Source organism: Humulus lupulus, chromosome 3 (genome assembly GCF_963169125.1).
Source record: "Humulus lupulus chromosome 3, drHumLupu1.1, whole genome shotgun sequence".
NCBI classification, from domain to species: domain Eukaryota; kingdom Viridiplantae; phylum Streptophyta; class Magnoliopsida; order Rosales; family Cannabaceae; genus Humulus; species Humulus lupulus.
The window spans coordinates 128,691,176-128,763,264 of record NC_084795.1 but is presented as its reverse complement, the minus strand read 5'-3'; the positions used below and the strand labels follow the sequence as shown (position 1 = coordinate 128,763,264).

The window sequence follows — 72,089 nt, the reverse complement described above, 5'->3', positions numbered from 1 at the left end:
TAAAATTTCATCAGGGTGATAAAGTTAGAGTAGTACAAACTCTACTGTTTGTTGAAGGAATTAACACACTTCTTCAAACTCTCTTTGGAACCAGACTGCCTACTGTTATTGGAGGGTCTTATGCATTCATGGTCTCTATTATATCTATCATTCATGATTCATCATTGGCTAGTATTGAGGACCCTCATATCGTAAGTGCAACCCTTCTATTCTTGAATAAGGCATTTCCTTTTCCTTAATATCACTAAAGCATTCTTTTATGGTATGACTTATTTGCTATCTATGTGTTGTAAGGAAGCATACTTTTCTTGTACATTTTTCTAGAGATTTCTCAACACCATGAGAGCAGTCTAAGGTGCTTTGATAGTAGCATCAAGCATACAGATTATCCTAGGATACAGTCAAATTTGGGCCATCTGTTCCTGGTAAGATTTATCTATCTTGGAATTAGAGGTAGTTGATTCAAGTATAATGCTGAAACCTGAAAACAACAGTATAATAGCTTGTGATTCTTGCTATTCAAATGGTTCTTTAGAGGGAATAAAAATTGGATGGTTCCTATTCCAAGGGGGAAAACAATGATTCCTTTGTTTTTGTGTCAAGTGCAGTACCAATCTTTCAAAATCCTGATATTTCTATGCAATTTATGGTATTGAACTTGGTTTGGTCACATTTTTAGTCTTACTGAACCATTTTCTCTAGTTCAGACATGATATGGACTAGTCCTTTATGAATGCTGAATGGACGTTTGACCATATGGTCCCCATGCATTTGTCTGTTGAAATATGTTTGACTGTACATTGGCTTTAAGGTATGTTAACGATTTTTTGCACTTTGGAATTGGCACAAATGGGAATCTTCAATTTGTTGTGTTTTGATTATTTAAAAATTTGCCAAGAGTTTCTTTTCTTGATAGGCTTGTTTGATTTTTCTATAAATTTTTTGGTTTACCTTGTTCTTTCTATTGATATTTTTTTCTTTATGCTCTAGGCGGTGTGTTTTGCTATAATGGGCATTGGCAGCTCATTTCATGCTCAAGAAACTACTGTGAGTGGGTAATTGGAGAGTCGAGTGTGGTAAATACTGTTCTTTTCCTGTGTACTGTGTTATGTTTGGGGTCATTTGGGACATGTTACTTTCTGATTCTTTTGAGATCTGCATGTAAAAGCCTCAACTTATCTGTTTGCATACATTTGTTGAAAACATCAGGTTCTGGCCTTCGGGTACTGTGTGACTTGAGGCCATCAACTACAGAGGTTAACATAACAATAAAACTTTTACTTGTGTTGCTTTTCTCGACAATGGAGTTTTATTGTCTCAGTTCACGTTTTGGTGGCATGATAGACATGGAATCTGTCGAGGACGTGGCTAATATTTCTAATGTGTCTGGGATTACTACCCATTCTTTGCAACTGTACAGTCATTGTTGACCACTGGACCGTCTCCCTGCAACTGTACAGTCATTGCAACTATTGTTTATTTCTTTCTGTTGAAAGTAGTAACTTTTAACTATGTTGAATATTTAAGACTCCTTGAATACTTAAAGAACATTTTGTTGTTGATGACAGTGTTGAATGTTTTAAACTAATTTGTGGATTGTTAATACAATGTTGAATGTTCTTACTTTTTGTTATTTGAAAATCAAGTTCATTTGATGATGCTAGTATATATTAGAAAGCTAATTTTAATTATATAAAAAAATTAAAATATAATAGAATAAATTAGTGTTATATAAATAAAATATATAATGAGAATTTAAACTTATCTAAATATTAAAATAATACAAAGATTGTGTTATAATATCTATTACAATGCACTTTTTATGCGAAGAATTGTATTATGCAAACTTCATTATATAACACAAATAATGTGTTATTCTAAAGTGTAGTATAACAGAAAAAATGTGTTATACTAAAGTGTAGTATAACACAAAAAAAGTGTTATACTAAAGTGTAGTATAACACAAAAAAAGTGTTATACTAAAGTGTAGTATAACACAAATTTATAAGTATTGAAATGTGTTATATAACCGACTATAAATAACATAATTAAACACTTATCTATATATTAAAATACCACAGAAAATGTGTTATCGTTGACAGTATAATAACACATCTGTATAACAATGATAAAGTGTTATGTAAAGTATCCTGACCTACGATTACATAGTCGGTCTTAACACATCAGAAAGTGTTATGGTATGTTTTGATAACACATTTTCGGTGTTATTAAAAGCATTTTTTCTTGTAGTGCAGGTAACTTTCTGGTTGTGAGGTACTCCACTATGAGGGTCATACAGGTCAGTTTTATGCAATCATTCCGACCTCAGCCGACTCTGGTACAATGCTCAGTTTTTCCAAGAACTCCACCAGATCTACGTTAAGTGTATCCGCCTCTTTAGTGGTAGCTAGTCGAGCCAAAGCATCAGCATTGGAGTTATGTTCTTGGGGTACTGGTTCCATGGAGCTGAACTCGAATTAAGACAACTCGCCCTTAACCTTGGCTAAGTAAGTCGCCATCTTGATATCGCGAGCTTGATACTCCCCTAATATCTGATTGACCATGATTTGGGAATCACTATAACATTGGACGTCTTTGCCTTTAGCTCTTTTGCCACCCTTAGCCCTCCTAATAAGGCCTCATTCTTGGCCTCATTGTTGGATGCTTCAAATCCGAATCTGAGAGTTGTATTGAATCGATGCCCTTCAGGTGAGATTAAACTTATCCCAAATCCTGATCCGTTTTCATTAGAGGGTCCATCAACGAAGATTTTCCACAACTCATGCACCGATTCTCTCATCGGCTCGTCTTGAAAACCCGTGCACTCGGCCACGAAGTTAGCGAGGGCTTGATTCTTGATTACTGTGCATGGCATATATAATATCTCAAACTGGCTAGGTTTGATGGCCCACTTTAGTAAATTTCCTGACGTTTTAGGCTTTTGCAAAACCTGACGTAAAGGTTGGTCGGTTAAGACGTAGATGGTTTCGGTCTGAAAGTATGGTCTGAGCTTCCTTGAAACCAAAATAAGACTAAACACGAGCTTTTCTATTAATGGATATCGGGACTCAGCTTTGAGAAGTCTTTTTCTTACATAGTACACTGGTTTCTGCACCCGATTTTCCTCTCAAACAAACACAGCGCTGACTGCATTTTCCATCATGGCCAAATAAAGAAACAAACATTCTCCAGACGCCTGTGTTTGATAGGACAGGGGGTTCAGCTAGGTGAGCTTTCAGGTCGTGAAATGCCTATTCGCATTCTTCGGTTCACTTAAACTTCTTGTTTCCTCTGAGCAATTTGTAAAATGGGAGACACTAGTCAGTGGATTTTGAAACGAAGCGGTTTAGGGCCACAAATTTTCCAGTTAAACTTTGTACTTCCTTGCGCGACCTAGGCGAAGGCATTTCTAATAACGATCTGATTTTTTCTGGATTTGCCTCTATCTCCCTTGTGTTTACTATAAACCCTAGAAACTTTCCCAGCGAAACTCTGAAAGTGCACTTTTGAGGTTTTAACTTCATGTCGTACCTCCTTAGTACTCCAAAACTCATGTCCAGGTCGAACACATGGTTGCTGGTAGTGTAGCGTCCTAAATTTGCTAATAAGGCTTAGGACCTTGATTAGCATGACAGGAGGGAAGTAATTGATTTAATTATTCTAGTATGTGAATTAAATGATTGTGTGATTTGAAATGCATGTTTAGGTGAATTAAATATACATGTGGGCCCCATATGGTTATTAGGGGCATATTTGTAATTTTGGCCCGTTGAGAGCATAAATACAATATATTTGTATGTTGTGCTTGATACCACAAGAAAGTGGTGATATATTTGTGATGTACGATCCGAGACGGTCCTAGGGAACGGTTTAGCTAAATAATCGCAACGGGGTCGAATACCCGGCTCAGGAGGAGCCTAAGGGTATTTTGTGAACATTGTTGGTGTTCGGGGTTTACCGGGTAGCGGGTAGTAATTTAGGGATTATTTGGGCATGTCAAAATTAAAATGGGGATTTATAGGAACACTCGAGGATTTAGCAGGATGTGACAATTGACAGGATTGCCCTTGATGGCACTAAAGGATTAGGATAGACTTGAGAGGATTTTAGGTATTTTGGGATTAGACTTAGCCTACACAACTCTGGAAATCAAAGCAAAAACAAGACAAAACTCTCTCAAACTTAGTTCTCTTTCTCTCTTCCTCACGTCTCTCTCTTCTAGGCTAAGGGGGGGCAAAGTTTGTTGAATTCTTGTAGAGTTTGGCTAAGGAATTCGGAGAATTGGAAGCTTGAGGTGATTTGAGTAAGCTCAGGTCGAATTATTCATTTAGGTAACAATTTATGGAACTTATTGATCAAGCATCCTGTTGTGTTTTCTCAAACTTTGTTTAGTCTTAAACATTAGGTCTGATTTTGATTGATGTTAAGGTTAGAGGTTTGTTTTTGGGATGCTTCGACTAGTTAAGTTGTTTTAAATTGAACTTTGGCCTGAATTCTAGATATAGGGTTGATTTGGTTGAGAATTTTTAGGTTTGGGGATGGGGAAAACGCAGAAAAATGCATGGTATTTCTGGGTTTTGAGGCTCAAGCCACGGCCCTGTTCATCAGGCGCAGCGGCTCATTTGAACATTTAGGTCTGGGGGACTCAGAAATTTTCCCAGGCGCCGCAGCACAGGGTATAGGACATCGCGGCCCGTGTCTTTCAGTGGAGAGGGCTTTTCCCTCTTACTTAAGTGTGTCATGGCCTTTAAGGGCTGTGTCGCGGGAACCCAAACGTTAAGGCTCGGGAAGGATTCTACTACCCGGTTTAGTATAATTCAAGGTCCTAGTGGCTAGATTAATATTTTGAAGTTCTTATTTGGTTTAGGGCTTGATGGTTGATTATTATGAATGCGTTGTGACTAGGTTTATATCAAAGCTCAGGTTAGAGGACTGTGCTCGGGATCGTGGTAATCAATCAGCTCAGGACACAGGTAAGAGAAATGTTTGTACCCGTAGAGCTATGTGGTGTGTTTTGTTGTATGTATTGTTTATAGCAGTTATGTCATACATGTTGATGTGATTGAATGGCAAGAGCCGGGAGTGGAAAAAATTGGGATCGGCAAGAGCTGGGAGTGGCAAGAGCTTGAAGCAGCAAAATCCAGAAGCGGCAAAGGCCTGGGATCGACGTTAAGCATGCTGAATGCAGGGCGCTAGGGTGAGACCTGTTAATAATATAAGTTTTATTATTATGTAAGGGTAGTTTAGTCTTTTAGCCTCTCATTATTTTGGCTATATATTTTGTTGCTCTTGTACTCTTATTTTGATATCTTTTGACATAATGAAAACCTAGCCTCCATTTTGATTCTCTCTCAAATCTCTTTTGTCTATTTTGCAAAATTATCCTGGTATCAGAGCAATGTTCTTGAGTACCCTCGATTTGCAAAATTATCATGGTATCAGAGCAATGTTCTTTTTTTTTAGTAATTTGGCTCTGTCTTTGGCTTTTTTTTTTGAGGTTTTTGCACCACTCTTGGGGATTTCGCATTTTCTTCTATTTATTTGGATTTTGATTATTCGACATGGCTGGCGCAAAAGATGATTCGCTTCAGTCCATCAATGTGCAATTGAATGGGAAAAATTATTCGTATTGGCATTATGTTATGAAATTTTTTTTTGAAAGGGAAACGTATGTGGGGTTATGTTTCTGGAACTTCCACAAAACCGAAGAACGATAAGGATGAGAGCTTTGCAGAACAGTTGGATCTTTGGGATGCCAACAATTCAAAAATCATCACTTGGATCAACAACTCGGTTCAACAATCAATCGATATCCAATTGGCGAAATATGAGACGGTGAAGGAAGTTTGGGAGCACTTGGAAAGGCTATTTACACAGTCTAATTTCGCAAAGAAGTATCAGTTGGAGATTGACATTCGGGCCCTACAACAGAATAGCATGAACGTTCAGGAATTTTATTCTGCTATGTCTAATCTGTGGGATCAGCTTGCTTTGACTGAATCAGCGGAGTTACGGGCATTCGCCCCTTACATTGCTCAGCGAGACGCACAACGTCTAGTTCAGTTTTTGATGGCTCTTCGAGATGAGTTTGAAGGTCTTCATGGCACAATCCTGCATCGCAGTCCTCTTCTGTCGGTTGATTCGGTGGTTAATGAGTTGTTAGCAAAAGAGATTCGCTTGAAGTCTCGTGTTGATAAAGGGGGGGCGGAAAAGGGGATTCTTTCTTCTCCGAATCCCTCTGTCTTTGTAGCTCCTCATTGGCCAGCCTCCAACAATCAACACAAGACTCAAGCCAAGGTTGGCTACGACGAATGCAGTTTTTGCAAGCAAAAAGGACACTGGAAGGCTCAATGTCCCAAATTGTTGCACAGGGCGCAATCACCGAATCAGTCTCCTCACTGGAAATCTGGCAACCAACCTCATCGACCACTTCACTCTATGTCTTCGAACATGGTAGCTATTGTTCCACCTGCAGATTCTGGAAGCACTCCTAGTACCTCTATTGCTACACTCACAGAGCAGTTTCAGAAGTTCATTGCCTCGCAGCCACACGCCATGTCAGCCTCCTCGCACATAGGTTTGCCTTCTAGTAGTACACCAACACCCTCTGTATCTGTCATGATCGCTGATGGCACTCCCATGCCATTAGCAAGTATTGGCTCGATTTTCACTCCAAAAATGTCATTCTCTGATGTATATCATATTCCAAATCTTACTTTGAATCTTGTCTCTGTTGGTCAATTATGTGACTCTGGTTTCTCAGTTATTTTCTCTAATTCTTGTTGTTATGTGTAGGATCCTCATTCCAAGAAGCTGATTGGGACAGGCCGTAGGCAGGGGGGCTTTACATTTTAGATGAGCTGAGAGTTCTTAATGTTGCAGCTTCTAGGGTCGATTTTTCTTCATTTCGTTTAAGTTCGTCTTCGTCTAGTTTTTATTTATGGCATTCTCATCTTGGACATGTATCTAGTTCACGTTTAAAGTACTTAGCTTCCACAGGAGCATTAGGAAAGTTACAAACCCATGATATTTCAGATTGTTGTGGTTGCAAATTGGCAAAATTTTCTGCTTTACCTTTTTATAAGAGTGTTTCTATTTCTCTTGCACCTTTTGATTTAATTCACTCTAATGTGTGGGGGCCATCACCCGTTCTAACAAAAGGTGGATCACGTTACTATGTCTCTTTTATTGATGATTATACTCATTTTTGTTGGGTCTATCTTATGAAACATCGTTCTGATTTCCTCGCGATTTATCATATGTTTTGTGCTTTTGTTAAAACTCAACATAATGCTGTTATCAAATGTTTTCGATGTGATCTGGGTGGTGAATATACCTCCAATCATTTCTCTAAATTACTTGCTTTAGATGGTACCTTACATCAAACCTCTTGTACCGATACACCAGAGCAAAATGGGGTTGCCGAAAGAAAACACAGACACATTGTTGAAACTACTCGTTCTCTCTTATTGTCTGCTTATGTTCCTAGTGAGTTCTGGGGGGAAGCCATTCTGACTGCAGTTCATTCAATCAATAGAATTCTATCATTTGTCACTTCAGGTCTGTCTCCCTTTGGAAAACTTTATGGTCACGCTCCTGATTATTCTTCATTGAGAGTCTTTGGCTCCACATGTTTTGTTCTCCGTCCTCATGTTGAACGTAGTAAGCTTACTTCTCGTTCCACTCTTTGTATATTTCTTGGTTATGGTGAAGGTCAAAAAGGATATCGATGTTATGATCCTGTTAGTCAAAAACTTTATGTTTCTCGTCATGTTGTGTTTCTTGAGCATATACCTTTCTACTCTATTCCATCGGACACCCCCAATCTACACAAATCTGATCTCACTCGTATTGATCCATTTGATTCTTGTACTGTTGATACTCTTAACTCTGGAGATGTCGGTTCTCAGCCTGTCAAAGTCCCTTCTGTCCCTACTACTGCCCAAGATGCTTATGAGATTGTGGATCCTGCTCCTCCTCCTCGCTACCCTCAAAGAATTCGTAAGCCCACACAGTTACCTGATTTTGTCTACTCCACTTATTCTGATTCTTTCTCTTCTTTTTTGACTTCTATTCACCAACTCTCTGAGCCCTCTTCCTATAAAGAGGCTATTCTTGACCCTCTTTGGCAGCAGGCAATGGCTGAAGAACTCTTTGCGTTGTACAAGACAGGTACTTGGGATATTGTTCCTCTTCCTGTGGGGAAGCGTGTTATTGGTTCCCGTTGGGTTTACAAGAACAAGACTAAGTCTGATGGGTCAGTAGAGCGATACAAAGCTCGTTTGGTTGCTAAAGGCTTTGCTCAGGAGTATGGGATGGATTATGAGGAAACTTTCGCTCTAGTTTCCAAACATACCACTATTCGTACTCTCATTGCTGTTGCGTCTGCTCGACAGTTGTCCATTTCTCAAATGGACGTTAAAAACGCCTTCTTGAACAGGACTCTTCGAGAAGAAGTTTACATGGTTCCTCCACCAGGTGTTCCTCATAATTCAGGAGAAGTTTGCAGATTAAAAGAAGGCTCTTTATGGGCTTAAACAAGCTCCCCAAGCTTGGTTTGAAAAATTTTCCATCGTGATTACTTCTCTCAGCTTCCACCCCAGTGCACATGATTCAACTCTCTTTGTTAGGTGTACTTCTTCTGGCCGCACTTTACTCTCTTTATATGTTGATGATATGATTATCACCAGTGATGATGCGAATGGGATAACGGAGTTGAAAACGCACTTGACTTGTGAATTTGAGATGAAAGATTTGGGTTCCCTATGGTACTTTTTAGGGATAGAAGTAGCTTACTCTCCTCGTGGCTATCTTCTTTCTCAATCTAAGTACATTGCTGATATTCTCGATCAGGCTTGTCTCTCTGATGCTTGCACTGTTGATACCCCTCTTGAGCTTAATGCCAGATATTCTTCATCTGATGGTTTTGCCTTGTCAGATCCCTCTCTATATCGCACTCTGGTTGGTAGCTTAGTGTACCTTACTATCACCAGGCCAGACATCGCTTATGCAGTTCACATTGTCAGTCAGTTTGTTGCATCTCCCACTACCATTCATTGGGCAGCTGTGCTTCGTATTCTTCGATATCTTCGAGGAACTCAATTTCAGAGTCTGCTTTCTCCATCTACGTCTACTTTAGAGTTACGTGCCTACTCAGATGCAGATTGGGGTGGTGATTGTACTGATCGCAAATCTACCACTGGTTTTTGTATATTTTTGGGAGATTCTCTTATTTCTTGGAAGTAAAAAACAGACTGTTGTCTCTCGATCGTCTACAGAAGCAGAATATCGTGCCATGGCCTCCACTACCGCTGAAATTGTTTGGTTGCGTTGGTTACTTGTTGATATGGGTGTCATTCTCTCAGATCCCACTCCGATGCATTGTGACAATGTTAGTGCTATTCAGATTACTCGCAACTCCATTTTTCATGAGCGCACGAAACATATTGAGATAGATTGTCATCTTACTCGTCACCACTATCAGAATGGGACCATCACTTTACCATTTGTCACTTCCGCTATGCAAATTGCCGACTTGTTTACAAAGGCTCATACTATTTCTCGTTTTCGTTTCTTAGTTAGCAAACTCTCGAAGCTTCCCGCAAATGCATCATGAGTTTGAGGGGGGATGTTAATAATATAAGTTTTATTATTATGTAAGGGTAGTTTAGTCTTTTAGCCTCTCATTATTTTGGCTATATATTTTGTTGCTCTTGTACTCTTTTTTTGATCTCTTTTGACATAATGAAAACCTAGCCTCCATTTTGATTCTCTCTCAAATCTCTTTTGTCTATTTTGCAAAATTATCAAGACCATCTAAGGGTGTTGTACACACCTACTCGGTTAAGACCGCGGACCTGGTGCCTGAAGGCACACCCCAAGCGGAGGAGACCGCTGTTATGTTATTGTACTATTGTATTGATTATGCTTCTATGATGTTGTGTTGTTGTGCTTACGTGTTGTTATACTGCTATCGTGTTATGTTTTTGTGTTTATGTGTTGTTATACTATAATGATGTGATGTTGTTATGCTCTTGTGCCATCGTGTATCCCAATAAAAGTTTGTAGATTGTTTATTTCCTTTTATTAAGTATTTATTTGTTGAGATAAATTATCATATGTTGTGCTTTGAGGTTCTCTTGCTGGGCCTCAGCTCACGAGTGCTCTATGGTGTAGGTAAGGGCAAGGAAAGGGTCGATCAACCATGAGCAGAAGGGCATGGAGCGGTGCGTACATGTTCAGCCTACCTGGCTGCCACAACCAAGGTTGTTTTGAGGAATATGTTGTAAAAGTTAGTTTTGTCGCCTAGGTCGACAGTATTTTCCCTTTTGAGTTGTAAATATGTTTCTAAACAGTATTTTGGGATCCCAATGTAATACTTTTATAATTTAAATGATACCAAAATCTTATTTAATTGAGTCTTCATTTTAAATAACCACACTTGTTGGTCAAATACCTCGACTAGTGAGCTAATGGCACATTTTTAAATTAACATGGTAACGACTCTAGGGTACTAGGGTGTTACAACTTGGTAGCAGAGCGTGTTAAGGTTTATGGTTCCTGGAGATTGACCGAATGTGTACGCTCATTGCCAGAGGCAAGCTCGACTCAGGGTTGGTTGGTATTGAATGAAATATTTTCCTAGTTGTTTATCTGAATTACCATATCTGATGAACTAATTCATTGACTACATACAGACTTAGAAGTTATGTATCAGAGGCAGTCAAGTGAAGCAAGCCTTGTTAATGCTGGGATTGTGAATAGTAGTCGGGGCCAAAACCCTCCATCTGTTCCCTGGGATTGGCAGCAAGTGTTTGCTGGCATGCAGGCTAGACTGCAAAGTAAGAGGGAGAGATTAGGTGGTTGAGACAGTGGGTTCCATTAGGGAACAATGCCCTGCGTGCTTCTACAACATTGGCATCGGTTTTAGTTCGGCGTGAGGGTGGAAATAGGTGGGAATTGTTGTATGAAAGATTCCAGAGGCATTATCCTCCAGTTTTGAAGGGGGCTTAGATCTGTTTAGAGCTGAACAGCGGATGAGCATGGTTAGCTCAATCCTCGATTATATAGGAGTCGAAGACAATGATAGAGTGGCTTGTGCCACGTACATGCTACGAGAGGATGCCCGAACATGGTGGGAAGTGGTATCCCAGACCCAGAATGTTGTTATGATGGGTTGGGAGGAGTTTATACTATTGTTCAATGATATTTAATATTGTGATGCATTCCAAATTGTGAAGACCAATGAGTTCATGAATTTGGTTCAAGGTAGTAAGACGGTGATAGAGTATGCCAACGAATTTTATGGGCTAGCCAAGTTCGCATTTGACTTGGTACCGATAGATGTAGCTCAGAAGGAATGATTCATTTGAGGGTTGAACTCTGGGGTGGCCCATGGGCTTAGGGTCGCTCCAGTCCACGAGATTTCTACCAACGCTCAGGCAGTAGGGAATGCCCTTGCTATAGAGGATGCAGGAGGTGAGATATTGGGCGAGGGTTTCATGGGATAAGAGATTCGGGCAGTGGTACCCCCATTTGCAGGAGCAAGTAGGGACAAAGGCCTCAGTAGTCAGAAAATGATAGCTCTACCATTTTTGGCCTTGACAGGAGGGGTCATAATATTCAGGGCACCCGCCAGGGCGACAACGAGGTATGGAGAAGTTATCCAGTGTGCGTCAGGTGCAGTTGGCACCATCTAGGAAAATTCTAAGACAGGGAATGTTTTCTATGTGGAATAGTTGGGCACATCATGAAGCATTTTCCGGAATCAAAGACAGAAGAATAAAGAAGCAGATAACTCGACCTTGGCTCGAGAGTCCGCCTAGAGGCAGCCAGAGCCTGAAGCTAGTCCCTCAGAAATGATAGGTTGGCCTTCTAGTTCTTGTTCCTTATATTGTACTGGCTAAGTTTGGTGCTACATACCTCTTAGTAGAGACATAGACATGGGATACCTACTGTATGAATAGTATGCTTTGGGGCTTGAGATTTTGCATTTGTTAGGAAAGTTGGTAATTACCAGTGAATGGAACAGAGTATTACAAGTAGAAAATTTGTAGTAAGAATTGGTTGGAATTGTTAAACGATGACCTTGGTATAGTCCTAAGTATGGGTCAGTTTGCCAATAAGGGACAACCATGGACTGTGAGAGAGAGTGGTGACTTTCGAGTGTAAGAGCAAAGGACTCGACTGTGATTGCGGGATGTCTAGTCGTGGTGGTAGGTACCACTAGGGTTTTTTCAGTTAGACCATAGGGAAACTAGATTGGTTAGTGGGATTTCAGATGGGTGTATAAGGATTTGTCAAGAATGTTGTCGTGACTAGGAAATGGAGTGTACTACTGGAATAAGGCAAGAATAGAACTAGCACTAGAAACACCGTGAAGAATGATGCTAGTTGAGCATCCAGAATTAAAGGTTCATTCAAGGAGTTGCTTGACTTAAAATTGATCCAACAGAGCATTTTACCATGGGACATATCACAACGTGGGTTAAGGAGGAGGTCTAACCTGCGAGAGCATGTACGATATATGAAATCCAAATAAGGTAACTGTTAAGAACGGATATACACTACCAAGAATGAAGGATTTATTTGAGTAAGTTATATCTAGCTCGATCAAGAATGATTTGGAGTACTTCCAGTTAAGAATAGAATATAAGCAATGCCCGAAGTGATACTACTGAGGCTGAGGAAGCAGGGATTACAGGTAAGACTCGAGAAGGAATAAGTTCTGATTTGTCCAAATGATATTCCATGTCACCTAATGGGAAGTGATGGGATCGCATATGATTCAACTAAGATTGAGACCAGAAGGAAACTGTTAAGGGAATTCCTTGGAGAATTAGAAACATGCTGAGACTGGTGAGACACCTTGACTTCTACCTGAACCATCTTTACATTAATATACCCTTGATTAAAGTTATATAGAAATCTAAGGTTGTCTGAATGGATAGTTGTGTGCAAGATTCTCAGAGATTAGAATAAAGGGCTTATTCACACGCCCTGGTACTGGGATATGCATGGAAGGGACTCCTATAGGAGGACGGTGCAATGGATCATGTCCTTACTCAAAACATGGGTTATTAGTTTGTTACGTCAAGGATTAAGGTGCATCCGTATATATACTAGAAGAGTGATCGATTGTACCCCGCAATGGTTGAAGGGATAAGCACTTAGATGTTCTACATGGGATGTCGAGTTGACAGTAGTACCGATTAGCCACGGTTAGGATAGGGTAATGACCGGGATTGGCTCGGAACTTGCGATTGAAGAGTAACTCAGGCTTTGAGTGCTTTACTTCGAATACATGATTTTTGGGACCTTGAGGTAAATATAGTCCCTGGAATGGATTGTCCCAATTATGAAGGCTGATAGACAGCTGGAGTGGCTCTTAGTAAGATGTTATGAGATAGAAAACGAGATATACATATTCCACACAAAAAAATAATGAAACCAGGAACAAAAAGTATTCTAGTTCAGAGTGGGTTTGAAGGATCAGTAAAGTTATTAAGGATTGTTAGGGCAGGGTGTCTAGTTTATTGAAGGATATAAAAGTTTGCAAACTTGAGTATGAGAATGTAGGATTCTAGGATTGGAGATTTTGTGCCTCTCTGAATATTATGGACTAAGAAGGGTAAAGAAGTTTGGGAAAGAAAGAAGGAAAGAATTTTGACCCTAGATTTGAATAGATCTGAAATTTCCTAACAAGGACAAGGCCAAGGGCCTATAGTTTAGCCTTACCCCAGCATGGGTAGAGGCTCATCAGATATTACTGCGGCCAATATTAAGGGAAAAAGTGTGAGTACTGCCCCTGATCAGGTGAAGAGGTCCTAGAAGTTCAAAGGAACTTATTGTACAAGGGAAAGCTAGAGGAACTCTGGACACAAGAGATAAAGACATACAGATTCAAACCATCCTTTTTGTGAAAGTGTTGCCAGTAGTGGCAAAGTAAAGAACCTGATTCGAGGGTTATAGTCAAGGTTACGCAATTGGTATCCTTAGATGTTTGAGTAAATTTCGAGGACAAAATTTCTGTAAGGATTGGATAGCTGTAGCATCCCAAATTTGTTAATAAGGCTTAGGACCTTGATTAGTGTGTCAGAAGGGCAATAATTGATTTAATTATGCTAGTATGTGAATCAAATGATTATGTGATTAGAAATGCATGTTTAGGATAATTAAATATGCATGTGGGCCCCATTTGGTTATTAGGGGCATATTTGTAATTTTGGTTGTTGAGGGCATAAATGTAATATATTTGTATGTTGTGCCTAATACCACGAGAGAATGGTGATATATATGTGATGTGTGATCCGAGACGGACATAGGGAGCAGTTTAGCTAAATAGTCACAATGGTGTCGAATACCAGGATCAGGAGGAGCCTAAGGGTATTTTGTGAACATTGTTGGTGTTCGGGATTTACCGGGTAGCGGGTAGTAATTTAGTGATTATTTGGGCATGTCGAAATTAATATGGGAATTTATAGGAATACTCGAGGATTTAGCAGGATGTGGCAATTGAAAGGATTGTCCTTCATGGCACTAAAGGATTAGGATAGACTTGAAGGAATTTTAGGTATTTTGGGATTAGACATAGCCTACAAAACTCTAGAACCAAAGTAAAAACAAAACAGAACACTCTCAAACTCAGTTCTCTCTCTCTTCCTCACGTCTCTCTCTCTAGGCTAAGGGGGGGGGGGGGGGAGTTTCCTAAATTCTTGTGGAGTTTGGCTAAGGAATTTGGAGAATTGGAAGCTTGAGGTGATTGGAGTAAGCTCAGCTCAAATTGTTCATTGAGGTAAGAATTTATGGCACTTAATCACCAAGCTTCCTGTTGTGTATTTTCAAACTTTGTTTAGTCTTAAGCATTAGGTCTGATTTTGATTGTTCTTGGGGTTAAGGGTTAGTATTTGGGATGCTTAGACCAATTAAGCTATTTTAAATTTAACTGTGGGATGAATTCTGGATATAGGGTTGATTTGGCTGAGAATTTGTAAGTTTGGGGCTGAGCAAAACGCAGAAAAATGCATGGTATTTATGGGTTTTGAGGCTCGAGCCATGTCCCTATTCATCAGGCGTCGTGACCCGTGTGAACATTTAGCCCTGGGGGCCTTAGAAATTTTCCCAAGCGCCACAGCGCAGGGTATAGCACACCGTGGCCCATGTCTTTCAGCAGAGAGGGCTTTGCCCTCTGACTTGAGCGCGTCGCGGCCCTTAAGGGTTGGGTCGCAACTCAAATGTGAAATATTGGTTGTTTGAGGGTTTTAAGCTTGGGAACCCAAACGTAATGGCTCAGGAAGGATTCTACTACCCAGTTTAGTAGAATTCAAGGTCCCGGAGGCTAGTTAATACTTCAAAGTTCTTATTTGGTTTAGGTCTTGATTGATGGTTATTATGAATGTGTTGTGACTAGGTTTACGTCAAAGCTTGGGTTAGAGGACTGTGCTCGGGATCACGGTAATCAATCAGCTCAGGACATAAGTAAGAGAACGTTTGTACCCATAGATCTATGCGGTGTGTTGTGTTGTATGTAATGTTTATAGGTGTTATGTCATACATGTTGTAACGCCCTACTTCCTTAGAGCCGTTACTAAGTGAGTTTAAAAACGTGCTTTCATCCCGCTAATCGAGGTTTTAGATCAAACAGTGTGATTAAGCTATAAACAGAGGAAAAACCTTAAAAATGGTAATTCTCCATAGAAAATCATAAAAGATTTACACTTGGGATCCCAAAATACAGTTTAGAAATGTTTACAACATATTTACTTAAACCAAGTTGACTAGGCGACAAAATCAGAGTTTATTTACAAGCATCTTCCAAAATCCTCTGGTCGTGGCAGCCAGGCTGGCCAAACATGTACACGCCGCCCCACGCCTGCCATACTCATGGTTGGGTTGATCTTCTCTTTACCCTTACCTGCACCACAGAGCATCTGTGAGCCGAAGCCCAGAAGGAGAACCCAAACACAAATAACATATGCAACACATATATCACGCATATAAAAAGGCCACCAATTGGCTAAACACATACGGCCTAGCCGTCCTAGACGTTTACCAAGCCCTGGATCTGCGGACCACGCCGTGAGGATATCCTAGGTATCCTTCTAGGGACTCGCCCTGGCAACTCCCACTCCACGTGCTTAACGCTGCTCCTGGCCCCTTGCCGTTCTCGGCCTTGCACTCAACGTGCCCAATGCCGTTTCCGGCCCTTCGTCGTTCTCGGCTCAAGCCGACCATTCACATCATAATACACATAGCATACAAGCAAGTATGGAATTCCAGCATAATCAGATAAAGGGCAACGCCCCGCAGTTCTAACATATTGGGATCGGCACTGCATATCAGTCCATTCAAACACATTGGGCGCAGCCCTGCACACAAGCTCTATGGGAACAAGGGTTCTATTACCTGAGTTCCAAGCTTTCTAAGCACCGATGCCCTGAGCACAGTCCTCTAACGTGAGCCTCGCCGAAACCCTAGTCACAACACATTAACAATGTTCATCCATCAAATTCTAATCCAATAAATAACTTCGAGCCATAACCCTAACCTCTGGGTCCTTGAATACTATCAATCCGGGTGATATAATCCATCCCGAGCCTTACCCCTTGAGTTCCCAAGCCTAAAATACCCTTAAAACCCAAATTGGCACAAAGGGTCGCGGCCCCACCCACAAGAGCCGCAGCTAGCCTCGAAACAGAGGCTAGCACCTCACTGACCCCCACACAGGCCACGGCGCGCATGAGCTTCTCGGCCTCCCATGGCCGCGCGTGCACACGGGCCGCGGCGCACCCCTCCTAGGGCCGCGGCTCTCACCTCCGAACCCAGAATTCCTCATCAGTTTTCTACCTTTTCTTCAAGCCAACCCTCACCAAAACCAGACTAACAATCCTAGATAATTAACACCATCATTCCAGCTCAATAACATCACTAAAACCCCCATCAAAATCTACTCCAAAACCCAACTAAAATACTCAAGAACATACCAAACTTAACTAGCATGCATACTCTAGCAAACCAGCAAAAATTCTCAACATAATCCCAATAATTAAAGCTTACCTTGCTGAATTCAATCCCTGTAATTGATCCTCAATCCTCAAGCTTTAAGCTCCTAGGTTTCCTCAGCCCAATCCCTTGCTTAAGCTAGCTTGCACCAAAAATTCCCTTTGTTATGCCTTAGAGAATGAAGAAGAGAAAGAGATAAGAGCTATCTTCAGTTGGGAAGAATAAGCTAAGGTCGGTTTCTTAAGTTTCTAAAATATTCCTCTATTTTGTTTTATTTAGCTTAAGTCTACATGGTTACCTCAAGGCTCGGGGTACCAAAACGTCCCCGAGGGCAAAATGGTAAATTTTCCCAATATTCTCGCCTAGACATTCTATCCTCAAATATATCTCCAAATATTTATTTTCATGTCACGATATTCCCATAACACACCTAGTACCCAAATTACCCCTTGACTTGCCCCGAGTCAGAATCTCAACCTTGTTTTGACTCTCTGGCTAACCGCTCCCCAGGACTGTCTCGGATCGTGCTGCACAGATATATCACATATATATAACATAAAACACATTCATGCCCCTAATATCCAGACGGGGCCCACATGCACATTTAACTCACTAAACATGCATCACTATTATATATTCACATTATTTCACCCATTAACATATTAAAGCATATTAAATCATTTATTGCCCTCCAGGCACACTAATCAAGACCCTAAGCCCGATTAGCAAATTCGGGTCGTTACAACTATCCCCTCCTTACAGAAATTTCGTCCTCGAAATTACCTGAACAACTCGGGATACCGCTCCCTCATCTTTGTCTCAAGTTCCCCCGTCGCCTCCTCAACCTTGCTGTTTCTCCACAGCACTTTCACCATGGCGATGGTCTTGCTTCGCAATACTTTGTACTATCCCCTCCTTATTATAATTTCGTCCTTGAAATTTACTTGAGCACATCAGGCTGTATACCTCATACCTCTGATGATAATTCTCAAGGCCCAATGCCTTTACCCTTAAGCATTAGTAATACCCATGCGTGAGTACAATCTTGCTCCATGAGATCTTGTCTGATAACCATACTTTCTTTAACTTTTACTTATACATTAAATCTACAGAACTCCAGTGTCTGCTTGGTTCACAACAATCTCTTCGTTGATTATTCTCAACGTCAAAATACTTATGAATCATCATCCTTACCAGGATAAAATCAACTTATAGGCCCGCGGCCAAATCCTTAACACAACTTTAGAACTCGCGTCGAAACGAAAATCATAACTCCCTTTTTCTTTCCTCACTATCATACTCTTCCTCGCTGCTTAACTTGGAGGAACATACAACTCCCATTCTGGAACCCCGTACTCCAAAGTTAACAGTTTACAAGTTCCTATATACTTTCAAATAGGCAGACATCCCCTGCCTTAGGAATTCCAACATCCTCTTTGCTTTTCCTCTGAATTATTACTGAACCGTAGTGTCCACTAACTCTTAATTCCTTGCTTTGATCTTACCAAGTCTTATGCCATGTCACCTTCGTTGTACCCTAGCATCCGATACCGTGACTATCTCATCAAAGAATGTACTTCCCTTGATATTCTAAAAGTTGCACATTCAATGCTTAAACCCTTAACATAATTGTTAAGCCCACAGATTGCTATCCTTTCTGCAATCAAACAGTAATTCCAAATTACTACCCTGCTTTCTTTTATCTCAGGTCCCTTTTCATAACTTAGAAACTATAGGGTCTCAATTCATCATTACCAATGCCCTATTTCATTACCAATTTATACAAACCAAAGTATGCTATCTTATTTAGCTGAGTTACAACTCATCCCCTGATCCATCACCTTATTTACAGTCTAATGTGATCCATTCTTATGATCCATCATCGTATCATTTTACTTTTCAATATTCGAGTATCCCAGGTTCTACCATCAGCCAAAACCTCCTAGTACTACAAACCCTAGGAGGTGAAACAACACCCACTTATAATTCCCATCTCCACTCCAAATTCTCTTTGGACCATTCATCTGGTTCTTGTACCTTGTCTTGTATAATACTCGTAGGGTTCTTCCCTGTTTCCACAGAACCAAAGCTCTGGATTCCATTATCCAAAGAAAACATATGTGTCCATCACCACACACAAGCACTATACCAATTTCAATTGTTATCCTGTTCATTCCATTGTAACCTATGGCGCTCTTCTAACTGACACACACCTTCCAAGTAAGAGATCCACCTCATATTAAATCTCCTCCTCGCACAGTCGAAGACTTATAACATCAACCTTCCATCTACTGCGTTCCACTAAATTTCAGTCTCAAGATTATCTTTCTTACTAACAACCCAACACTCAAGTACCTTATGCTATGCATAACTGTCAACTTAACATTCCAAGTATATCAACCATGTTCCATTCTTTCACCTCCCGCGAGGTTCGACCCATCCTCGCGCCAATCTGAGCCTAGGCGTGCCCAACCTGTGGTGCACCCCCACGGTTTTATACACTCATCATAGATCAGGTCCTTTATGCTATCCCTCTATACTTAACCATAACACACACATATTTCTGCATCACCAGATACCAATCAACTCCTACCTTGTCTTCTGAATTCTGATTTGACACCATTCCGTCTAACCTTAAGTTTTACTGTTCTTCCCATCTCTGATGTAGTTGTCTGCGGGAATACTTATGCGATAGATGACGCGCTTGCCAGTCTTGTTATGCTTTCTGTTCTTCAGACATTCCTCATTAACTTCTTCGTGACTTCAGATCAAATCTTCTCATGCCTGTCCTTTCTTCTTATAGCTCTACTCTGAGTACTCCTAATGAAACCCAAACTGACACTTCGTAGAACCTTATCTATGACCTTGCTTCCTTGGTACTAACGTCTTTAGCATAATAGTCATTCGCTCACCATTTCCGTCTGGGAGTGGTCCACATATACTGCTCGTGAACTAGAGGGGCTTGCCCATACCGTTCTAATATTCTCTACTTAAGAACTTACCTGTGCTGCTGTAGCTTGAACCATCCTAGAATCTTTGTTACCAACTCCTCACACCTTACTCAGTACAAAAATAAAAAACTCCTGAAATGTCTCTTTCCTTGATCTCCAGCTGGTAATAACCAGGTCATAGATCAACTCCTGGAGACATTGCCCCATCCTGTACCCAATATCAAACTTTTCATTCTTAACCGTTGATGCCAAAAATTCTCGCCATGTGATGCTCTGACTAATCCAATGTCAAATTTCTTTGATTGCTTCAGATAATTCTTTCTGTCAGCTAGTGCCATCTTCCACAACATTCTTGATACCAAATATACCTGTAGCCCGACTTTATAATAACTCCAATCTTTCCTTATATACTTATACAAGTTTCCCACTGGTTAGCTCAACTTCCATCCAGTCTAATTAAAATACCCAGAATGATATCCCTTATAATCCATGGTTGTCTCTGAACAGATCCACTTCCACTCTGCCTCATGTTGAGGCTTCCTTAAGACGAACTCTATTGTTCTCACTATGAACTTCTTAATTACTTGTATCCCAATTCATCTGCCAGAAGTTCCTTATTCCTCCTCAATAAATGTTGTTATCCTCAGCTTCTCACATAGCACCCTTGAGGCAAACTCTCTATGTTTAACTCCCTCTCAGAACATTCTCAAGACTGAGTTCCTCCAGCTCGTTACATGATTAAAACATAAAACATCCAGTTAAGTACTCATCTTCGAGGAATCGGCCTCGAACTTCGAGTGTAACGAGGCATTCTAGTTTCTCGTTCCCTTACCATGGAAAATCCATCCTAACATACTGAATTATTTCAATTAGAAGTCGTGCCCTCACCCGATATCCTCTCAGGTGGCATCCTCTCCCTCAGGTGCATTCCAAATAACCTCCCTAGTTCCTATCACCATCTTGATAACTACCTTTTCAATCATGCTCCTTTCCAATCACAAATTAGGTGCCCTCGCACTGTCTGGGGTCCTTCTACCTCAAAAATTGAGAATTTGTCCTTACTGAATTCTACCAATAGAAGCACTGTCTTTCACATCCCTTGCCCCGTAGCACTCATGCTCTTTACCTCATTCCACAGATCTCAAATAACATAGCTCTCTCCGCTACTCAAATACCACCGAAGATCTAATACACTGGAGCAGCCCTGACACCCTGAACCATTCCAGAATTTAATCCCTACATAGGTCATTATTTCCAACCACCACCACTTGCATAAATTTCCAAAGTAAGGTACCCAACTCCTAACACTCACTTACACAGGTTGTCATTGTCTTATCATTTCAAATCAAGCTCACAGATTTATTAATCTCCTCGTCCTTATAACTTCTTTCATCGAATCCCCATTTGAGTTCTTTCCAACCCATCACACCAATATCTCAACCTGAACACCACTTTCTAGTGTCCTGTCACGAGTACTTAGCACAATCCTTTAGTTATGACCTTTCACCTCTATATAACCCAGAATGAAGTTAGCTTTGTCCATCCACTAAACAATTCCTAGGCCACCCAAACTTTCCTCTCCAACCAGAGGTTAACGCCTCTTAAGCCCTCCAGTTACTATTCTTTATCTGTTTGTATCCTTATACTGTACCGATACCATTTACTCATATGCTAGCGGACATCTCTGGACTTTCAGGGTAGATGGAAATTTCCAACCCCAACTATCATCTGCAACCCTCCTGTATTACGATGCCAGGTCTACTTAACCATCCTGGATTCAAACAATCTGAGTTCTTCTGCCACCTCTGACTAAACTCCTCCACCTTGAGGTTCACACTCCGAACCAAACCACATCCAGGTCCAAAAATCACAACATTCATACACACATAAAGCATATTAAGCCAAATCCACAATACCATACATTTAGCTACCCAATTATACCACAACTAAATATATTCATGTTTCACTATGCCTCCTACAGGCCAATAAACAGATATTACATATGGTTTCAATTTAGGCAGTTAATCACACACACTCAGTATGCAAACCATTACCCCAATATTCATCCACATGCAATAGCAATGCTATTCAACACACTTCAATCTCATCATGTAATAGTCAAGGGCAAGGCCCTATCAGTATCTCATGTATATGTTAACTCATTCATCATGCTCTATATATAAGATAAACAGGCATACAGGGAATTCAAATGCATATTCAGACATATTAACCAATCTTACCAACCAACCCTGAGTTAAGCCTGTCACTGACTGCGTGTGTACATGTTCGGTTAATCTCCAGAACCAATAACCTTGGCTCGCTCTGATACCAAGTAGTAACGCTCTACTTCCTTAGAGACGTTACTAAGTGAGTTTAAAAATGTGCTTTCATCCCGCTAATCGAGGTTTTAGATCAAACAGTGTGATTAAGCTATAAATAGAGGAAAAACCTTAAAAATGGTAATTCTCCATAGAAAATCATAAAGGATTTATACTTGGGATCCCAAAATACAGTTTAGAAATGTTTACAACATATTTACTAAACCAAGTCGACTAGGCGACAAAATCAGAGTTTATTTACAAGCATCTCCCAAAATCCTCTGGCCATGGAAGCCAGGCTGGCCAAACATGTACACGCCGCCCCACGCATGCTATACTCATGGTTGGGTTGATCTTCTCTTTACCCTTACCTGCACCACAGAGCATCTGTGAGCTGAAGCCCAGCAGGAGAACCCACACACAAATAACATATGCAACACATATATCATGCATATAAATAGGCCACCAATTGGCTAAACACATACGGCCTAGCCGTCCCAGGCGTTTACCAAGCCCTGGATCTGCGGACCACACCGTGAGGATATCCCAGTTATCCTTCTAGGGACTCGCCCTGGCAACTCGCACTCCACGTGCTTAACGCTGCTCCCAGCCCCTTGCCGTTCTCGGCCTTGCACTCAACGTGCCCAATGCCGTTTCCGACCCTTCACCGTTCTTGGTCTACACCATTCCCAGCTCAAGCTGACCATTCACATCATAATACACATAGCATACAACCAAGTATGGAATTCCAGCATAATCAGATAAAGGGCTACGCCCTGCAGTTCTAACATATTGGGCTCGGCCCTGCATATCAGTCCATTCAAACACATTGGGCTCAGCCCTGCACACAAGCTCTATGGGAACAAGGGTTCTCTTACCTGAGTTCCGAACTTTCTAAGCACCGATGCCCTGAGCACAGTCCTATAACGTGAGCCTCACTGAAACCCTAGTCACAACACATTAACAATGTTCATCCATCAAATTCTAATCCAATAAATAACTTCGAGCCATAACCCTAACCTCCGGGTCCTTGAATACTAACAATCCGGGTGATATAATCCATCCCGAGCCTTACCCCTTGAGTTCCCAAGCCTAAAATACCCTTAAAACCCAAATTGGCACAAAGGGTCGCGGCCCCACCCACAAGAGCCGCAGCTAGCCTCGAAACAGAGGCTAGCACCTCACTGACCCCCACACGGGCCGCGGCGTGCATGAGCTTCTCGGCCTCCCATGGCCGCGCACACACACGGGCCGCGGCGCACCCCTCCTAGGGCCGCGGCTCTCACCTCCGAACCCAGAATTCCTCATCAGCTTTCTACCTTTTCTTCAAGCCAACCCTCACCAAAACCAGACTAACAATCCTAGATAATTAACACCATCATTCCAGCTCAATAACATCACTAAAACCCCCCATCAAAATCTACTCCAAAACCCAACTAAAATACTCAAGAACATACCAAACTTAACTAGCATGCATACTCTAGCAAACCAGCAAAAATTCTCAACATAATCCCAATAATTAAAGCTTACCTTGCTGAATTCAATCCCTGTAATTGATCCTCAATCCTCAAGCTTTAAGCTCCTAGGTTTCCTCAGCCCAATCCCTTGCTTAAGCTAGCTTGCACCAAAAATTCCCTTTGTTATGCCTTAGAGAATGAAGAAGAGAAAGAGATAAGAGCTATCTTCAGTTAGGAAGAATAAGCTAAGGTCGGTTTCTTAAGTTTCTAAACTATTCCTCTATTTTGTTTTATTTAGCTTAAGTCTACATGGTTACCTCAAGGCTCGGGGTACCAAAACGTCCCCGAGGGCAAAATGGTAATTTTTCCCAATATTCCCGCCTAGACATTCTATCCTCAAATATATCTACAAATATTTATTTTCATGTCCCGATATTCCCATAACACACCTAGTACCCAAATTAACCCTCAACTTGCCCCGAGTCGAAATCTCAACCCTATTGTGACTCCCTGGCTAACCGCTCCCCAGGACTGTCTCGGATCGTGCTGCACAGACATATCACATATATATAACATAAAACACATTCATGCCCCTAATATCCAGACGGGGCCCACATACACATTTAACTCACTAAACATGCATCACTATTATATATTCACATTAATTCACCCATTAACATATTAAAGCATATTAAATCATTTATTGCCCTCCAGGCACACTAATCAAGACCCTAAGCCTGATTAGCAAATTCGGGTCATTACACATGTGGTTGTGACTGATTGGAAAGAGCCGGAATTGGCAAGAGTCGGGAGCAGCTAGAGCCAGAAGCGGCAAAGGGTCGGGATCGGCGTTAAGCATGCTTAATGCAGGCCGCTAGGGCGAGACCCATTAAGATTGTTGTACACACCCGCTCGGCTAAGACTGCAGTCCTGGTGCCTGAAGGCACACCCTGAGCAGAGGAAACCGCTACTATGCTACTATATTGTTGTGTTTATTATGCTACTATGATGTTGTGTTGTTGTGCTTACGTGTTGTTGGACAGCTATGATGTTATGTTGTTATACTGCTATGATGTGATGATGTGGTGTTGTTCTGCCATCGTGTATCCCAATAACAAATTGTAGATTGTTTATTTCCGTTGATTAAGTATTTATTTGTTGAGATAAATTATCGTATGTTGTGCTTTGAGATTCTCTTGGTGGGCCTCGGCTCACAGGTGCTCTAAGTTGTAGGTAAGGGCAAGGAACAAGTCGATCAACCATGAGTTGGAGGGCATCGAGTGGTGCGTACATGTTCAACCTACGTGGCTACCACAACTAGGGTTGTTTTGAGGAATATGTTGTAAATGTTAGTTTTGTCGCCTTGGTCGACAGTATTTTCCCTTTTGAGTTGTAAATATGTTTCTAAACAGTATTTTGGGATCCCAATGTAATACTTTTATAATTTAAATGAATGTCCAACCTCTTTTATACCAAAATCTTATTTTATTGAGTCTTTGTTCTAAATAACCTCACTTTTTGGTCAAATACCTCGACTAGCGAGCTAATGGCACATTTTTAAATTCACACGGTAACGACTCTAGGGTAGTAGGGCATTACAACTTGGTATCATAGCATGCCAATGTTTATGGTTCCTGGAGATTGATCGACGTGTACGCTCATTGCTAGAGACAAGCTCAACTCACGGTCGGTTGGTATTGAGTGTAATATTTGTCTAGTTGTTTATCTGAATTACCATATCTGATGAATTAAGTCATTGACTGTAGACAAACTTAAAGTTCTGTATTCGAGGCAGTCAAGAGTAGCAAGCATTTTCGGGGTCAGAACCCTCCATCTGTTCCCTAGGATTGGCACCAAGTGTTCACTGGCATGTAGGCTAGACTGCAAAAGCAAGAGGAAGAGATTAGGTGGTTGAGACCGTAGGTTCCATCAAGGAACGTCACTATGCGTGCTTCTACAACATTGGCATCAACCATTAGTCGGTGCATACATGTTCGCCCTACCTAGATGCCACAGACAGGGTTATTTTGAGGAATATGTTGTAAAGTTTGTTTTGTCGTCTAGGTCGACCCTATTTCCCCTTTTGAGTTATAAATATGTTTCTAAACAGTATTTGGGGATCCCAATGTAATACTTTTATAATTTAAATGAATGTCCAACCCCTTTTATACCAAAGTCTTATTTAATTGAGTCTTTGTTTTAATTAACCACACTTTTTTCTCAAATACCTCAACTAGCGAGCTAATTGCACATTTTTAAATCCACATGGTAACGGCTCTAGGGTAGTAAGGCGTTACAGACAGTCTTTGATTTAACGAGCATATCGCCGACATACACCTCCTTATTTTTCCCGATCTAGTTCACGAATATTTTGTTAACTAATCATTGGTATGTTGCACTGGCATTCTTTAGCCCGAATGGCATAACTTTGTAGCAGTATACGTTATGCTCAGTCATGAAGCTGGTATGTTCTTGGTCTGCAGGGTTCATCGAGATCTTCTTATATCCAAAATATGCGTCATGAAAGACATGAGCTTGTGATCGGCTGTGGCGTCTACCGACTGATCAATTCTAGGCAATGGGAAATAATCCTTAGGACATGCCTTGTTGAGATCGAAGAAGTCGATGAAAGTTCTACACTTCCCATTTGGCTTCGGAACCAGAACGGGGTTAGCAATCCAGATTGGGTATTTTGCTTCCCTGATAAATCTAAATTTAAGTAGGCGAGCTACTTCTTCTTCTAATGCTTCCGACCGTACTCTCCCCAAAAGCCTTCATTTTTTTGGACTTTCCAGGCACATTCTTGTCCAAGTTCAAAGTATGCATTATTATACTTGGACTGATTCCCACCATATCTTCATGCGACCAAGCGAAGAGGTCCAGGTTCTTCTTCAAGAATTTGAAAAGCTCTTTCTTCCTTCAGCTCCAAGATTTTTCCTAAAGTTTACAACTCTTGAAGGTTTTTTTGGGTCGATGTTGATTTCCTCGAGATCCTCCACATCTTTGAGCTCAAATCTATCATCAGCTATTCGCGGATCAATGGCATCTTGTTAGGCGACCTCGTTATCTCCTTCTCGAGGTTCTTCCGTCCCATGGGTAACTTCCATTACCCGGGACTCACCTCCTTCTTCCACTATGACCATTGCATGCTGCCCGGGTTGTTATTTTCCCTTCATGGAAATGTTGGAGCATTCTCAGGTAGTGATTTGGTCTCCTCTTACTGTGCATATACCCAAAGTTGAAGGGAACTTCATTGCCTAGTGTCGGATTGAGGTAATGGCTTCAATAACCATCAGTGTGGGTTGTCCTAGAATCACATTATACGCAGCCAGAAAATTGATTACGATGAACTCAAGTATTTTAGTAACAGTTTGTGTATCATCCCCTAGTGTGACCATCAGTCCAATTGTCCCTATGGTCGTTGTTCCTTCACTTGAAAATCCGTACAGTTTCAATGAGGTCGCCTTTAGATTGGTTACGGATAATCCCATCTTTTCTAGGGTGGACCTGAAAAGTACATTTACTGAGCTCCCATTATCCACCAATATCCTTTGTACCCTTCGATTAGCGAGCTGAATGGTTACCACCAGCGGGTCATTATGTGGGAACTCAACGTGGCTAGGGTCCACTTCCATGAAAATGGTTGGTTGTTTTTCCAACCACTGTTGTTTTAATAACCGTTGCTTCGAGATAAATTCCATACCATTATGAGTTTTCAGCTCCTGTATATACCTCTTTTGGGCTCCATTTCTCGTGCCCGCCAAATGAGGTCCTCCGGCAATAGTAGTTATATCTCCTCCTACTATTGGAGGATCAACTCGGTTCTCCTGATCCATCTGAACCCTAGGCTAGCCTATTGGAGTTTCCAGAGCTGAACGAGAATTCTCCCCGACAAATTGATTGGGAGCAACTCGATTTTGGGGGTGCTCGGCTAATGGTCCAGCCCGAATGAGAGTTTCGATCTTGTCCTTCAATTTTTGGCAATCATCAGTGTTATGGTCGATGTCATTGTGGTATCGACAAAACTTAGAGGGATATTTCTTCGCCCTTTGGTGCCTTAATGGCTCTGGTTGCTTCCATGGAAGGCGATTAGAGTTCGCTAGGAAAATATGTTCCCGTGTATCCGTCAGGTCAGTGTAGGTGTCATAAATGGGCTTGAATTTTTCCCCTAGTGTGTTCTTCTTTGTGTCGCTCTGGTCACTCTCACCATTCCCCTTCTTCTTATTGTTTCACGCTTGGTTATTCTGGGTAACAGGTTGAGTCGTAACTACAACATCTATCACCATTCCAGTAGGCTAAATATGGGCTTGGGTGGTTCCTGGGACAACAGATCACGCCTCCTCCAAGTTTATCCATTCCTAAGCCCAGGCCAAGAACTCATCTACACTTTTAACTCCTTTTCGCTGAAGCTCCTGCCATAAATCGCCTCCTACTAGGATTCTCATTCTCATTTCCATGTGCTTGGAGATATCATCAGCATCTCTAGCTCGTGTTACAACGTTGGTGAACCTGTTCAAATATGCTTTAAAGGACTCACCAGATTGTTGTTTTATATTGGCTTATGAGTCGGCCTCTATGCGTGTTTCCTTTGAAGCTCGGAACGCTCTCTTGAACTCAGAAGACAACTTCTTCCACGAACAGATTGAATGTTTTTTGTACTTTTTGAACCACTGTCTTGCAGGTCTGATCAGAGTTGTGGGGAACAAAATACATCTTAGGTCAAACCCAACATTGTGGGCCATCATCAGCGTATTGAGCATCCCGAGGTGGTCGGATGGATCTATGTTTCCATCAAACATGAGCATGGTTGGCATCCTGAAGCCAATAGGATACGGAGTTGTTGTAATGTTGGGGGTGAAAGATTCGAGCTCTTCATCGGAATCACAATCATCAATTCCTTCTCCAGATAAGAGCTTCTTCCTTTGTTCCTCCATCAAGGCCAGTTGCTCGAGGGTTGGATCTTTGGTCTCTCGGTTAACTGGGAGTTATTCACCAGCCCCCATCCTATTGTATGCGTTTCATGGGTTGTCTTCCCTCCAAGTTCGAGCTTTATTATGTGGGACATTCCCATTGTTGTGTACGATAGACTGACCTCCCTAATGTTGAGTATAACTCATATCATCATTGCAAGCTGGATACCTCCTTTGTGAATTCAGATGATCACGCAGATCAGGATGTGGATCAGAATGAGGACGTTGCACCGAGCTAAGGTGATTCCTTAGGTCACTTTCAGACCTACCTCCATGCTGGCTCCTCGTCCAGTAACTTCCATTTCCGAAACTTACGATCCGCGGCTGAGATCGAGGACTTGGATTATCAGCACGAACTCGTGGGACGTAAGTGTCCACTGTCGGGGGAGGATTTCTCCTACTATTTCCACGAACTGAAGTGTCTCTCTGTGGGCACGATTGTGTAGGATGTCTAACCGGTGATGGCTGATGTCTTATCAGTGAGGCTATCCTCGTCCCATCAGGTCAAACTAAATTAGCCCGTCTTGGTTCTAACTCGATCTCTAGAGCTCTTTGTGCTTGTGGTTCTGAACACGACGCTGGGGGATTCACCAAGGAATTTTGTCTCCGTGAATTTGTACCAGCTCGCCCTACTGGGTTGTTGTGAACATTCCTAGGTATCTTTGCGGAAGGCACGAAGGTGGGAGTAGCAGTTCTGACCGATCGACTAGCATGCGAGTGATGGTTCCTATGATGATTAGCAGGTTGAGCACTCCACTAATTTAACTCTGAAGGTATAGAGCTCGGAGTGGCGGTCTTGACAGAACGACTGGGATTTGGTCGGTTATTCCTGTGGGACTTATGGGACCCACTCTGCCTTTTTCCAATGTTAGCATCGGTTGCAAGAGGGGGTAATCAAGCCAGGACCTCCTCGACTTTTCTGTTTACTCGAGCAAGATGGCTCCGTAATTGGGCATTCTCCATCTCGATCGATATTAGATATCCTGGATTAGGAATTGTGGGTGTGACGTTGAAATCCTAGTGTCATCTTGGCCCATCTGTTGCTTCCCAAAGCGTTGCTGAACGTTTGACCCTTTTTCAGTGGGAACGGTTGTATGATGTGCCTCTTGACCACCATAATGTTCCATTTCGTTGTTGTGCATCGACCGTGTAACAACCATGATCAACGTTGAATAAAACTTGTAAATGATTAAGCACTAATGAGTTCTCAATGAAAGCACCTAATTGTTGATGCGGTTTTTAGCCAACGGTAGATTAAGAAATCAAACAAGAAAGATATTAGTGCTTGTTTCTAAATCGTAATGAATAATGTGAAAAACTTCTCACACACATGGTTTTACGTGTTTTAGTGGTTAAAATACACCTAGTCAATGAGACAATATTATTACTCACCCACAATTTCTGCAAAGTTTTCATATTACAACCAGCAGTCCCTTTTTCCTATCCATTATCCATGGTATTTATAGTGGAATTTCCTGGACAGGTTTGGGTAACCATGTGCATAAATATGGTATACGATCAATCAAGATAATTCTCATTTACATAGGGATACAATTTCCTATGTAAATTACTCATGTTATCTCAGGCAATAAATGTATAATACAACCTGGACATTAATGAGCATATAAAGAGCCTCCAAGTCTTTCGGGAACCTTCACTATGCGTCATGACCAGGTTTCCACGAGCTGAACATATTCATCGAGCTGGTGATTGAAGATTATCCAAACCTTAGTTCGGATTAAGTTCAGAACACCCTAGAGGGGATTTGGCCACTACATGTCTCAAACTAGACCATCATCTTGTCAGGCGATCTGACAATTAACTGCATGTTGTGCTGCCAAGTCCTAACTAGAGTTGTTTGCGTCATCATTAGCTAGATGTTCTATTCGCCTAATATTTCTACATGTTTATCTGCCAGCTGTACCCATAGATGAGTGGTTGAATCCGTGCTAACTTTTTGGGTACAACATAAAATATACATAATTTTCAAATTAAATAATAATAAAAATAAAAAAAAATCATAAACATATACTTGAACCAAATCTATACACAATGTGATATGTAAAATTAAAATTAAAATTATTTTCTACATTGTCAACAAAATTATTTTCTTAGAAACCCACTCAAAATCACCAAATAATTACAACAAATAAAGAAAAAGGTCACTAAATGTCATTTTGACAATGATTTATACTTACAATTTTGAAAACTTACCTCAAATGTGAGCTTGAAATAGAAATTTTGATTCAAAATCTCAAGTTCCCACCACCTCCTATATTCTACAAGAAAATCCTAAAAAATATAATGAAAAAACTCATAATCATGAAAAAATAACACAAAATCGCATATAAATATCATCTTAATACAAAACCTATAATTTTTTTCAAGAAAATTTACCTCAAAACTTGAAAATGCAGAGATTTTCATAGGTTTTTAACCCTAAAATTTGCCAGAAAAAGTGGTATGTAAAAATATGATATGCAAGTATACATAGTCGTGTCAAGTAATAAAGTCTATAAGAACACAGATCGTCCCATAGAGACTATTAACCTATTACCAATAATTGTTTTTTCACTTTCTATTTGGTGATTAAAATTAAGATGAATAATTCTAAATATAAACTTAATTTAAACAACTGGAAACAGAATAATAAATTAACGAATTAAAAATCAATAATAAAAAGCCTAGGAATTAATTTAATAAACTTATCATTCTATTAATTTTACTAATTAGTTCTAAATCTCTTCTTCCTATTCTAATAGCAGGTTAACATAATCTATTCCTATTCTTTTTCAAGATATAAGATCTCAACCTATATGCAGGTTTTCTACTTCTCTGTGATAAACTTAAACATATATAAGGCATTAAGCATGGAAACCTAATTACTACACAAGTCATACAGGTACTTTCATCCAATATGTAACCTATGTCTATATAATGTTAGCATATTCAATTCTCATCTTTTGAATTTTGAATCAAAACCATTAAATCAAGTAAATAGTGACCAAGTATTTACCAACATTAGATTAGAATAGAGAAGAAGTGTCAATAGAACATCGTAATAAAATTAAATTGAAATTCAAGTGACTACATTAATCCCTTGATAAAAGATTTAGTTCATAGCTAACATAATGAAAATAAACTTCAAATAATTATTCATAGAAAATAACCTAAAGAATTCAGATGAAGAGAAAAATCTAAAAAGTCAGGAAAAGAAATCTAATTACAGCAGCCTTTTCTAAATCTAGGGTTTATAAAACTAAAATTGCCTCCCAAATTTGCACAATAATGTCCCTTAAATAGTTTTCCAAGACTCCCAAGTGAAAAGACTGTTTTGTCCTTCAAAAAGTGGCTAAAAATCTTAAAACTGCGTCAATAGCACTGTAACGCTAGGTTTCGGGCGCTGTAGTGCTATTGACAGAGTCGAATTGCCTCAAAATTTAGTGCTCTAGCGCTGTAGCGCTACTCTTGAGTTCTTGATAACGCAGTTGCGCTCGTTTGGTAGCACTGTAGTGCTCGCTTGGTAGCGCTGTAGCGCTACTTACAGATTCAACACTTCCAATTTTCCCTTTTCTAGCGTTGTAGCGCTACTTTGTTAGCGCTGTAGCACAATTTACAGAATCATTACTCGAACATCTTGCTCCTGAAAGACGCGATTTTCTCCAAAATAACTCCATTTTCTTCCACTTTTACTTCATTCCACTCTTTTCACCATCTTAGCATGAAAAACCTGAAACATGGACAAACGAGCGTAATTCTACAATAAAATAGCCCTAAACTAATGAAAATCTTCATAAAAACTAAACCCTAAACGAGCATAAAACTCGTTTATCAAAATCCCCCAAAGTAGACCTTTACTCACCCTCGAGTAAAGAATCTAACTAGACTTAAACCTAAACAAACCAAGTTGACATAACTAACCAATTCCAACACTCAAGACTGCTATGCATATATAATTCTAGGAAAAACAATCATGCTATTTAAAATATTAATCTAGATTTTCAGTCAAAATACTTCACCCTTTCACTGCAATCTATCAACGCCAAAGCTCATTTATTCATAACTCGCAAATAAAATAATTGAACCACTTTATGCACATCAAATTCTCACCAACTAACCACATAACCAAGTTAATTCCATATGCTTGCACTACTCACTATTCTCCATTAATATAAACAAATGCACAAATAAGAATCAATGGGGCTTTTCAAAGGTTGTAATAGAAGGCTTAGGTACAGGTAGATAAAGAAACATTTTTAGGTTTAATCATACCACAAGCATTCCAACTAACAAACTTTCCCATCACTTTCAAACCACTCATCCCTTGTTACCCCTTTCTCTGTGCAATGATTGAGAAATTTTTTATTTTTTCAATACACTCCCCCAAACTTTGATTTTTCAATAGATAATTGTTTGGGAGCATAAGCATTTTTCACTTTCTTTTTCTTTTCTTTCTTTAATTTTTCTCAATCACAAGGAATTTTCTGAATAACACATAATACATACATCCCATTACACATTCACTCCCCTCATATAATAATTTTCATGCTCATGGTATGGGTCAAAAAGAGTAAATGGTAATCCAATTCATAGCTAGGCTCAAAAGAATGCGTTAACAAGAAAACAGTTATAAGGCTCAAAAGGGTTAACTAAGGATAAAATTTAATAGGGTTAGCTTGAAAGGCACAACCAGTCCAAAAAAAATTACCTATATCATTTTCCTAAATGTGCATTGTTTCAAATTTCATCTCAAATAGTAAGCAAATAGGTTCTGGAATTTATTTCAATCTTTTTCAGTCCACAATCCAAATTCGACATGCATAAAATAATTCAATTATAACATTTGCAATTTATGAACAATAGATCTCTAATGTCAATAGATCACAGTGAAAAAACAAAGTAATATAACCAAGCACACAGATTGTTTCAGAAGCACATCAACTTTTCCTTTGGATTATACTACATAACAGTCAATCATATTAAAATGGCAATTATTGTCAACTTAATTTATACTCTAAAACATGACTCAATACAACTAAATAAAAGAAAACGAAAAAACCCATCAAATAAGTCTATGCCTTAAACTTAAAACCTAACATTGTCCCCAATGTTAAAGTGCATAAAGAATGAGAAAAGAGACTTACCTTAACTGCCACGTCAGTATGGCGGTTTTTGCGGCTGGGACGAAGATCCATCAAAAGGTTGAGAAGGCAGAGGTTGTGGTTGTTGAAACCCAGCAAATGGTGGAGGTGGGGGCGGAGGTGGAGAGAAAAACGGAGAATACAGTGGACACGATGGTGGTAAAGCAAAATAATTCTGATCCACCTCATTTAAAGACCATTGACTCACTAACTTATTTAAGCGAGCCACATGGTTCACCTCGTATTCGTACTATTTTCCCATATATTGATTCATCATTTGATGTTGCTGAACCATATATTGATTTTGTTGGAGAAGATAATCCAACTTATCACTGACGTTCTGCATGATAGGGTCACTACTACCCCCCAGCAACACTGGATGACCATCTTCTTTCACCTCAATTTCAACATGGCGTTTACCCTTCTTCCTTGTCTGTGGCACATAAAGAGTAGGTGTGGGATAATCCTTCATTAAAGTAATCAACAAAGGTTTCTGTAATGACTGATATATATCTGTGACGAACTCAGGAACCCCAGCTTTGTAGCATAACATAGTGATTATATACCCATGGCCCAAACCTCCAGTGGTATGGCCTTTTTCAATGTACTCAATGTTTTCTTTTATCCACGAGCCCATGTTAATAGTCATTCCTATCATTAGCGCATGCATCAAAAGTACTCAATTCTTAGTCATGTCAAACACATGACTCACTGGCATAAGCCGAGCACAAACAAAGAAAGCCCAAAATCTGGCTTCAATATTCAACTGACAGGAAGCAATACTCTTGGGTAAAGAACCAGATAAATTCCATGGAGCACCTTCAAAACATAACTTCTCAGCCACAGTAGCATAATCTACATATCCCTTAAAACATCTAGTATATTCCTCATCTTGCTCTTTTATATGCGGCACATTAAATACCTTATTAATGGATTCAGTTGTGAAAGGCACCCGCTTGCCTCTAACAAATACTTGATCATTGTGTTTAGCCCTTAGATTTGCATATAACTCATAAACCAATGATACATTCGCCTGAGCCAGTTTCGTAACAAAGTTGTCCCAATTCCGAGCTGCTAGATTGGCTCGAACCAACTCAAAAATTTGATGATCAAAGGGTTCATATTGAAATTCTACTTCTCGTTCAGGAATCAACGTTTTTCTCACAAACTTCTCATACCGCTCCTGAGTTGAAAAATTAATAAACAGTGTTTCATCAAACTCCTGCTTTGATGTATCCTCCCTTTGTTGAGATGCAGAAGCTTTTCCTTTACCCTTATCGTTCGACTTCCCATCCTTACTTTTAGGAGCCATAATATCTATTTTCTCAATCAACACAAAACCCAGGAAAATTTCGGCAGCACCTCCCCTTAAATTAAATACTTTCCTTCCTCAAAATCACCCTATAAATCCAATGTCACAGAACACAATACCCAAATACCAAAAATCATAGCAACAAAAAGTAATTTCTATCTTAGGAGAAATAACATGCTAACCCAACCCCAAAATGTGGCAAGAATCTTGAAGAAAAAATGAGTGAAAACACTTACTAGCCTTTGAACTATCCTTCCACGTGCTTGAATCATCAAAGCCCCTTGAAAATTTTGCACCTTCTTCAAGAAATTTGAAACTTTGATTTTTAGGGTTCAAAAAATTTGAACTTTAAATATATTTTAGGGGAAAGAATTAGATCAATGGGAAAAAATGGTTGAGATAAGAGAGAAGATGAAGAAGAAAGTTGGAAAATATGGTGAGATTTATGGAAATAGGTTGTATTGGAGGATGAACGGTGGTTTGGGGTGTTGGAAGAGAGAAAAGATGGAATGGGAGAAGAAATGATGGTTTGGGAGAAGAAGAAATTCGAAATGAGGGTTTTTAAAAAAAACTGAGTCTAAGGGCATTGTAGCACTACATATATAGCGTCGTAGCACTACCTAGCAATTCTGGGCAAGTTCGGGTCTGGAAAGAGCATTGTAGCGCCACTAGATCAGCTCTATAGCGCTATTTGGCGATTCAAGCATCCTTTTTACCCTGGAAGTAGCATTGTAGCGCTACCTTAATGGCGTTGTAGCGCTATTTGGTGGTTCAAGCATCCTTTTTTCCCTGGAAGTAGCGTTGTAGAGCTACCTTAATGGCGCTGTAGTGCTACACGGTCTCGCAAAACATTCAATCCCTCTGGAAATAGCGTTGTAGCGCATCTTTAAGAGCGCTGTAGTGCTAAAACTTTCAACAATAAAATTTTTTTAAGTCTTTTCTTGTAGAACCCTTGCGTTTTTCACGGTTTATAAATTACATCAAAAAGTTTCCTAATTCAACTAAAAATAACTAAAACAAAAATCTCTAAAAACATTGTTCCAAAGAAAAAAATATAAATTTAAAATAAAAATAAAATAAAATAAAAATGAAAATAAACATAGGAATGCCTCCTAAGAGCACTGTCTTTAATGTCTTTTAGCCAGACTCTTGTTTTCATTCAACTCAGAGGGGTTCCATAATCACCACGAACTTGCATTTTTCCACCAGGCCCTCCAAATAATACTTCAATCTCTGACCATTCACCTTAAAGTGTCCCATCTTCTCACTTTGAATTTGCACTGCTCCATATGGAAATGAAGCAAATACTGTGTATGGTCCTGACCATCTTGACTTCAATTTACCAGGAAAGAGCTTAAGTTTAGAATTGAATAACAGTACTTTGTCTCCTGAAAGGCCTTCAACTTATCTTTATAAATCCTCGCATTCTCATAAGCTTCATTTCGGAATTCATCTAGCTCGTTCAACTCCATAAGCCTATTTTGTCCCGCCATAAAGAGGTCAATATTTAACTTTTTCACAGCCCAGTAAACTTTGTGCTCAAGTTCCACCGATAAATGACACGCCTTACCAAAAACCAATCGATATGGTGACATACCGATCAGAGTCTTGAATGTTGTGCGATAAGCCCAAAGTGAATCATCAAGATTTTTCAACCAATCCTTCCTTGATGTATTTACAGTCTTTTCCAAGATGCTTTTAATCTCTTGATTTGACACTTCTGCTTGACCATTTGTAAGTGGATGGTAGAATAACGCCTTTCGATGATGAACTCCGTAACGAGCACAGAGAGCAGTAAAGGACTTGTTGAAAAAATGATTCCCTTTATCACTAATAATTTCTCTTGGACTACCGAACTGGATAAAAATATTTTTGTGAAGGAATTTAAGTACCTCTTTACCATCACAATTAGGAGTTGCTACAACTTCTACCCATTTAGAAACATAGTCCACTGCAAGCAGAATGTACTTGTTATTATAAAATGACGAGAAAGGTCCCATAAAGTCTATTCCCCACACATCAAACAACTCAACTTCCAGAATACATGTCATTGGCATTTGATCTCTTCTTGATATATTACCAGTTCTTTGACAACAATCACAACTCTTGACAAAGACATTAGCATCTTTAAATAACGTAGGCCAATAAAACCCACATTGCAAAACTTTTGTTGCTGTTCTTGTTCCTCCGAAATGACTGTCACAATGCAAAGTATGACAATTAGTAAGAATGGATAGCATTTCTTCTTCTGGGATGCATCTTCTAATTACTTGGTCAGCACAATGACGAAAAAGAACGGGCTCATCCCAATAATAATGCTTAACTTCCGAATAGAACTTTTTAAGTTGCTGCCTTGACATGTCAGGAGGCACAACCTTTGCTAGCAAATAATTAACATAATCCACAAACCACGGTAGCTTTTCTTCTTCAGCAATCAAAAATAACTGTTGATGCGGAAAGTTGTCATCAATTTGTACATTTTTCTTATTAGGATCTTCTTCTAATTCCAGTCTAGATAAATGGTCTGCAACTAAATTTTCTGTCCCCTTTTTATCACGAATTTCCATGTCAAACTCTTGCAATGAAAGGACCCATCGAATCAAACAAGGTTTTTCATCCTTCTTGGTCATAAGGTACTTAATAGCATAATGGTTTGTGTAGACAATAACCTTACTACCAATTAAGTATGGCCTGAATTTATCAAACACAAAAACAATTGAAAGTAATTCCTTCTCAATAGTTGCATAGTTTAATTGAGCATCATTCAAGGTCCTACTAGCATAATAAATCATTCGAAAAACCTTGTCAACTCGTTGCCCTAGAACTACTCCAACTGCATAATCACTCGCATTACACATCAATTCAAAGGGAAGTTCCAAATTTGGTGGTACCACAATCGATGCAGTAATCAGTTTCTCTTTCAAAGTATTAAAAGCTCTTTGACAATCAGCATCAAAATTAAACTGTTCTCCATTCATTAATAGAGCAGACAGGGTTTAGAAATCTTTAATAAATCTCCTATAAAATCCAGTGTGGCCAAGAAAACTCTTAACACCCTTAACTAAAATCGAAGGAGGCAAGTTTTCAATAGTTGAAACCTTCACACGATCTACTTCTATTCCTTTGCTTGAAATCTTATGCCCCAAAACAATTCCTTCACTCACCTTAAAGTGACATTTTTCCAAATTCAGGACCAAATTAGATTCTTCGCATCTTGTTAACACCTTCTCCAAATTCTGTAAACATAAATCAAATGAAGAACCAAAGACCGAGAAATCATCCATAAACATTTCAATGCTCTTCTCCACCATATCCGAAAATAATGATAGCATGCATCTCTGAAATGTAGCAAGAGCATTGCATAATCCAAATGGCATTCTACAAAAAGCAAATGTACCATAAGGACAAGTAAAATTTGTTTTCTCTTGATCTTCGGGAGCAATAGGTATTTGGTGATAATCAGAATACCCATCTAAAAAACAATAAAATTGATGGCCTGACTGTCTATCAAGCATTTGATCCACAAAAGGCAGTTGGAAGTGGTCTTCCCTTTTTGCCTTGTTTATCTTTCTGTAGTCAATAAAAATTCTCCACTCCGTCACTGTACGAATTGGAATTAACTCATTATTCTCATTTTTTTACTATTGTCATTTCTCCTTTTTTCGAAACCACTTGTACTGGGCTTACCCACGTACTATCCTAGATTGGATAAATAACTCCAGCATCTAACCACTTCAAAATTTCTTTTCGAACCACCTCCTTCATTGCTAGATTTAGCCGCCTTTGAGCATCAATACTAGCCTTATTGTCCTCCTCTACGAGAATAGGGTGCATAACAGTAGATGGGCTAATTCCTTTTATATCAGCTAAAGTCCAACAAATGGCCAATTTATGAGCTCGAAGTACTCTTAATAAGTTTTCCTCTTCAACAATAGATAATGAAGCAGAAATAATAGCAGAGAGAGTATCATTCTTACCCAAGTACGCATATTTAAGATGATCTAGTAAATATTTCAATTCAAGGATAGGTGGTTTCTTTATAGATGGTAGTGGTCTCTTGGGTCGTTGTCCAAGTTCCTCATATTTCTTCTTATAAATAGGTCCAACGGAGTTTAGCCATTTTACATATTTAAGAACCTCAATACCATCACAGTCTTCCCCACCTTGTGCAATAAGGCTCATCTCAAGCGGATCTTCAACAAGTTGTCTAGTTGACAATCGTTCCTCAATTACATTTACACTAAAGCAACTATCACTTGCACTAGGATACTTTAAAGCCTTGAACACATTAAATACAACCTCATCACCTTGCACCCTCAGCCTTAACTCTCCTTTTAGAACATCTATCAAGGCTTAACCAGTGGCTAAAAACGGTCTTCCCAAAATAATTGGAACATCTTCACCTTCCTCCATATCAAGAACAATAAAATCAGCAGGAAAGATAAATTTGTCCACTTTAACAAGAACATCTTCAATAATAGCTCAGGGGTGTGTCAATGAATGGTCAGCCAGTTGTAGAGTAACCGTAGTGGGTCTAGCTTCCCCCAAACCGAGTCTTCAAAATACAGACAGTGGCAGTAGATTAATGCTTGCACCTAGATCACATAAAGCCCTCTCACAATGAAAATTCCCTATGGTGCAAGGTATAGTGAAACTGCCCAGATCTCTCAACTTTTGAGGAAGTTTCTTTTCAATTATGGCACTACACTCTTCTATCAAAGCTACGGTTTCATAATCCTCCATTTTTTTTATTAGATAGAATATCCTTCATAAAGTTCACATAACTAGGCATTTTTTCAAGAGCTTCCAGAAAGGGAATGTTAATGTGAAGTTTCTTAAATACTTCAAGAAATTTGGAGAATTATTTGTCAAGATTAGCCTTTCGAAACCGTTGAGGATAAGGAATCTTGGGAGTCGACTCAGTGTATTTGGGCTTTTCTGTCTTTTGAAGATCGTCAGTTGCCTCCTCTTGTGCTGGATTAGGTACAGGTTGATCTTCAATCTTAGTACCCTTGTTTTCTACTATAGGCCCCTCATACTTAGTCCCACTCCTCAAAGTAACCGCTTGACATTGCTCTTTTGGATTCACCACAGTTGAGCTAGGTAAAGCCCCTTGATTACGATCTACCATTAACTTTGCAAGTTGGCCAACTTGTGTTTCTAAGCTCCGAATGGAGGATCTGGTTTCTGTCATAAATTGGCTCAATGCATCAGCGGATACCTCTAGTTTAGTCATGTGAGGCGGTGGTTGTTGATGTTGCGACATTTGTGGCCTTTGAGTATCATAAAAGGGCCTTGGGTTTAGCCCATAAGATGGTCTATGTGGAGGATATTGAGGTGGATTTGGATGATACTGTGGTTAATTATTACTCCATGAAAAATTAGGATGGTTCTTGTATGCTAGAGTATAATTATTAGGGTATGGGTTATTATTAGGTGGCCTTGGGAAATTGCCAATGGCTTGAACCTGTTCAAGTGGGATATCATCAACTGAATAAGAACTCGTCGCTGGACATTGCTGAAAATAATGAGGGCCTCCAAATGTCTCACAACTGATAGGAGTAGGTTGTAGTTGCATCGCTTGAGCAGAACTATAGTTTTGTTGTTGTATTTGTTTTGTTAGCGAAGCAATTTGAGCAGTGAGCATAGCAATTGGATCAACTTCTAAAACTCCTGCCACCTTCTTATTTTCTCGCTCAGATGGCCAATTATAATTATTCATGGCCATTTCCTCTAAAAGCTCATGAGCTTCGTTAGCACTTTTGCTCATAAATGCTCCACCTGCTGCTGCATCTATGATAGTCCTTGTATTTCCCCTCAATCCATTATAGAAAGTATGCACCAACATCCATTTCACTATACCATGATGGGACATTTTTGTAGCAGCTCTTTAAACCTCTCCCAAGCGTCATATAATGATTCTCCCTCAAATTGACAGAAATTATTTATTTCACCTCTAATCCGTGCTAATTTAGCAGGAGGAAAATACTTGGCGAGAAATTTTTGAGCAAGATCTTCCCATGTCATAATGGAACTGGCTTGCAGCAAAATCAACCAAATATTAGCCCTGTCTCTCAATGAAAACGGAAAGAGCCTCAAATGGATTGCGTCATTACTAACTCCATTCATTTTGAAGTATCGCATAACTCCAAAAAGTTGGTAATATGGATTAGGTAGTCCCCCAAACTGAACACAATTCTGAACCATTTGAATTATAGAGGGCTTGATCTCAAAATTATTTGCCTCCACAGTAGGTGGACGAATACTATAATGTACCCCTATAATAGTAGGGAGTACATAGTCCCCCAGAGGTAAGCCTGCCTTAGCTGCAACATTCCCCACATTACCATGATTCAGATTGTTGTTAGCGACATTATTGACATTCTGGGCCATCTTTTCAAGTCTTTTATGTTTTCTTTCTCTTTTGCAGGTCTTCTCAATCTCAGGATCAACAGGTACTAGTATTTTTGACCCCTTGCGTCGCATAAAAAAAATAAGTCACCTGAAATTGAGAAATTTAAAAGCAACTCGATTTAGAAAACGTTTAATGAAAACCAAAGTAGATTGAAAAATAATTATATTTGAGATTGATTATTAGTCCCCGGAAACGGCGCCAAAAACTTGGTATGTAAAAATATGATACGCAAGTATACGTAGTCGTGTCAAGTAATAAAGTCTATAAGAACAGAGATCGTCCCACAGAGACTATTAACCAATTACCAATAATTGTTTTTTCACTTTCTACTTGGTGATTAAAATTAAGATGAATAATTCTAACTATAAACTTAATTTAAATAACTGGAAACAGAATAATAAATTAACAAATTAAAAATCAATAATAAAAAGCCTAGGAATTAATTTCATTAACTTTTCATTCTATTAATTTTACTAATCAGTTCTAAATCTCTTCTTCCTATTCTAATAGCAGGTTAACATAATCGATTCCTATTCTTTTTCAAGATATAATATCTCAGCCTATATGCAAGTTTTCTACATCTCTGTGATAAACTTAAACATATAGAAGGCATTAAGCATGGAAACCTAATTACTACACAAGTCATACAGGTACTTTTGTCCAATATGTAACCTATGTCTATATAATGTTAGCATATTCAATTCTCATCATTTGAATTTTGAATCAAAACCATTAAATCAAGTAAATAGTGACCAAGTATTTACCAGCATTAAACAAACATCATATAGATTAGAATAGAGAAGAAGTATCAATAGAACATCGTAATAAAATTAAATTGAAATTCAAGTGACTACATTAATCCCTTGATAAAAGATTTAGTTCATAGCTAACATAATGAAAATAAACTTCAAATAATTATTCATAGAAAATAACCTAAAGATTTCAGATGAAGAGAAAAATCTAAAAAGTCAAGAAAAGAAATCTAATTACAGCAGCCTTTTCTAAATCTAGGGTTTATAAAACTAAAACTGCCTCCCAAATTTGCAGAATAATGTCCCTTAAATAGTTTTCCAAGGCTCCCAAGTGAAAAGACTGTTTTGTCCTTCAAAAAGAGGCTAAAGATCTAAAAACCGCGTCGACAGCCCTGTAGCGCTAGGTTTTGGGCACTGTAGAACTATTGACAGAGTCGAATTGCCTCAAAACTTAGTGCACTAGTGCTGTAGCGCTAGTATTGTAGCGCTACTTATAGATTCAACACTTCCAATTTTCCCTTTTCTAGCATTGTAGCGCTATTTAGAGAATCATTTCTCGAACATCTTGCTTCCGAAAGATGCGATTTTCTCCAAAATCACTCCATTTTCTTCCACTTTCACTTCATTCCACTCTTTTCACCATCATAGCATGAAAAACCTGAAACATGAACAAACGAGCATAATTCTACAATAAAATAGCCCTAAACTAATGAAAACCTTCATAAAAACTAAACCCTAAACAAGCCTAATACTCGTTTATCAAAAATCCTTAATTCACCTATACCCGCTTCTGCTGTGTATCACGCCTCTTGAAGAGAAGAAAGCCGAGGGTATAGCCAGGGAGGACTTCCAACGTCTCCCAGTGGGAGACGTTGGAAGTCCTCCCTGAACACGTGTTAAATAGTCATTTTATAACGTCTTCCCACTATTTTAATGTCTTCCAATTTTATTCATTATTAAAAAAATTCAATGTCTCCGAACATAAGACATTAAAAACCCCTCCTAATTTTTAATGTCTTACACCAATAGTGTAAGACATTGTAGGGAGTCATTAATTTTTTGTAGTGCATGCACACGTGGAATATGCTTTGACGCGTTCATGTGTGTTTTACATGATATTAAGACAAGTGTTTTGACTATTATTCTAGGCTCGTTGTGAAGTATTCCTGCTCTTGTTTTGCTTGGACTTGAGCAAAAGAAGTTAGCTAGATTTCTATAGATTGTTTGTATGTGTGTTTGAAAGTAAACAGGTACCTCTATGGTAAGTTAAGTCAATTATTATGCCTATTTAGTTGTTTGTTGAATGAAAGAAAGACAATTTCGGTAAGTGTAAAGTTTGCAACACTACAAAGATTTTACTAAGGTATGGCGTAACCCACAGGGCAGACGTACTATAGACCCCCAAGTGGGGACAAGAGGATCAGTTTTCCAGGGTTGTTTCCTGGTTCCTCACAAAATTGTACATTATTTGCATATGTATTTATTTCTAAATAAAGTATACATAAATGTAATGACTGTGTGTTATATTTCATTAAAGATATGATGGTAGTCTAGAGATGTTTAATTTTATGTTGATTATATTATTTGTACTTCCTTACTAGGATTTTTGCTCACCCCCTTACTTCCCATTTCAGGATGGTGTTAGGTTACTTGTTTGACACGCATGGTGAGCTAGGAGTTTTGATTATCATAAGTATGTATGCTACGGGAATCCAGTGGACGGGGATGATCCAAAACGACATAGAACAATTATTATTTTATTTTGATTTATTTTTTAACTCAGTGGGTTGTATTTATTTTTCTCTAAACTTCATAAAGACATTTTTGTTTTGAACATTCAAATCCATATTGCATTATTTTTAATAAGGCCCCTGTAACGCCCTACTTCCTTAGAGCCGTTACTAAGTGAGTTTTTAAGACAAAACATTGTGTAATGAACTCGCTAACCGAGGTTTTTAAACAAAAGTGTGACTAATTAAAAGTTAAGGCTGTAATCTTAGAAAAATGCGTCGTTTCAATAAAACTTCTAGTATTAAACATTTGGGATCCCAAAATAAGGTTTGAAAACTATTTACATCTCACAATAAGTTTACAATTGATCAGTTATAAAAAAATCATAGATTATTACAGCCATTTTCGAATAAACCCCCAACCAAAGCAATCGGGCAGGCCAAACATGTACGCGTCGCTTCACGCTCTCCGTACTCATGGTTGGTTGACTCAGTCATTGCCCTTATCTGCAACACAGAGCACCCGTGAGCCGAAGCCCAGCAAGAAAACCCAAATAATACATAGCATATGCAATTCATATAGTTGGCATAATTCACTGATAAATAGGAAAAACCATCATAATAAACAAGCACGGCCATGCCGCCCCAGAGGCCTTACCAAAGCCTGGGGTTTCGGTTCTCACCACGAGGATAACTCATGTATCCCTTGGGTCCCACCCTGAATATAAGCATCCCATGTGCCTTGGGTCCCACCCTGAATATAAGCATCCCATGTGCTGAGTGTTACTTTCGGCCCCGCTGCCGCACCCAGCCTACGCCGCTCTCGGCCCTTGCCATTCATTTCAGTATAATCACACATATAGTACATTCGAAATAATCATTCACACACATCATGATTCATTTAAGGTTAAACATTTGCACATAATACAATCTGGGGCCATGCCCTGCAATCACACAGTGGGGCCATGCCCTATTCTCGGGTGTTACGGTTTTCTTACTTGTATTCCGAGCCTCCTGATGCACTCAAGCTGCGAGCACGGTCCTCTAGCACGAGCCTCTCCAATAGCCTAGTCACAACACACAAAAAACATCCTTTAATATTAATCAATTCATAACCACTTCCCGAGACCAATCCCGCACTCTCGGGACCTCTAATTCCCTAAAACAATACACCGGAACCATCCCCCGAGTCCCCGGGCAAAAGCCCTAAAAACCAGAATTTTGCCTGCCAAAATGGCCTAGGGCCGCGGCACTCCCCTCAAGGGCCGCGGCGCCCAGCGACCTACCCCTCTCCTGATGCAACCTCGCGCCGCGGCGCCCAAGAACAGGGCCGCGGCGCTCATACGCGAACCCAGATTTCTGGGTTTTCCCATGCGTTTTTCCCGAGCCTCAACCTCTCCAAATCACCCCAAACAAATACCTCAACCCCAAAATCAAATCAAAACCTCAAATGGACCATCTAAACACCCATAGATACTAGAATCAAGACCAAAACACCATCACACCCAAAGATCCACCCATTGATTCCTAATTTCAGCAACTCCACCCAAAACTTTAAAAACATAACTCAAACTTTATATTTCTCAAATCAAAACAGAAACCAAGTCTTAAGTGTATATAAAATCCTTACCTTGAATGAAGAATTCACCCAAAAGCCTCCTTGATCTCCTCCTAAACTCCCACTTCAGCCCATTTTTCTCTTCTTCTTCTTCTTCTCATTGCCCTAACTTTCCTTCTCTTTATTTTTAACAAAGCCATCAAATAAACCAAATGCCCAAACCGTGTACCCTATAATCCCAGCTGAAACTTGTCTAAACCCCTTGCCAAATGACCATGCTACCCCTCCAAATGATCCTTTCCCAACTAAGCCCTCAAGGGTACTCTAGTCCTTTCACTAATATTTCATTTCTACCATTTTCTATCTAGAACTTGTTACTCTCAGCAGTAACTAATGGTTACCCAGGTTACTAAATCTCCAATAACCATTACCCGCTAAATCTCAACTTAACCATAAAATTCCCAAGGTACCCCTAGGCTCCTCCCGAGCCAGGTATAAAATCCCGTTGTGACTTTTGAGTAAACTAGCTCTCTAGGACCGTCTCGGCACGTGCATCACAATAATAACACCACACTCACGTGGTACAATTCACAGAATACAATTATCACATATATGCCCTCAGCGGGCTAAAATTACAATTATGCCCTTCTAACACGATCCGGGCCTACATGCATACTAATATACATAGTCATGCATCTCAGATAAACAAATAGTCATATAACATGCTTTAAATCATAATCATGCATTTAACTCATCAAAGTCACACATAAATCCCATCATGCCCTCCTGGCACGCTAATCAAGGCCCTTAAGCCTTATTAGCGATTTTGGGTCGTTACAGCCCCACTGAACTTTTGGAAAAATATTGCAATTATTCTATATAAGTATCTAAAATGGTATTTTAATAATGTTTGACAAGATAGGGCGTTATAAATAATATTCAAAGACAGGTCATTCATTTTTCAAGGAATCCCTCAGCATACATACTAAAGGTTGGGAGAGACTCATCTCCCTATGTCGTAAGTATATATGTTCCCTACTTGTTTTCTTTTACTTTACTTCTTTTAATTTTTTAGTACTATGTTTGCAGACCTTTATAATGCCTCTAGTAATTAGAACCACTAAAAAGAAACTCCTTGGAGAGATATGTGAGATCTCAATGGTCAAGATAGATGAAATGAACAACGGAGCCGAAAGGATATCAGTTCTCCAGAAGACGTCTATCGTGAATGAACGCATTGAATGGATGATAAATAGAAGGGGAGCACTTATTTGGTCATTCGAGCAATTCGGGATGCTTCGAGCGACATTAGCGACCAAATTCTTTGCGATGGCATCGCGGAGAGTAGCAGGTATAGGTACCTCATATATCAGTTCCTAGACCTGATCGAGTTTAGCCATATGGAATTATTCCTCACTTCTGAAGAGGACGGGAATTTGATGGAGCAGGAGGAGTTGGTAACAAACCCTATGGGAGAGGTGGCACGGCATGAGGTGCTTTACTCTATACCAGATATTAGTAGAAGGGATAGGGAGATGGATACCTTACAAATTTGAATAAAAAGAAAACAATCTTTAACCATTCAATTTTTATGTCCATTAATTATAACATTTTCAGAATTAATAATTCAATTACCCACTAAAGTTCATCAAGCAATAGCAAGCAATAAGCATTAAAACCACTTGAGTACATAAAAATCAAATCACCATTAACATCCTTAAATAAAGCATCAAAAATCACATATTAGGGCTCATCAATTGTTCTAGCTACCGAGGAATTAGTTCATGATTAAAATATCAAAAACAACCATAATATATTCAGCCATATTTCATAATATAAATACAAGATAAGACTTAGAATACTAGGAGAAGGATGAAGAAAATCATGCCCAAATAGGTATCCCCAAGTGATCCTCTTCTCTTGTCCTCTTCCTTGAATCTCCTTCCTTTCCTTGTGTTCTCTTTCTTTTCTTCTTCTTCATCTCTTGGATCCTCCCTCTCCAATAAATGGTTGCTGCCCTCCTGCATCTCTTCCCCCACAAGGAAAAGAATGATGATGATATATGCTCTCTAGCTTTTCCAAATCCTTTCCCACGTGGGGCTTCCTTCTCCTCCCTCCCTATATTTTTGCTAATAAAATCCAACCACATTAAAGACGCAATTCCATCATTAACCAATCAGCCCAAGTCAATTTATTTCAAAAATAATAATTACTAATGTTGAGGTGTCGGCTTCTAGTGTGGCTTCTAAAATGCCCATGCTTCCTAGAAGTAGTGCTGCAGCAATTTGGGATTCCTATTGTAACTCCCCGAAATTTTAACCGTGTGAACCTACTAAAGTTCCCTCATTTTAGATAAATCTTAACAATTTAGAAAATAGAAAACTAAATATCTTACTTAAATACCATTAAAACATGCAATAATTGAGTGTACTCATTGTTTGAAATAAAAATGATTGTGGACGCCAAAATTCCACACCAAGTAAGGACCACCACTCGTGTCCATAGCTCCTAGATGGTCACGCGAGAGCGTTTTTCACACAAGTCTTCGCCTCCATGCAAGGCCATCCTCTCGCGTATTGTGAATATGGGAAATTGTCCCTTCAGGCAGCTCGCACCAAGTCGCTAAGTTAGACATTAATACAAGAGAGTCACTTGTGCAATATCCCAAGAGGGTCCTCCCTATGCAAGACATGTCTCAACTTTCCATGCCCGTCTAAACTGGCCTTGACCTTTTTATTCAAATCGCCTAAGTGCGCAAAGGTATGCCTAAGGGCCTCGCTATGTAAGACCCCTTTGTCCAACCTCTGAAGAGCTCATACGTGCTCCTCGAGGGCCATATCGACCCCTCTCCTACATATGCCTCGCTATGCGAGGGCCTTGCGCGCAGCTACCTTTGAAGCCTCGCTATGTGAGGGCCTTGCCGCGCCAACCTTTGAAGCCTTACTATCCGAGGGCTTTGCACGTGCCTGCCTTTGAAGCCGTGCTATGCGAGGGCCATACCCGCCCACGTGCACGAGGCCATGCTATGCGAGGGCCATAGTACATGGAGGCCCTAAGGCCCTAAGCTTCGCACGAGGACCCCTCTTGCAAACTGCCCGCATGAGAGGCTTGATTACAAGGGCCTTACTATGTGAGACCCCATGTCTTGTACTCACGGGCTCCGGGCAAGATCCCCTTTCTCCCCGGCCCAATGGTGCCACTGAAGGCAGTATGTCCCATCACAAGCAACTCGTGCCTCATTGAAGAGGCCCTACTCATCTCCTGGAGTATGTGCCACCAGCGAGGCACATTCCCACCATTGTTCCTCGCAACACATACTTGCGAGACCTCTCAAGTGTACGCACACAAAACACTAGTAAAGCCATCATCATCAATGAATATCAAGGTAAAATTGGTGAAGGAAACTAATTATATTACTCCTAGTAACTTGCATGCCTTCCCGCACATAGCAAAATACAAGGAAGCTTGGAGAAAAGATGTATCTTTAAAATGTGAGAAAGACCATCAAGTATGTGGCATGTGTACGGTCATGAGTTGTACAACCCTGAGGGAAGTGAAAGCGTGGCTCTCACATCCGTATTCGTATCCAATAAGTAATGGTGGTATGAGTCTGTATGAAGAGTGGAGGCACTACTTGACCACCCCTGACCTTGTACTAGGGCCGACACTACGACCCTCTAAACCACTTCATCCTGCTCCACTATCCAGAGAGTGTACCCACGTACCTTTTTGTCCCCAGGGACCACAATGTATTAGGAGCCATTAGAGCTCTCCTATAAATAGACCTCCATCCCTTAGGCTAAGGAGTAGGAAAATTGATTGTATACTGAGGTTAGTGAGTAAATATACGAGCATTTCCTCAATTTATTTTTGCACTTTTCTTATCCAAGTTCTTTCAAAGTTCTATCTTTGTAGTTCTACTATTAAGCTTTGAGTTTTTCCACCTTATATCGTTGACGAGTTCTCACCATCAATAGTTTGGCGCCGTTTGTGAGAAGAACAACTAACAAGCAGTAGTTCCTCCATTAATTTCAAAAAAGAAACATGCCAAGGTGTTCAAAACGCCTACAAGACCACCGAGAAGTGGAGGTTCACCTAGACGAAACCCAGCTATGGGCGTCTATGAGGGATCATCCCCCGCCGACAGATGAAGGTGCGTTGGATGTAACGCCCTCAACTCCAGGGACCGTTACGGTGTGCCTTGTAAACAGTGCTAAACTCGCTAATCGAGTCATTTGGCCAAAATCGTGCAACTAAGTATTATTTGCGATTTAGGGATTAAAAATTTTGGTTAAGATATAACGTTTCATTAGAACGTTTACTGTATACATTGGATCCCAGAAATATAATTTTAAAGGTCTATTACAGGAAAATATTTACAACCAGCCGATCTAAGCAGCAAAACAGGGTTTAACCCTAATTCCTCTCCTTCAAACCTCGGCCGTGGTGGTCGAGCAGCTGCATATGTACACATCATCACCTAAGCTCTCCAACTCAAGGATGGTCTAGCTTTCTTTTTCCTTTACCTGCACCACATAGCACTCGTGAGACGAGGCCCATCAAGAAAACCCAATATGCTCATGAACAGTCATATCATGATATCAAATCATATCTAGCATACCTAGCAAACACAGCTCTATTTAAGCATGCAAATAAACTCAGGTAATGCTGGGGAATCAAGGATAAGAAATCCTGCCCTCCTGATTGGATGACTATCAAGTCAATCCTAATCAGATGAGTGCTTCAACACTTGAGATTCTGGTAAACCATACTGAGTGACTATCAAGCAAGTCACTACGGGGCTCAGTACCCAAAGCCATGGAAATAATGATCAGAATGATCATACAGAGCTTATAGCCCTGAACAGATGAGTGAATATCAATTTGAGGTTCTATTAACCATACTGAGTGACTGACAAGCACGACACTATGGGGCTCGGTGCCCATAGACGTGTAATGAAACCGTTACCTGGGCTTTCCTGCAATGGCTCTAAACAGATGAGTGACTGATGGGTAAGTCACTAGCTTAAATAGAAGAGTGACTGCTGGGTAAGTCACTAGCTTAAACAGATGAGTGACTAATGGGTAGTCACTAGCTTAAATAGATGAAAGATTGATGGGTAAGTCTCACGGGCTCAACACCCACAGCCATGTGACTAAATAGTCACTGTGGCTCTAAGTGACTAGCCTTTGGCTAGACAAGCGCTTATAGTATTCATCGAACTTGAGGTCGGTCCAGCATTAATGGTCTTTGAGTCATCCAATGCAGATGTCGATTAGATCTAATCTTTGTTGGCTTGCGTTGAACACACTAAGGTCATTCCTGACTTATGAGTCAGCACTGTGTGACCAGTGCCCAGTACCACTGCCGAACTTGACTAATGAGTCACAGCTTCACAGTTGATACTGACACCTTTTCCAATTCTGACTAATTAGTCAGTGCCATGCACAAGTAAGCAATGCTACCAAGCATATGTCATATGTCGAATATTCAAACATAGGGCATTCAGCATGCTTACTTAACAGTTGCTAGCACAATTATGATCATGCACAAACACAGAGACTTAAGCTCTGATCAATCTCATAGTCATTATTCATGGCATGCCCTAAACACATGTTTCTCGTGCATCACATATATCACAGTTAAACATCCAACATGCATCAAGAATAACCATCCATGTCACATATGGGGTGCAGTTTTCTTACCTCTGGTTCGAGCGAGAATTAGAACAAGAACAACCCTTGAGAACGATCGATCCTTTAATCCTTTAGCGCTCACCTAGTCATAACCAAATATAACCTCCAATTAATGAAAATCAACAATAATAGGGTCTTGATCTAAACCCTACTCTCGGGGCCTCGAAATGTACCCACACGGTGAGTAGATTCGATCCCGGGCCTTAAGGATTGAAACCACGAGCCAAAAACCCTTAAAAACACTCAAAACGGGGATATGAAGAAACAGGTTAGCACTGTAGCGCTACCGTCCTAGCGCTCTTCTCAGAACCAAACTGCCCCAGCAAAAATCCTGTGTAGTGCCACAGCGCCCTCTGATGGGCGTTGTAGCGCTACCCCCAGCCAGATACTCCCCTGAAATCTCTTCCTTCGACTCCTTCAATTCCAACTCGATTCCAATGCTTCCAAACCCCATTTTTGATGCCAAATGAACCCAAAAACCATCCTCACATGCCCCAAGAATCACAACCACAAGAACCCTAGCCAAAACTACAATCAATTCCCAACTTTCCAACCCAAAAACCAGCTGGAACTCAACTAAGAAAACAAAGCAAAAGCAAGAGTTCTAATGGCTAAAAACTCACCTCAATCTCAGCAACACACCCTCTTCAATGGTGGAGCATAACCCTAGCTTATCCCAGCTTGGTTCCTTGGCTTGATTCCTCAAAAAGAGCTTCAAAATGCAAAGAGAAATGGAGGAGAAAAATCTTCGGGAGAGAAGGAGGAAGGAGACTATGTTTTGGTAAGCTTCTACAGCCTTAATGGCTGATATAAATCCTTTAGGGTGAAAAGACCTAAATGCCCTCAAGTCTAAAATAAACCTTAACAGCCGCCAAGGGCAAAACCATCCTTTCGCACCTATTTCGTTAATCATAATTAGCACCCTCCAATTCCCGCTATTCTCAATATTCTCACATACCAACAAATCATATCCCATTACCCTTTAATTCTCGGCAATGTTCTAATCATTAAAATCACCCTGAGACTCACCCCAAGCCCCGAACTTAAACCCGTTATGACCAGACCGAACACTTGCATTTCATGATCGTCTCATGCCGAAAAGCTCGAACAAATCCACATATAATGTGGTACCACTCATAACTCACCCACATGCACGAAAATACACAATTACGCCCTCAACGAGCCAAATTACCAAAATGCCCTTATAATTATAAATACACCCATATGCATGCATTTATCATCATATTTTAATATAATTCACATAAACATGCATATAACCATTTAATATCGTAATAAATCAATTATGGCCCTCCCGGCCTCCTAATCAAGGTCCTAAACCTTATTAGGGATTTTGGGGCATTACACTGGAGCTGCCTAGAGACAATGAAGAAGAGGAAGAAGTATCATCCCCTTCCATTTATCCTACACAAGAACCTGTAGCACATGCCACCACTCCAACAAAGGGTTGTACAACTCACTCACCGCCACGGCCACCAATGGCTCCAAGTTCGAACCATCAAGACCCGGGTCCCTCCAAAGAGAGACATGGTAAGCGCCACGAGTACACTCAGTGAGTTCAAGTTCCTAAAATCATTGCTATGAAGATGAAATACGTGACCTCCATTTGAAAAAATAAAGGTTGCAGGCCACCATGGAGAACATGCAAGAGATACTCAACAACCTACTACATGAAAACTTTGATGCTCCTCTCTCTAAGCATAAAGAGAGTGGACATGTACGAGGAGAAACCACCATACCTATGGACAGTGGAAAAACGCGACTCTCCACTAGTGATACCCCTCGCCCGAGACATAAGGAAGATTCTATTCCAACATTTTAATCTGTCACCAATCCCACCTACGAGAGGTGCCAACCCCAAATCGCCTCCAAAAGAGCTCCACCTGACTTAAGGGAAAAGCATCATGAGAGAGAGTCCAAGGTAAGAACCACACCCCCTGCAGCTCCACCGAAGGATACAAACAAAGTAAAGGTTCTCCCTGAGAACCTACGAGGCTCCTTAAACAAAAAGAGAAGGGAACTAGACACTGAAATCCAACAATTGTAAATAGAAAATTATAATTTCAGTTTCTAATAGCAACCCCATCCATAACTCTTCATACAAACCCTAGCCTACATTTATCATCATTCTAACCCAAATCTCATCAAGAGATCCAAGATCTTACCTTGTTCTTAGAGTGGTCAAATCCTAGAGTTTCCTTTATACTTGAAGATATCTCAAGACCATATCACAATTCATGTAAATTACTTAGAAATTTATAGGAATGATGAAGAAAAACTAGAAACCTCAAATAACTAACCTTAACCTTGACCTTGAGTGAGGCAAGCCTTGATTCTTTTCTTCTTATGCTTCAGACGCTCACATATTTTTTCTTTTGGCCAAAGCTCCTAATTAACTTTGAGATATCTTGGCTCTCTTCATATAGGTGTGGGCTATGGTTCAAGAAAAGGAAACCCTAGCTCACCCTATTAATTACATAATCCCATTAATTATCTAATCAACCATAATCATCACTTAAAATCTAATACTATCTCATTATGATAATTATCTCCCTAAAAGAAAAGTGTCAATTTGTCTTAAATCCTTTATTGTAAACTATATCCTTATGGAAATGGATATAAAAATAGAAAGTCTCTTAATGTTCAAAACCATGACTTAATACATCTCCCTATCTCATTCTCATGACCACATTCATCCTCCCACACACATGCACTATCATAATTATCAAATCTTATTGAAAATGAAGAACATGTCAACCAAGTCTCCCTCTATTCCCCTTACTCAAAATAAATTAATTATATTGTCTAAGCGATCATCTCACTAACTAGAATAAAACTGTATTCTAAAACGAAAAATTATACCAAGCATTAAACCTAATTTAGCAAACTTTCCAAAATTCCAATTTGGTATCCAACCACCTTCAAAGACAAAATCAATATTTTCAAGCTCAATTTCCATCACATTTACAAACTCAAATTAGCATAAAAGTAATTAAAATACTACAAAACACCCTAAAAATCTATTTTCTAGATTAAAATATAAGTTTAAAAGTATTGTAATATCTCTATTTCCTAGAGTTATCACACCTCTAAATTTATCTCATTGCTCGTCCATCCAAAGGATGACTAAAAATAAAGCAAAGCAATAACTAAACACCACAGAAAAAGTAAAAACAAAACACAAAAACAAGCTAGACATTGGTCCTAAAACTTAATTGTGTGTGTGTGCATGTGCATGTTCCCAATTCCCTAAAACAAGCTAGACCTTGGTCCTAAAACTTAATTAGTGATTCCATAGGTTGACTCATTGATTCCCTTTTCACTAGTGTACACAAAAAACTAAACGAAAGATAATTATGTTTTTTTAAGCTTATAATGTTAAGCTTGGGTAAGTGTAGAATAAAAAATACAAATTTTGGCTCAAATCACCGGAAGCACATTCATCTTCCTAGGACCATAAAAACAGTTCACAATCGTTTTTAAAACACATCCCACAAAGATAACCAGTTCTTTTGCCACAACTATTATTATTCTTTCTTTTTTTCATTTTCTTTTCCCACCTTGTTGTCGTTGTCGACTCCAGAAAACCAAAACCCCATTCTCAATCAATGTATTGAATATATATAATCTATACATTTCCTTGCATGCCGCAAGCATCTTTTCCCTTATTTCAATATTAGAGTATTACTAGAATAAGAAGTGGTGGCATGTGATGATACTCCTAGTTGTAGGACACGTCCAAAAATTAGATTTGGACAAGTTGTTGCTAAAATGAATCTTATGATGTGGCGAGCTTTGAGTGGATCATGGCAAGGGGGCATTGCACTTCCAGTAAGACGCAGACCACAAGATCAAGCAACTTTGATTATTCTTAATTTTGATCATATTTTATCTTCAAATCTTATATTTAAGCCCTTACAAAAATATACAAAATTGAGTAAATTAATATTTCATGGGAGACTAAATAAAATTAATTCAAAAATTATAGAAACTAATTAAAACTAATCTAAAAAATACTAAAATTAATATTTATTAAAATTTAAATAAAACTAATTTAAATTCACTAAAGTAAACTAAAAAATACTTGAGAACAAAACTAATTTAATGCACACAAAAAATTTAAATAACTATATGTTTATAGATTTATTACATCCCCAAACTAAAGATTTTGCTTGTTCTCAAGCAAAATAAAACAAAAGAAATCAAATCAAACTACTAGAGTTGGTGATTTTCACAATTTTCCTCAAAGATTGTCAAATAATCATATGTTAAACAAAAATATATTCATTGTCGAAAGATAGTAAAAAATTCAAGATCAAGTATGTCTTATTCTTATTTTGTTTACTCCATGTGTGTGTGGGTGTGGGTGTGTGTCTATGTCTCTGAAGGTGTGTCCTAAAAAGGTCAAAGTGCTTATAGGTGAAAAAGTAAGAAAATTAAATTTAATGATAAGCTAATATGTAACTATGGATATAAAGTACAACATAGTTTCCTCGAAAAGCTCAAACGGTCCAAAGATAGCTTAAATCATTTCATTGGTTAAGTGAAGTCTAGGACTTCACCTCGAGAGAGAAACAAACAAATTCTAAGACTTGTGAGATCACAAAATAACATATTCACAAAAAATTTCACCAAATTCACACACAATTCATTGATCATGGAATTTGTACTCAAAATGGAGATATTCAAATCAAAATGAAACTAACACAAGAACTAATCACAATTTCAAAAAAAATATATTTTTAACCAAGCTATGTACAATATCAATCATATATCATATCCTCAGAATATTTAAATTCACCAAACAAAAGCACCTATCCCTCAATTATTTTATTTTATTTTTAAAAGAAAAGAAAATCAAACAAAACAAATAAAATAATAAAAAATATTAGTTTCCCAAAACTTGGTACGCACAAAATCCTCAAGTATGTAAGCAAACATAAAAATAAATAAAGAAGAACTCCCATTTCAATGATATGTAAGCTCGCTAGTGCCAATCTTTATAAGTTTACCAACGTCCATTTGCCTCAATGCTTGTACCTACAAGAGAGAAGAAAAAAAATACAACTCTATTGTCAAAAACATTCAACATTCCATATTTATTTAAATTAAAACAAAACAAGAAAAAAATTAGAAAGCTTGAGTTGCCTTCTAAGAAGCGCTTGATTTAAAGTCAACAACTTGGCTCTGTGGAGAAGCGTTCATGAAAGAGAGGCTTTCGCCCATAGAGAGTGGTGTATGACCTCACATATGGGTCTTTGTGGGGAACGCCCTCAGCTAGGCAAGATTTAGAAATAAAAGGCTCATATGTTTAACTTGACTTGCTTTTGGTGAAGATGCAACATGGAAACCAAGATGTGATGCTAATGATAGTGGAAGAGGTGGTGGCCACATTGGATCTTGATATGTATATTCTTGCATTGCCAATGGCTCACTAGGTTGAGGCATAAAGACATTTTTCTGCTGAACTTCTTGAAATTATGGGCAGCTTTTGTTAGGACTGTTAAAATACAATGCCTAAGTGGTCTTATACAATTTATGTGTAAAACCCTTAACAATTTCACATAATAGAAGTGTTAAATTTTAGTTTGAGTTGTAAGTAATTAAAAATTATATTTTTGAGTCTAAAGTGATACAATGAGGTATCTAAGCATGCCCAAAAAGTGTGGAAGCATTTGGAGGTGTTTAAGGTCAACTTTGGATAATTTTACCAACCATTTTGGCAAAGCGTCGCCTCCGTAGAGGTGACGCGTCACACGCGCGACAAAGGCCATGCTGAAAATAGGCAGGTGACGCGTCGCCTACAGAAAAGCAGCGTGTCACCTGTCCAATCCGTACAATGTCATTTTTAAACTCCAAGCAATGTGTTTCAAAGCTCTAATTCTATTGGTTAGAGTTTTGAAGCCTTGATCACACTTCTCCACTCTCTCTTTCACTCTAGCTCTCCAAGATCATATGTTTTCTCCAAAAAATTGTTTGTCTTGTGAATTTGAAAGCCTTGTTAAATCCAATTTACCTTTCCTCTTAGAAAATTCCTCAAGCATTAATGGTGGGAAAGAAATTGAGAATTTGGACAGCGATACTTCTTATGTATGAGCCTTTTGGTGTTTCTTCCCCAAGCTTGAAGTTTTCAATACTACATGAAAAAATGTTTTTAATAACACCAAAAATGTGTTATCAAAACATACCATAACACTTTTTGATGTGTTAAGACCGATTATGTTATCGTAGATCAGAGTACTTTACATAACACTTTATCATTGTTATACAAATGTGTTATTATACTGTCAACGATAACACACTTTCGTGCTATTTTAATATATAGATAAGTGTTTAATTATATTATTTATAGTCAATTATATAACACATTTCAATACTTATAAATTTGTGTTATACTACACTTTAGTACAACACATTTTTTGTGTTATACTACACTTTAGTATAACACATTATTTGTATTATATAATGAAGTTTGCATAACAAAATTCTTTACATAAAAAGTGTTATTGTAATAGATATTATAACACAATTTTTGTATTATTTTAATATTTAGATAAGTTTAAATTCTAATTATATATTCATTTATATAACACTAATTTATTCTATTATATTTTAATTTTTTTATATAATTAAAATTAGCTTTCTAATATATACTAGCATCATCAAATGAACTTAATTTTCAAATGACAAAAAGTAAAAACATTCAACATTGTATTAACAATCCACAAATTAGTTTAAAACATTCAACACTGTCATCAACAACAAAATGTTCTTTAAGTATTCAAGTAGTCTTAAATATTCAACATATTGAAAAGTTACTACTTTCAGCACAAAATATTCTACAGATGCCCAACACAAAGCCTTCAAAATTAAGTATCATTTTCTCCTCCAATTGATGGAGAAAGAGACATTTTTCTCCTGCAATAGCAGATAAAAGGTAAGGTATATGCTTAAAAAAATTAAATAATATGAATCAAATAATAAAACTGTATACAATATAAGACCTAAGCAAGCAATACCAGGTGAACATACTTCAAAATTCAAAATACTGCTATCACACAGTGAATAGATACATATTACAGTAAACAAACATTAACATTTTCAGGTTAAAGGGGATTCAATTTCACCCTAAAGACATCTCTTGTTCAGGTGCTTAATTACTGAGACAACATGTTAAAAGTTTGGGAGATTTGAGTTACAAAAGCATTTAGAATGATACTATTATTTCTAGGGTAGATCCATCGAATCTCATATCTCATTTAAAGGAGAGGTGTAATAGAATATGGAGCTCAAACAGGTAAACTCTAGACCTTAAGTTATTTGGGCACTAACAAGTAATTACAAAACAGTGATACATATTCGCAGTCAATTATGTTGATATAGTACAGTGTAGAGTTTACAAACGTACAGAAATTACTGTAGAATCATCAACCCAATGCAAAGAAATAAAGAAACTTACACACATTTTGTTGGCCAAGTTCCTTCAGATAGGGATGATAAGAGGCGAATAAGTTCCACAGTCCTGAAGGGAAATTCACCTTCTAGGTTACAAAGAAAACACCGAATAGGACCATCAACAAAACTTTCTCTGTCCCAAAACTGACTGCAAAGTGATTCCTGAAAATTTTAAAGCAATAAATCCAATCAAAAAACTACGAAAGAAAAGAAAAATGTCAACTTTAATAGAACCACCAATGAAAAATCAACAAAATAATCAATAAATGACCCTGAAAGACAATCATTATGCAGCCAAACCTCTCCCCGATAATTAAATACCGTAACAGTATAGTGCAGGGGGGAAAAGAAAAAGCCAAACTGAAATGCATACCATTAGAACATTGTTTTCTTCTTTTCCTGGAAGTAATGAAATTAGACAAAGAAACACTACCCATGTTAGAATTAGTGGGCCTGCTTCCTTATTTTCAAAAGCATTAAAACTTGAGACTATTGCACCCATCTCTTGGACATCAATTAAGGAAAAATGAGAAGAAACCTACCTGAAGAATAGTGCAAGTGTTTTACAATAACGAAAGGCAAGGTAAAAAGAATAGTGCAAGTGTTTTACAATAATAAGAAAAAAAAGAAGAATTAGTCTGACCCTTCTATTACCTAGAGGATGATATTGAAAGTGATTGAACCCTTTAATAACCTGCCAAGAACACCAACAAAACGTACCAGAAAAAAGAACAAACACAAACAAGAAATAATGCCAGAAACATAAACAAATCACAAACTTTAACGAATGATAGAAACAGTAGTCAAAAGAACACCACAATATACATGGTTCAGTGGAATTGGCCTACGTGAGTTTTCACTATGATCAATCTAGAATAATTACAAGGCTTTAGTACAAAGAGAAAAGTTCTCAGTTTTAGCTTTCTTTGAACAAGCTTCTCACAAGAACTCCAACCTCTATAACTCACTAAACTCTCTCTTTCTCTCTTCTTTTTCTCTTAGTTCTCTCTAAATCTATGTACATAAATAATGATGCAAGGTTTACTTATTTACGTGCACCAAAATATGGATATTTTGATTAACAATCACTTTTTCACAGAATAGTTGCAGCTATGAAATTTGAATTTTTTTTGCATGAACTCAACAAATGTAACTAGTCCAGGACAGAGAAAAAAGAGCTAAACTGAGTGTAATGGGATGAGACATAAACACACTAAAACAAAAACTAATGAGAAAAAACACTGGCCCAAAAAGGAGCAACTCAAACCATATTTTAAACAACTCAAATATTAAGAAACAAAAACTGGGAATAAGAAACTATTATGCAGGCGCCACATTACTTCAAAAACATAAAGCATGCATAAAGTACAACATAGTATTACTGTCTCATGAGCAGTCTCCTGAAAGAAACCATCAAAATAACTTATAGGGGCAAAGGATATAGAAAAATTGTTGACAACATAGTAATACTGTCTCTAATTCTCTACTCATACAGTAATAAGAAAGGAAAAAGAAAACCTTTTGGATAGCTAAATTATTTCATCACTGATGTTACATAAGATTATATTTAAAACAATTGATATTTTTTCTAATGGGGAAAAAAAAAATGAGGCATTTCTAACGTGAGGAATATATTTGATGACTGTCATAAAGACTTGGATTGAGCTAAAAACGAAAAGAATCAGTTCCAAGTCAGAAAGTGAATCAATAATATATTTCATAGCAAATGGAATTTAGAAACCTAAAGCTAATTATGATAAAGCGATTAAGCCAATAAATCGAAGCAAACAAATGCTTTTATCATCTAGCTTTCCAATGTTTTTTAATCGAACTGAATTGTTTGAAACTCAAAATTCAGAACAAAAGAAAAGATAACTAAAGAATGAATCTTACTTAAAAATGTTAATCAACCAAAGCCAGGAATGGTTTGCAAAGAAATGAAAAGGAAAACTCCAGCAACTAACCAAACAATAGAGACAATTGCTAAAGTAATCTTAGAGACAGTCTGACCTCCACGTTGTATAAATACAAAGCCATCATCACCAGCAAAAGGTAAAATTCAAAAATAGCAATGCATAACAACATAATTACCACACCAAAACAATAAGGCTCCTCAATCAAGAAGAAGAATCTTACTTCATAGATTGCAATTTGTACTATGGATCAAAATTGAAAACAGCAGCTAAAAAATTCATCTTTTTTTTCCAAATAAACTTCATTAAAGTTACAGTTGAGAACTCTAAGTATTGATTTAATTCCAGCAACATGAAAATAATGGGTTCAGCGAGGTTTTCCTGCTTTTCAAGCTTTTCAAGTTTCAAGACACAAATGTACAATTCCTCTTGTATCAACTAAACTCCTTAAAGCTTTCTAATGCAATGAAATTCCAGCCAACAAACCAAACTACCAATTCCCAAGATCAAGTTACTAACAATTGATTAAGACATAAAGTGATGCAACAACTACAGTATATTTTATCTTTTTCATTCTTGCTAAAATAAAAATTTAATTTTGACCAAGGAAAACAAGCTCCGAAAATTCAATAACAACAAAAATAGAAGTAGAAACTCTACACACCTTGAAACACCCACCATTTATCTTTGAATATGTTTTCACCCCATGATTCAAGAAACTCTGTATGTCTCAATGTCCTCAGTTAGGTAAAATCAAGAAAAATAAAGGAGAAACTATATAATGAGAAGTAAAATCATGTTAATTTCAAGGAGAAACTATACATGACCCTGAAATTTTCATAGTATTAAAACAAAAGTGACCTTCCAATTTGAAATTCAAGTTATAAATGCTAACCCAAATGCTGAAAAACAAAATCATATTTACAAATTAAAAAAATAAGGCTAGCTCTCTAATAAAAAATCAGTTCTATTCATACTAGTCTCAATAATTACATGCTATAAAGTCTATTGTTTACTTGGTAAATTATTTTATTTTGAAAAATAGACCAATCATAAACTAAACAAAGTGATAGAAGTCAAAGATAAATTAAAGCATAGTATTTACATCAAGTAATATTTGATAGAAATTGTTCTTTTGTGTTGTTCAGATCAGAAAGCTAATAGCCCAAAAGATAGCATTGTGTTAAACCATCAAAAAACACAAAAGAGAAACAATAAGCTAAGAGAACGAAGAGAAAATTCCACTGCTAAACAGAGTATCTGCTATCGCTGAATTCCAAGACCACTAACAATAGAGGTACAAAACTAAAAATTAGCTTATAGGAAAAAAAAAAACAAAAATAGAATAGAGCTTCTTCTATTTTTGTAAGCAATTAGTAGATTAAAGCAAACAAGGTTCAAAAATAGATCCCCACTTTTTAATTATCTTTCATTCCAATACAAAATAGCAAATCAAACTCATAGACACGCTTCAACCATTATCAAATATAACCATTATAAATAAGTAAGCAATCCAATTCACCAACATGCATTACAATAGTCATTATGTATAGTAAGTACGCATATGACACCATTAATATGTTTACCAGAAAAGCTCTAGAATGCTTTAAAATAAGTTCTACAAGCAAATAATATAATATCAAGATCCTTAAAAGAAACTAGAAGGCAACACAGAGACAGATGAAGTGAACCAGCAACAAATTTTCAGTAGTCCATATAATATATTCAAGAATTTCATTCTCTGCATTTCATGAAATCACCACAAGCATTTAAAGCATTGGCTCCCAAGAAGCTTCTCATACACCTGAAGCAAATACCCATTTAAACTCAAACCAGTAATCAAGAATCAAGCATACAAAACAGAGAGCTTGTGCTAGTAACAGGAAAATAAAACGCAGCCAATTTATACAGAAAGAAAGCACTTTAAAAAGAATGAAGAGTCCACATAAATAAGGATATGATGTTCCTATACAAGGTGAACATCTTTCATCCAATAATTCCTTCAAGCTTTTATCTTGAGATAATGTTACAACTAAGAAGGTATCAAGTGTACAAAAAAAGTGTAATGTGTTGTATAATAATGCAGAACTCATAATGAACTACCATGTTTCCTTACACCTGTTACCAAACTACAAACTTTGATTACTTATTTCAAATAAAAATACTCACACAAATGATAGCTTACTTATAATATAATCCACAAATCATTTTATTTTGGCCCAGGAGTCTTTTACTTTTAACTACTTAAATAGTTACAACAATTTGAGCTTTACAATTCTGCCTTTTCTCTTTTAACTTTTAAAGTCATTCGTGACTTTGGTAGATAAATTAGGCAAGGTATCTTACAATCATAACAGTGGTCAATTACTGAACAAGGAAAAATATACAACAATGTTGATATGTACCATGCATAGCAAAATGCATGACAAAGAATAATTCAGCTTAATGATCTAAAGTTATGGATCTTCTAATCTTTGAATTTTCTTTGTGATTCTTTAACTGTGACGTCAGTAAAATAATTCAACTTATGAGATGATCTTGAGTCGATAATTACAGGAAAGACTGGACATGGAAGTTGAATATCAGATGAACATAGTCTTGAATCAAGAATAAGATTGAAAAACTAAACTGAGTATTCTGTTCATATTGCCCCTTAAATTTCATCTCGATGTTTCGAACACTATCATGTTGCAGTACTTTTAGAGATTTTAAAGTGTTATAATGACAAAAAAATAGTAAAAGCAACTTAAAAACAAAAACTGAATTGGTATATGAGACATGTAATATAATATAGATTGATATAAATGTAAATTTAGGTGTCAAGACTCAGCTGATCCTATAAAATAAAGGGAAGAAATGGCTTATATGGAGTTTAAACATAAAAATGTATGACAATACAAGACTCTAATAGAATGATGTATCTGAACCCCATAAGTTTGCAAGAGCTTAATGCAGAGGACTTCTGAAATTGTAAATCCTAGAAGGATGCTGATATATGGGTTGCTTAGTTCTACATGCAAATAAACAACAAAGTAGTAAGCAGATACCTTATAAAAGTGCTCCCATCAAACACGATATGAAAATGGCAACTTAATGCTGAAATCGATGGGCCCTTCAAACTAATTTAATACAATGCAACAAAAAATATCAGGGGCCTACAGATTTTTATATACTGGTAAGAATACAAGGATCAGCCTCATCAAGCAAGATTTCCAGTTTCCATTACCACATAAATGTCTCAGTGCACTTGGAATTGTGAAACACATACAAATGTAAAAGAGCAACATTAAACTTTTAAGGTTTCATTAGTAATGTTGCTCTACGCTAACAAGCTAGCTAGTTTTTTTTTTAGGAAAGTTATAATAGGATAATCATAAATCACTATTTACCATTCTGGAAGTCTGTCATCATTAAGGGTGGGACTTTGCCATTTCTCAATATCTTCTTCCCACCGTTTATAATCTGTTCAAATTTTAAGATAAAGCCAGCTCAGAATTTAGTTTAAGGAAACTTAAGAAACTAGTGTGAAATAGATACAGAACAAGGTACCTCAAAACCTTCTTTAAGAATTGGAAACTTAGATTTCTTATTTGACATAACAAAGACATTGTCCTTTCATTGAATAAGTGATGTTAGAAGAAACAAAAATAACACTAGGGCTTTCATACCTGACAAACTTAGGTCATTTTTGTTGTAGTGAAACAATAACAAATCTTGAAGAAAAAAAAATAACCACTGAATTACACAATAATATAGTGTTTGCAATTATATCTGTTGACGCGGTTCTTCGCCAACAGGAAATTAAGAAAAGAAGAGAAAAGGATTAGTGCTTGTGTTGAACCGAAACAGATATATAATCTTAGGAAATGAAATGGTGACTCAAAGTACGTTTTTTTAGTGGTTCAAAGATTAAAATCATTCTACTACACTAGTCAGTATTATTGCTATATACTGGATATTTGATTACAGGCCCTTTTTTACAATAAAGCATCCAACCCCTATTAACTCCCAAGGTCTCCATATTTATAGGAGAAGGCACCTGGGAGTTGGTAAGAAGGTCATCCCGTGACCTTCTTACCTATCATGTCAATTCTGTGACATTCATGATTAATTCCTAAACCTGACACATAAGTGTGGTCAAATCAATAGGTAAGGAGATAATGGGCCGCACGGCCCAACCCAGTTGCGGGTGTCTGAATACGCACGTTCCTGCTGCGTGTCCGAGAAGTCAGGGATATATCATACACGTGATGTCTGATATATGTACGTTTACCTTGCGTGGCTGACTTTATAAAAGGTCGCCGCCTCCAACTCTAGCTCGTACTACGAGCTGGATACTTAACTCGACCTTCGGCCTTCAGAGCCCGGACTCTGTCCTTAAGTTATCAGAGGCGAACCCTTAGGTTACCTCGAGCTAAGGAGGTATGATCTTATGACGGCAGCTCCAGTAATGGGGATGTCCACGAGATAATCATGATTAGGCTGCAGCTCAGCTCGCTAATCAGCCCGTGGGAAAATCAGGACATACAATATCAATAAATACAATGGCAACTAATCAATATAAAACAGTTAACTAAAATAAAATTAAACATCAGCAAACAAATTACAAGAGTAATTTGTAGTGAATTTATAAATGAAATACTAAAATTACTAGGCAACAAACTTTAATCTAAATGGTAAAATATATCAGTCAAATTATCATTTAAACAAAAAAATATAATAAGTACACACATATATATATATGTATGTATATACAGATGCAAGATTAGTAAATATTTAACAAATGATTTAGAATTACTTCTTTCCCACTTCTAATGCTAGTAGTTTGAGAAATCATACACATGGTGATTAAAAGAAGAAAAAAATTCAATGATTCAAAAAGATATATCCAGAATTTGGTTATATAAATGCTAAAAAAAATATGTAAATAGAAATCTAGGAGGGGTTTCAATTCCATTTATATATATTATCCAGTAACCAACATTTATCTAATAAAATACACCTGAACAAAGAAGCAAGCCAGTAAACAAAGTGTATATACACAAACACTTTATGCATCCACATGTCACCACCCCCACTCCATAACTCGACGGGAAAAAAAATTGAAACCCCACATATAAATCAACTATAGATTTTAAAGAAAACAAACAACTTTATTAAATATATAAAGTAGAGTATCATATAAATATGAGACGAAGCTGGCAAACCAAATAACTAAATCAGTTGCCTTAGTGCCAGATTTAGATGTTACAATTGTGCCAAGCTCTGTCATATAATCATTGAAAAAGATAAGATACACATCCTGTAGATCTGTAGTGTTCAAATTAATCTAGTTTCATTAACAAAAATTGCAAGAAATAAAATAGTGAAAGTTGTTATGATATTCTCAACTATTACAACTACAAAAACTTCCAGTCTACTCTGTTATTTATTGACAATCTGTGGTAGATGAGACAAATCAAAAGCAGGAGGAATCTGCCAGGAGTGTAGATTGATTTAATGACCAGTTCTTTTCTTTTTTTTCCAGACCTGAATGCATCAGGTGTTGTAAACATTGACAGATTTATACACCAAAAGTTTTACAAGTATATACAACATTAACAAAAAAATTTAAACAAAAGTGCTTTGTACTAACCAACGCAACTTACCTACAACATTAAAAAAATCAACACAACTTACCTACTGTAAAAGTCGTTCAAAGGAAGAATGAGATTGAGCATTACGATAACCCCTACTAAAGCATACATGACTCCAAATCTCACAAACCACCGGAATTCATAGATGTAGACTTTGGTCTCCAGAACAATCATAACCAACATAGAACACCAAGCAAGTGCCTCGATTATGAAAGAAACTATCTGTTGAAAGAGGACACAAGATGAAGTCAAAATTTAAGGGAACTGATTACGAGAGCTAAGTTAAACATGCTTGCATGGGCTAATATTTCTCTCATTTAAACGTACTTTCTGGGAGATCACATATGATTTCCCAAACATTGTATTTCATTAACTATTAATACAAAGTTGTTTCTTTTTTTTTTAAAGTACGCTTGCATGGGCTATACTAAATCTTGAACAATAAGTCGCACTTTTCAAAACAAAAAAATACATATATACATAAGAAACAAATAAACTAACATGTGAATCGCATGCTGCCCAATAATCATATTGCTAAGAATGATAATATCGTGGCCATAGAAATAGCCTAGTGGTAATACATTAGTCCTCACAAGAGGAGGTCCCAAGTTCAAATCCACCCTCCCCAAGTCAAAAAGAAAAAAAAAAGAATGATGATATCTAGTTCACTCACACAAAAATCTGAATTGAGACTAGATACCAACTCAAAGACAGCTTTTATTACAAAGACAAAATACTTATGAAAACAGAAGACAAGGCATCATCAAGAGAGGACCATGCAATAAAGTTTATACAGCATGCTTTCAGCTCAAAAGAATACAAAGAAGAAGAACTCTTTTTGAATTATCCCTAAGTAAGAAGCCCACAATAACCAAACATAAAGTTGATCCTAATTTTAAGTTTTCCACGAGGTCATTTCTACTCATTATGGTAAGACTCCTTCCAGATCTCAACTTAAATATCACATTTGGCCAGTACAACTCACATGCAAAACAAATTAGATAAAGAATTCTTGTCTCACATACAGGACAAACAATCAAAAGTTTTAAAACAATAATTCCTCTTAGGTTTACATGTCACTACAATTTTACAAGTCTAAGAGAACAACAAACAACAACAATCAAAGAATTGAGCAAAAATCAGTGCTGCAGTACATATTTGCAGAGAATTTAAAACATTACATGACAAAGAAATAAATAAAAAGAAAAAAGACTCAATGAATCGCCTAAAAGAACATTATGTTCAACACAACCCAACAACAAAACATGAGCTTATGTGAAGTGTGAACAATGTCTAAAACAACATCCAAAATATTACACTTTTTCCTCTCTTTTTTCGAGGGAAACCAGTTAAAGCTATGAAGCATCAATAAAATTCTAAAGCTGAAAGGTGAAAGTCCGAAAAGTTCATATGCAGAAAAAATATAGGGCATATCACAAAAACATACCTCAAAAGGTGCAAGACCAGGCAGCCCATCCAAATTCAGCATTGAAAATCCCATTATCAATCTGAACAGAGGCTCAACAGCAGAATAAGTAGCCAAACATGCCAACGCATAATTATAAAGATTGGACCTGAAACAGAACCATTGAACTGTAACATCTTTCTTAATCCTCCATATTCGATAGAAGCACAGGCCTAGAAGAACTAGATGAGAAACAGCCACCACTAAGGAGTCAACCCCACATGGTGTGTAAGCACCAAAGGCATTCTCCACTGCTTTACTCCAAAATCCATTTTCCGCAGGGCAACAATACCACACCAAAGGCCCAAAAGCCATATCTGTTTACTAGACTTCCCATGGAAAAAAATACAACCTTCACTTGAAGCTCAAATCACCATATCCATATTGAACACTTCTTTATACTACTGTACGAAGGAAAATTTGACTTCTCCTACAGCTCCCGGATAATTCTAGGACTCCCACCTACTCCTGCAACAGAATCAACATTCAAGAAACAACAGGTCCATTATATCACCCAAAAGAAATTAAAAAATGAGGGAAAAAAACTATTTGTTCCATTTAAGTCAACTGTGAACAATACAATATATATATATATAAATAATGGTTGAAAGATTAATCCAAAAAAAAAATTGGCCAGAAAGATAGAATGGATCAACTATACAGAATCTATTCAACGTCTACTTGTTACTATCTAAAGAAAAAATCAACACCATATAAAATATTAATCAAACTTACTTTGAAAAGATTAACATCAAATATAAAACAAGAGAACCCAATAACTACAGATTCCTATCTCAAACTGAGAATCTGAACACAATGGTCACTGAAACAGAATTCCATTCCAAGGAGACTTATATTCTACATATATTTATAAAATATACGAACAAATAATGGACTTATTTCCCAAGAAAAAACATTCAATGGTAAAATTCAATACCTTCCAGGAGCTCACGAAGCTGGGGTCGGGGCTGATTTTTTTTTTGGGTGCGATGGAGCTCTCGATGCAGGAGTTTTCTTGGAGACACATGTGGCCTCGTATTAAGGGGAGGCACGCCTGGGCTTGTGGAATCTAGGCCCTCGCTTGGTGCACACTCAGGGCTCTACACCAGAACGGGTGCAGAATCTCGCCTCGTGGTGGCTCGCGAATGGAAGTCGCATTGGATCGAAGGCACACAGAGGTGGGCTCGCACCTGGGGTCACTTGGTTCAGGAGTTGGGTTCACGAGTGCCTGAGATTTGGAGCTTGGCTCGGAGAAAAAGGGTTGGGAGGATGGTGGTTAGGTGGTCGGAGCTGAGAATGATGGTGGTTACGGGAGTGGTGGCTAGGGCGAAGGGAAGAGAAAGAGACGAGAAGGAGAATGGGAAAAAGGATAACGGGGTAGGCTGGTTTTTTTTAATATTTTATTTCTATTACTCTACCACTTTTTATATATTATATATTATAATACATTTTCAAAAGACTTATGTGTTGTGGAAAGTAGTTTTTGGTGTAGTGCAAGTGGTGTCGTGCATAGGGATGTCAATTATACCCGAGGGTTTGGTACCTACGGGTACCGGCCACTAATGGGGCGGGTTCGAGGGATATACTTCAAAGGCAGGGTATAATTTCTCACACCCGTATCGGGGTCGGGACGGGGGCGGAGGAGAAGACCCCTCCCATATGCCTCTTCAAATTTCACACATATATATTATATATATAATTATATACATATATAACGTTTAAAAAACTAAAACATCGCATACATGCACGGCATCACAATTTATTTTTTTATTAATTATATAATAATGAGACTTTACAGTTTTCTAGACACATGCATACAAAGATTTAACTAATCTCTTAAATTTATATTGAGACTCCTCACTATCTCATCAGTCATCACAATCCACATATATAATATATGTGAATATTTGATATCATATATCAATATAGTATCACAAATTCCATAATTATATATCCTATAGTATATAGCTAAGAGATGAGATTCTTCATGTCACTGGTGCAAAACAAGAAAAAAAAAAAGTACCTTCATGCTTTAGTTACTCTTGAGTCTTTGTTCACGTCTAAAACAGAGAAAGTAAAACAAGATAGTTAAGGTACATATATAATTATATATATTAAATCATATATATTTTGTTTTTAAATGGTAGTAATATTAATATTAGTGTTAAATCTATCATATAAACTCGTTTATATATATTTATATTAGAGATTTGTTCATTAGTTAGTGTTAACTGTGTTTTTATTTTTCAATGCATTTTCAGCATATATCTCTCGAAGCATTTACGAAGTTGCCGAAGCTAGCAAATCCATCAAGACTATCACTTATATTAATTTGAGGTATTGATATCAAACTGTTTTTTTAAATTGTACTGATGTTGAATACTTGAATCTGTTATATAAAATATTGAATTATGTGTATATGTTAGATGTTAAATAATTATATAAGATTTATATATATAGCATAGGTTTGTTGTTCCTGTTATTCTTAGTTTGTTACATTTTATTTTATTTCTTTTTAATATTCAAATATATATATATATGGGTGCACAATTAATAGCTATTACCCATGGATGATTACTTTAATATTAACTATTGGATTAAAATCAATGGTTCATATTTATAGTTGTTAATTAATATTTCTAAAAATAAATTTTAATTTTTTCAAATTTTTAGAAGAGCTACCTCATGACATGGCAGTCACATATTTATTAAATTAAAGAATTAAAAAAATCTTATTTAAGATTCATTCCAATATGCATTCTTCATTTCTTCATCCTTTTAGTCATTCCATGAGGAAAAAAAATCATTTTGGAATTAATATTACCTAATTAAACTAAATTTTGAAATGCATTGTGTTTATTTATTTTTATTATTATTTTTTATCTTCTTTATTGCCAAATTGCGATTGCGCATGCAACAGTTTAGAGTACATGGCAGTCATCTGGTCGACCTTCGTTTGCGATTGGTAGTATGGATTGGTGTTCATGTCAACGACCATCACAGAAGGTTGTTTGGTCGCCATGTTTATTTGCGGTGACTAAGCTTGTTGCATTTTGACTTGTGAAGAATCAAACTTGTCTTGATTGGCGGTGTGAGTTCAAAAAAAGCAGTGGAGAGAGATGGCCTGAGGAGAGATGCTTGGATACATTATTTATTTTCTTTATGTGTATCAATAGCTGCGCAAACTAGTCCATAACTTCCTTTCCCTATAACTTCAAGAATCTTATATCTATTTGCATCCCCGTATTCAGTGGAAAAATCAATGTTTTTCATCTGAAAATTGAAGATATTTTGATTATTACATTAGCACTTAATATATAAGATATTTTGTGTACAATTTTGGATGAGAAAACATGAATTAAGTAACTTAATCAGCTAATAGAAATTGTTTTTTTTTTCCAAATGAATAGCGGGGGAGGATCAAAGACATCCCAATTAAACTAGAATTTTGATTTTGACCAATTACTATAATTATCAAAATTGTCATATATGATCATCATTCAATTTTCACAATCCACACTATTTTTTACATCAATTTTTAAACTTATTTTTAACCATTACATTGATTGAGATCTAATGTTATGGGTTGTTTGGGTCTATTTAATAGTCTGTAACAAATATTGAAAAATTATAATTCTATTGTTTCCATATATAAAAACAATAATTTTTTTTTTACATCTATAATCAATTTATTTAATATAGGTTATTCATTGAAAAGTAATTACATTATTTTTTTTCAAAAATTAATTACTTACCGTTTTTTAGTTGACATTATTTTTAATAACACCATAACTTAAATTTTTTTTATAAGAAAAGAACATATAACCAAATTTTTTTAGAAGATCACAGTGTTAGTGTCGTAATAATTTATTTAATAAGAAAACTATTAAAATAAAGGGACCCAATAGGAAAAAAAATAAGCTTCCATTAATATGGATTATTTAAACAAAAGCATAATATAAAATGATGAGATATTCAAAATAACACCAAACAATAATGAAACATATGCTAAAAAAAGCAATTAAACTCATAAAAAACAAATTGAACATTCATAATTTTTTTATTCATTCTTCTTCATCTTCTTTTCCTTCAACGGTTATCCTTTCCTTTCTTTCATTTTAACTTCTTCCTCAAAAAAAGTTTGAATTGATTAACACGATTTTCCAGCGCACAGGAAAACTTTGCAACCTCTTCAAAAAGTCAAGCCATGAACTTATTCATTTCAATCATACGATTGATACTGTTATCAAAATCTTTTAAAAAAAAAAGAATAAATTATAGGTCGCCACCAGGAGAAACAT

General features: G+C 37.8%; 4 protein-coding genes across 13 annotated transcripts in view; 1 reads left to right on the top strand and 3 right to left on the bottom strand.

Annotated features, from left to right (window-relative positions):
- The window catches only part of LOC133825037 (uncharacterized), a gene marked incomplete at its 5' end in the record, with an annotated part of 3,692 nt that extends 3,606 nt beyond the window's left edge, over nucleotides 1-86 (top strand). The window contains one exon of the mRNA XM_062258036.1: nucleotides 1-86. This exon is cut by the window's left edge and continues 299 nt beyond it.
- A 38,060-nt stretch (nucleotides 87-38,146) lies between these two features.
- LOC133825035 (uncharacterized) lies at nucleotides 38,147-39,893 on the bottom strand. The gene is made up of 3 exons (XM_062258035.1): nucleotides 39,746-39,893; nucleotides 38,948-39,481; nucleotides 38,147-38,751 (listed from the first exon to the last, which is right to left on the bottom strand). Exons 1-3 carry the CDS (start codon nucleotides 39,891-39,893, stop codon nucleotides 38,147-38,149), a joined length of 1,287 nt encoding a protein of 428 aa, XP_062114019.1.
- Nucleotides 39,894-40,011: 118 nt separating this feature from the next.
- On the bottom strand, nucleotides 40,012-41,543 carry LOC133825034 (uncharacterized). Its single transcript, XM_062258034.1, has 3 exons — nucleotides 41,105-41,543; nucleotides 40,618-41,006; nucleotides 40,012-40,503 (listed from the first exon to the last, which is right to left on the bottom strand). Exons 1-3 carry the CDS (start codon nucleotides 41,541-41,543, stop codon nucleotides 40,012-40,014), a joined length of 1,320 nt encoding a protein of 439 aa, XP_062114018.1.
- A 16,465-nt stretch (nucleotides 41,544-58,008) lies between these two features.
- Nucleotides 58,009-69,206, bottom strand: LOC133823141 (ABC transporter C family member 2-like). 10 transcript variants are annotated; one of them, XR_009888154.1, is made up of 7 exons: nucleotides 68,726-69,206; nucleotides 67,771-68,256; nucleotides 66,367-66,545; nucleotides 64,077-64,149; nucleotides 63,735-63,806; nucleotides 58,779-58,936; nucleotides 58,009-58,237 (listed from the first exon to the last, which is right to left on the bottom strand). XR_009888154.1 is itself a non-coding variant. In XM_062255747.1 (4 exons), exons 2-4 carry the CDS (start codon nucleotides 68,101-68,103, stop codon nucleotides 58,861-58,863), a joined length of 588 nt encoding a protein of 195 aa, XP_062111731.1. In that variant the 5' UTR covers nucleotides 68,104-68,256; nucleotides 68,726-69,205; the 3' UTR covers nucleotides 58,778-58,860. The 10 variants fall into 10 exon arrangements, 2 of the variants coding, with proteins under 2 accessions (XP_062111731.1, XP_062111732.1); XR_009888153.1 differs by lacking the exon at nucleotides 63,735-63,806 and having other exon boundaries at nucleotides 68,726-69,204; XR_009888152.1 differs by lacking the exons at nucleotides 63,735-63,806; nucleotides 64,077-64,149 and having other exon boundaries at nucleotides 58,783-58,936; nucleotides 68,726-69,204.
- Between the last annotated feature and the right edge of the window lie 2,883 nt (nucleotides 69,207-72,089).

Excerpts from the sequence above, each read along its gene's own strand:
- LOC133825035 (XM_062258035.1), bottom strand. The coding sequence starts at position 39,893 with ATGGAGGATTATGAAACCGTAGCTTTGATAGAAGAGTGTAGTGCCATA. Across the intron at positions 39,482-39,745 it reads GAGGGCTTTATGTGATCTAG|GAGAGTTAAGGCTGAGGGTG; the intron begins GTGCAAGCATTA and ends ATGTTCTAAAAG. Across the intron at positions 38,752-38,947 it reads AGAGGAGGACAATAAGGCTA|TGACGGAGTGGAGAATTTTT; the intron begins GTATTGATGCTC and ends CAATTCGTACAG.
- LOC133825034 (XM_062258034.1), bottom strand. The coding sequence starts at position 41,543 with ATGGCCCAGAATGTCAATAATGTCGCTAACAACAATCTGAATCATGGT. Across the intron at positions 41,007-41,104 it reads TAAATTAGCACGGATTAGAG|TGAAATGGATGTTGGTGCAT; the intron begins GTGAAATAAATA and ends ATCATGGTATAG. Across the intron at positions 40,504-40,617 it reads ATGATATCCCACTTGAACAG|TATCATCCAAATCCACCTCA; the intron begins GTTCAAGCCATT and ends AATTAACCACAG.
- LOC133823141 (XM_062255747.1), bottom strand. The coding sequence starts at position 68,103 with ATGGCTTTTGGGCCTTTGGTGTGGTATTGTTGCCCTGCGGAAAATGGA. Across the intron at positions 66,546-67,770 it reads CTGGTCTTGCACCTTTTGAG|ATAGTTTCTTTCATAATCGA; the intron begins GTATGTTTTTGT and ends CTCTTTCAACAG. Across the intron at positions 58,937-66,366 it reads TTGAACGACTTTTACAGTAG|GAATCACTTTGCAGTCAGTT; the intron begins GTAAGTTGTGTT and ends TAAAATTTTCAG.